The following is a 69,222-nucleotide window of genomic DNA, read 5'->3' as shown; positions in this document are numbered from 1 at the left end:
CTTCATACGGGGTAAATTTTTTTTACCTCATCCCCGGGTTTTAATTTTTGCTTTTGTTAAAAATCCCCAAAATCCCCCGGGTCCGGGTTCAAAACCCCAAGAGTCGAAAATAATAATAATTTCGCAAGCCATAAGTTTCTATGAACCTATGCCTATTCACGTGAAGTTACGTAGAACCTATGCCATAGACAACACACTTTGCCTTGTAAGGCAAACTTTTAGTTATGCCTTAATGCGAAGTACGTAAATCTCGATGGTGCCTTTTTACAAAAGCCTTGCCTTAAAATTTTTTTTTTTTACTGAGCGGGAATCCGAACCCAGAACCTCGAAATATTTTGGCCACAATGACCGGCAAAAATTAAGGACCAACAATTTGAGGGACAACAATTAAAGGCCACCCCAAAAGAAGGACAATCCGCGCAAAACAATGGATTGCATCCTTGTTATTGGGCTACAAATTGGGTCAAAGTAAATTAGGTCCATGATTGCCACCACTTAGACCCGTGATACCAATTTGATGGGTGATTTACAAAAAGAAAAATTTACAGCCCATAATTATCTCTAAGACTTATTTATTAGTAATAGCTATTTTTTTTTTTTATAGCTTAATTATTTATCAAATTACAATCTATAACTTATTTTTGTAACTGCAGTATATTTCCCTAACAATAAGGTACATCTCTCCCACTTACCCACAATCTCTTTCTTTTTTTAAATATTTTTCTCTCACATCTTCAATTCACAACCGTATTTTACTCGCATTATTCTTCACCATAATTAGCATGATTTCTTTTTCTTCCTTATCAGTTACCCAATCTCTGAAGGTAACTAATTTTTGTTATGTTATTTGTTGTATTTCCAATTGTTCATAAATTTCATCGTCTTTACCTTCACTTTTCATTCAATTTTTATAAAAAATATTTTCAGCCATTATTAGAGTATCTTCAATAAGCTCTAACTCTCCATTTTAATGGCGGATATTGATACTCCTAGCAAAATACACCGGTGGCAACAAGAAAAGGTGGAGGATCTCCCCAATGCCCTTTGCTCTCACCTAAGTATAACAATTCGTTTGCTAAATCTCCATGGATAGGCCGAAATAAGAGGAAAATCCTTCTTATGTTTGCTAATCATGTGGTATTGTTTATCTTAGGAGTGATGAAGAATAATATTGGTTATAACAATATGATATTGTAGCATCATCTAGGAGCAAGAGAATAGGTTGTTGTTGTAGAAACACCATATGAGAGTTGTGGAGCTTTATGCCCACCAAGTGTTTGATAAAATGTTTCAGTATATTTCAGTGTATTTAATGTATCAACAAACAGTATATCTAATTTTTCAGTATATTTCGGTGTATTATTTATTTGTATTTAAATGTATTTATCTTCTTTTTTTTTTTTTTTTGGTGTAGAGCCTATTTTTACTCCACTTTGTTTTCACGATTTTTGTATTTTAATGTATTTCTGCATTTTGTATTTCTAATTTATGAAATAGTTTCTAATATATTTTCATTGTATTCCATTGTATATACGCATACTACAATTTTATATTTCTTAAACAATCAATCATATTTCATTGTATTCCAGCGTATATTTTTCTATATTTGGAAGTTTTCAGATCTTTAGTGGTTTTTGAATTCAAAAAGTTTTGATTGTGATAAAAGTTGAGAGAGATTCGTGAGCTGTTATGGAATGCGTGAAACATGGTTGATTTAATTTAACTTACCATTTAAAAAGAAAAAGAAGAATCTGTTCCAAAAATATAGCCTATTTTTACTCAATTCGATTTTATCTTTCCGTGTATTTACGTGTATTTCATTGTATTTCAAAAATTCTGTTCCATAAATAGCTCCTGATTTCACTGGAGCGTGTTCACTGTATTTCTCTATATTTCAAAAAAACAGAAATACATGTTTTTTTAAAGAAAAGTAGCTACGCTTGATAATTTTGCATTTTATAGTTATATCTAGTTAGAAGCCAATAAAAGGTAGCTATTTATGTAAGTTTCACAAATAAAAATTATGATCACATTTAAAAGTTATTGTCTTTTGTTTGTTTGTTTTTCTTTTTGTTTGGGTAACTAACGCACTTAAGGGAAAGTCACACAAATACAACTTTTTCAAATGGTAATTAGAAAGATTACAAATACTTTTAAAAAATTACATAAATACAACTTATTCAAAATTTTAACTTTTTAATAACAAAATATAAATTTTTACATTCCTAAAATATCAATAATACTTAATTTTAGGAGTTACTATCATTAATGCATATCCACTTTTTACTTTCTCTTTCTTTCAAAATCATCCCTCCCCCCCACCCCCAAACCAAAAAAAAAAAAAAAAAAAAACTATGGAAAGGGAATGAGAGATAATGTAATTTTCCAAATAAACAAAACAAAATCAACTTCAAATCCCATATTCAATCTATCGTTTTAAAAAGATTTTCTTTCTTTTGTTTCCTCCTCTTTATTCTTCTTTTTTTTATTTTCACTTGATGACTGATGCAATTATTTTTTTGTGACTAAAAGAAATTTTTTGAATATATTAATATTAAAAAAAGTACACGAAAAGATATGGTATATTGCATAACAAAATACATGAAGATATACCTAAAGAAGTATATAGTACATCAAAATTGATAAATTTAACTGAAAAGATGATAACAAAATATCTGTGGATAGAATAGTAGAAATTAGTATATCTACATTTGTATATTATATACAGTATATAAAATTACAATATACTAATATATGAATTTTTTTTTTTTGGTAATTAAATGATTTTTATTAATCACCGAAGGTCAGACTTACATATCGATGCTTGACTATACACAGCACGCTAACTTCTCATATCATTACACAAGCTAACTAGAATCTAAAGCTATGAATGACATCGTAAATTCTAGGTGTAGCTCTAACACACGCAGTATACATAATCTCCTTAGCTATAACACGAGTTATTGTGTTTTTCAAATATTCTAGCATTTCTCTCGATCGGATGGCATATGTGACTTCGGTCGGAACCCGGTTGAATATTTGTGCTTCCAGGGATTTTCCTTTTGAGTTGTGATGAGCCCTTTGTTAGTCTTTAGTCCCCGGTTGACGAGGGTTATAATCTTTGCGTTGCATCCGTTGCGCCATCTCCCACGCCTTTCTAGTAAACTCATTGTACAAATAAGTGCTCCACTTGTCTCGCCATTGCATTTGACATAGACAACATTTGGGCTCCATATACATTCCTTTGCCAATCTTTCAACAGTGAGTAATCTTCCCAGCCGAGTTGCGACGAATAGTAAAAACAACTTTTGGTCTATCTGCGTTAGAACATCATACACTTCCCTTGCTGTGGTTCGCGGATTATGGCACAGTAATAGATTTGTCTAATCAAGCTCTGCCTAGTAGGTTGAATCTGCATCAGTTTATTAATTTTCTACTTCAAGCATCTTTCTTACTATAACCGACATGCTTGCTTAGCAACACACACCTTCTCTTACTTTGTTGTTTGATATATTAGGTGTGAATCCATCGCGTCCACATTTTTATCATTTTATGTCGATATCCCACCCGATCTTAGCAATTCTTTGCCTTATTCTAGATATGCAATGTTAGTAATGTTCAAGCCTCACTTTCTTAGGAGAGCACAAATTATCCCATCTTGCTAAAGCTTTTTTGGTTATAGCATTACTCCCCGGACCACAGTAGCTCTGCAATGAGCTTATGATCTTCATGACCTTAGTAGGAATGATAAAATTTGTATTGAGAATGCTTGCATTCAGAATAATACTATCTGAATAAGTTGAGCCTGCTGTGAAAACGAGGAGTTTTCGAGTTGTCCAGGATGAGATCTTTGCAGTGATCTTGGATATCAGTGGTTGCCATTGGATAAGAGATGTCTTTTGAGTTGCTAGTGGAATCCTTAGTATTTAAGGAAGCTCCCATGCAGAAATATCCCAATTTGTTCAAGATGCTTACACAGGCGGCTTGTGTCGCTCCACCGAAATAAACTAAGCTTTTCCCAGGTTTGCTTGTGGCCGAAGCTGGGAGAACATATTGAAACCTTTGTGCAATCGATCCGGAAGTTATGTCACCACACTAGAAAATAGGAGCAAATCATCAGCAAAGCATAAATGGCTTATTCCAAGTTTAGAGCATCTTGGGTGGTAGTCAAATTCCTTTATCATCTTGAGGCCATTCAACATTCTACTCAAATATTCCATCTATTGACACCCAATTTTGTCCCGCCTTCCCTAAATATTTATTTACATTTATAGTATTTTTGGCAATTTAAGAAATGATTATTTATATTTTTACTATAATTATTGGATTTTTTTTACGGCGTTTCATTATTCCATTCGGTCACTAGCTGTCATTATGTTTATTATTCTTATCCTTATTGTTACTATTATTATTATTATTATATTTATTATTATTATGATTGTTATCGTTATTATTATTATTATTATTATTATTATTATTATTTTCGTTATTATTATTATTATTACTAGTATTATTATAATTCACATTATAATCATTTCAGCGTTTTTACCATCCTATGCACACGCATTGCATTTATTTACGCGCAATTAAATAATAGCGTTTATTTACTATTGACTTTCAAATATTATTGCATGGCTATTAGGTATATAATTTTTATAATTAATAATTACATACTTTTATATTAAATAATATTTCAACATTATTATGTAATTAATTACAATAGGTCTTTTACTTAAACCAACCCATATTTCCTTTCGTCCGCCCACGTTTTAATTAATTGACCCCTACCGCTTAACACGGCCGGCCCGTCCGGCCTACTTTTCAAAAGTGAACCACTAGGGTTCATTCACTCATCAGCCGCCGCACCCCACCTTCTCTCTCTTCCCCTTCCTCTCTCTTCCTTCCTCTTCTCTCACGCGTTAACGCCAAGAATGGCAAGATTAACAGTCGACTTTCGCAAATCCGGACCGTTGCATGGTCGATTTGGGAAAATGAATTTCTGTGCCTCGCCTCATCCGGATTCAACCAAAAGAGGTTCGATTTTGTTGTTTCTTCTTTCTTTTCCGTTTGTATGGAAGCGATTTAATGGATTTGTCCATTTGTGAAGCTTGAAATCTTTTGGTCAGCCTTTTTGATTTTCGAGTACAAGGTTTTAATGGGTTTCGTCCATTTCCCTTCTTTTTCTGATCTCGTGGGTTGGAATACCTGCAAAAATCTGAACGTTGTTGACTAAAAAACCCGCCCAAAATTTCAAATCTCAGAAAAACCCTAGTTGATTCTTATAAATAATCGTTTTTGAGGTCAAAAAAGGGAGCTTTTCTCAGCCGCGGAAATTCCCAAAAAATTAGAAGTTCTCTTTAGCCACCTTGGATCCTTGAAAACATTAGTTTTTGGAGTCACCTAAATTCCCTAAAATATTAGTTTGTTTGAGTAGCCATAGCATTGTCGATATCGAGTCAAAAAATCTAAATCGTTTTTCTTGTTTTCTCCCTTTGATCTCTGTTTGGATTCGAGTTTATACTAATTCGGGATTTGTGGTGTTCGAAGTAGATCGAAGATTCGAGACCCATTTCGCTGCACCCGAAGAAGGTAATTTCCGCTTCCCCTTTTACTTTTCTGCTTTATCTGTGTTTTATTAATCGCTAGGTAGGTTTCAAAACATGCTGATTGATTAGATTAGTTTGGTGTAATGGATAGTAGGTCTGTATGTTGATATTAATTCGGACCTATTCAGTTTTTGTATGTTGGTTTAATTGTCGAGCTTGGCTCTGCTTATATGATTATATAATTAGGTATGATAACTTGGCTTTAGTTAACTCAAATGTGGGAGTCAATCATGCTAGTTGGGTTAAGTTGCTTATTGTTGTATAAATCTGGGTAGTCAGTGAGTAAGATATTCGAACTTGTTTAAGTATCGTTGTTAGGTTAGGCATGATTAATAGTCGAATCCGTGATTGATTTCTGTTTTACTCTTGATCATGTTAATGAGGCACGTCTCTATAGGTTTGTTTAATGTGGTTTAATAATGGCATAGTAATAGGGAGAGTCGAATCTCTAACACAAAGAAAGCATACCCAGTTTGTATTACGATAGGATTGATCATTTGTAATTGAGATGTTTGAATCTGGTTTGTTGTTTGTCTTGAAGAAAGTTAAATCTGGCCTAGTTTGTTCAATCCCTTGAAACAGATATTGTGATCATGGGCGTGAGCCTTAAGGATTCATTGTTGTTTTCATGGAAACATCTTCAAAGTCCCAAGAGATTATTTTTCTTTCATTCACTGCCGTGTCAATGTAGTTTGTTTAATTACTAGTTTCATGGCTGTTAGATATAGGTTAGATAATCCTCATACTCTTTGGATTCCGCTTTTCTTCTTTGATTTCATTAGATTTTATTTAGCATGGTAATATGTGGATCGCTTCTGCCCCCTTGCCTTAATTCAGATCTATCAAGTGAAACACGACCATTTCTCAGTTCTGTATATTTTGAATTAGGGAACTAGTCTGTCCGTGACTGCTGTCTCCATATCTATGACATAAAAATGCTTCGTGATCTGTCTGTTTGCCTCTGTAAGCGATGAACTGAAATGTTGATTTAGGTGTTATCATAAGCTATAAAACCGCCGTTGTTTAGATACATTGAAGGTTTTGTATTGACTAAGGAAATTTGCTTGAAATGTCAACCTTTCTTGGTTCTATCATATATGGGCTTAATTTATCCATCTTTGCTTAATTTATGCACCGTTGTCAAAAAGATTGAGAATCCTGCCTTAATTGTTTGCTGTCGCATGCTCCTGTGTGTTATCATATGTTTCATGAGTCTTTCGTAATCTGTGGACCCTTTGTTACTGCCATTACTGTGCAAATTTTGTGTCTTGAGTTCATTTCATGGTCATTTTGTGAAATTCAGTGTCGACGCTAACAGCTGCTGTCGCCTAAGCATATTTGTGGTTAATGTTGTGCACTGCTCTTGTTGGGCAGATCTTTGTTGCCGTGGTATATTGTGTAGTCTTTCTCGTGTTGTTCCTTGCTTTTTTTTTTCTATGTCGATTTCTGTGCCTTAGTATATGATGCAGCTAGTTAGCTTTTGTAGAGTATATTACCATTGCTAGGTAGATCTGTTCGCTTTATGATGTTATTTCTCTTGTGATGTCTACTGCTGTTACTGTGCAAATTGCATGTCTTGGCATATCATGAACACTTTAATGTGGTTGAAATAGTAGAATCGTATACCTATGTATGCTCGAAGTATATTCATGAAAACACGTTAATAAGGAAATTAGATGGGTCATTATGGATCAAGCTTAAACCCTCTCTGATGTTAACCATGCCTGGGATTCGCGAAATCTCTTGGAACTTGTGCAACATCGGGAAGGCGGGGGCGAAAGCTTTCCAATATTAACCTTCTATATATCCTGCGAGTGTGTATACATGAGGTATACTTGAATATACAATATATATACGTAATCTATTAAATTGTCTTAAGTTCACATTTTATATATTTAGCTTTTTCGTTGGTCAGATACTAATCCTTTTCCTTTCATTTTTATGCATGACCACCGCGTGTGAGTCCGAGCGACTCGTTTCCTCCCGCATTCGATGTTGGGCTAAAGCCCAACGAAATAATATTATCGAGTCATTCTCTGGTCCGGTCAATGAAAAGAAATGGACCATATATAAGATTTTCCCAAAGCCCCGTGTAAAATGGAACGACGGCTAATCCCTAAGAAATTTGTCGAGTCCATTTAATTTATTTGCTTCTCTACGTTATTTTTTGTGCATTTAATTTATATTGTATGACTAACACTTTGTTTTGCTAATTTAGATGAGCCTTAGTGAAATTAGTGGGGTTTAGTTTTAGTAATGGATAGTTAATTTAAGATTTCATTCCCTCTTTACGTTAAAATTATTTATAGCATCTACAACGTTTATTTTATTAGAATAATTGATTTTTGAAACAACATGACTATATATTTTGAGCTAAAAGAATCATTTTATTCCTACTATCTTCGAAATTTCAAAAAATGTCACTAATATGTAAATGGTAACTTAAGTATTTTATAAATTTTGTTTCCAAGATTCATCTAATCATATATATTTTTTAAGCCGAACATAGTTAATTAAAGGAGAAAGGAAAACTCACTTTCTTTTTGCATCCCATTTATAAAAATAAGCCTAAATTTTCTACATAGCCATGTTCATATAACACAACTTTGTTCAAAGTGCAGTTTGCTAAGTCTTCTCTTAAAATTATTACTTATATGCCAATTATTATATTTTTGAAAGCTTTATTTTTACATAGCATTATTTTTTTTATTTAACGCTTTGGCAGCATTTATAAGTTTTATTTTAAATATCATTTTCTTTTATGCAAATCATTATACCTTCTACAAATCTACTTTAAATAGCATTACTGCATTTCCACTTAAAACCTTAACAACATTTATAAATATTATTTTAAATAGCGTTATTATATTTCCTTTAAAACCTTAGCAACATTTACAAGTCATTTTCTTAAAATTTAAATATTACATTGGCGTCTGGAGCCTTAATTAATTAACCTGAGTTTGGCCGGTAAACCGTAGTTAACGGATCCTAGAGGATGCCTAACCTCTTCCCTTTAGGACAATTGGAACCCTTACCTAGAATTAAAATTAAGCAGACCATTAACGGAGGTATAGTTAGGTTTTACCTTAGTTAAGAAATTAGGTGCCCTAATTCACCTTAAAATCAATTAGGTGGCGACTCCTTAAAATAAAAAGAGAATCTCAATATGTTGTCTAGTTGCTTGGTTTAAATGGGGTATAATAGCTTGACGACTCTGCTCATCTTATTGAGTTTATTGATTTGTACCATGGTAAGCTAGGTCATCTTAATATTGCTTCTATTAAAAGATTTAGAAAAATAGAATTAATCCATCCAATAAATGTTGATGGTTTTTTGAAGTGTCATGTGTATGCGGAAGCAAAACATACTAAGAATTCTTTTAAAATTGTTACTAGTAGAAAGACACAATTATTTGAACGAGTACTGCGATATGACAAAATTGAAGGAGGGGCCAAAGTAGAGAGAGACGTTGAACATTTCCTACTCCAAAAGAAATTTATACCAGGTTACCCAAAATCCAACTCTAATTGCGTTAATTAAGGTCCCCATGGGTTTGCTTAATTAGAAAAGGTTGAGACTTAGTATCTTAGGTCACAAGTTCAAGTCAGGTGAACTAAATTCGATTTTTAAGTGGAGAAGGGTAAAAGAGTCTAGATCATCCTCGAATTTTAAGGCAACGATTAGCTAATGATGGGCTCTTAAAGATTTTGACAAAAGATCTTCTTTCTAAAGAGATTCAATTCAAAACTCTTGTATGCCCAATATTGAAATAATTTCAGAGGTTTTCCAATCATAAAAAGGGTATTTTGCACAAATATACATCCCACCTCCAAAGCCTACAATTTTTTTGCAATAATATTTACACACTCTTATACATTACTGTACTGTATTTGTTTTGTATAATAGGAGAGGATTATGTATCAACCTTGTATAAAAATGTATAACAATGTATAAATTTCGATAGCTACAGTGCTAGACTTCTTCTATATATGATTTTCAGTTGCAATTATAGTTCAAAACTAGTCTAAATCTCCACCAAACGACTTTACATTTTGCAGACAACATCCTTAGACTATTTTCAACAAGTCTAAACAATACTGGCTCCAAATTTCTCATAAAAAATCAAATTCGAAATTAAAAATTCACTTCTTTAACTTTTTCCATTATGGTGTGTTACCTTTGTAATATAATTTTCACCACACAAATTTTACATAAACGGTTCTTTAACCAGGACTTTTTTTTTTTTTTTTGTTCTCGAGTAATAAAGAAGGGATGAGAAGATATCTGCCATGTCTTGAAGAGAGGAGGATCAAGATGGAGAGGGAAGAGATATGGGACGTTCAGTTGTTTCTTTTGTGAAAAATATTCAGTATATGTACAAGTTTGGATAAACCAGGTAAGAAGATGGAAGATGGGCTAAAATTCGACTTAATGACACCCGGGAAATTGTCAAAAATATAAGGCCCAACATAAAATATTACGTCACGTAGCTCAATATACAATATTATACCTGGGGGGAAACATTATGCATATTACCCTTGTATAATAGAGTATCAAAGGTGTTTACACACAGATATGGGCTAAACCGGATAATAAACTCAAAGTATGGGCTACGTAGCGTATATATTTTCTCCCAGTAGACAGAGCGTAATTTTCCCAAAAAGAAATGGGAAAATTGCAGCAAAATACCATTCGGTCATCTAATTTATAAAATATGTGCATAGTGTATAGATCGTGTATAAAGTATACCAAATATACTATATACTATAGATACCTATACACAACATATACATGTCTATACATATATACATACTTATACATTACATATACAACTGAAGTATATAGATAGTGTATATTTCGGCCAGATTCAGTAAATTAGATGGCCGACGGGTACATTTACGTAAGTATCCAAAAAAAACTGGTGTTACGGGTGCAAAATAGGGCTATGTCAAGTTGCCACATAGAAACAAAATGGAGAAGCTCACTACTCACTAGAAACCATATCTCTTTAGCTTCACAGATACTTGAGTCATCACAAAAATATGAGTGATGGTCATTAATCTCACCCATACCACCTTATATCAGCATATCTTTACAAATACCAGCCACGTGGCAACATCCCATTAACTGCTTATCTGCAACCCCCCACCCCCTTTGCTCCCAAAGAAATTAGAGGCTGAAACTACTCTCAGCTATAGCAAGAATTTTGTAAACAAAAAACAAGTTCAACATATTATATCTTCTTCTTTTTTCTTCTTTGTATGATATTTTTCCCTCTCCACTTTCAAAATTCTTATTTTAACACTAATGGAGACTAGTGTCACATGTTGTGCAAGAGCAACAGCTCTTCTACCAAATGTTTCTTCTCAACATTCAGTTACTTCACTTGCATCTCCAAGATCAATTTCCCCTTCATTCACCTCCAGGGTATGTCTTAATTCCCATTTAGTTTTCTTGAATATCATAAACTATTTATAGCAACTTGATATAAGTTAAAAACACAACCTTGTTTCTTGAATATCATAAACTAGTAACTCCATAGAAGGCAAGCCTTTTGACATAACTTTTGTTGAAGAAAAATTAAACATAAATAGATAAGCTATAAATGTGACATAAATTCTTGCAGAGTCTGAAAACAAGCTCATTATTTGGGGAATCATTGCGAGTTGCGCCAAAATCATCACCTAAGGTTGCTAAGACCAAGAACTCTTCCTTGGTGACTAAATGTGAGATTGGTGATAGTCTGGTAAGTTTTGATCATGTTGTTGATTAATTTATTTAATTGGTATGCATGAAATTGATGACATGATTAGTGAATTGGTCTATATGTAGGAAGAATTTCTTGCAAAATCAACCTCAGATAAGGGGTTGATCAGGCTGATGATGTGCATGGGAGAAGCACTAAGAACAATTGCCTTCAAAGTCAGAACAGCTTCTTGTGGAGGAACTGCTTGTGTTAATTCTTTTGGTGATGAGCAGCTTGCAGTCGATATGCTTGCCGATAAGCTTCTCTTTGAGGTAAAGAACTATTCTGCATACAGTGGCAGAGCCAGAAATTTTAATAAGCGGGATTAAAATAAATGCAAGAATTCCACGTTTAAACTTGTGAACAAAAATAATTTTTGAACCACCTTTGCCACTATAATTGAAACTTCCTTTTGTAGAGGGGATTAAAAATTTATATATGTATAAAAAGATTTGTTGGGTATAAAAAGATTTGTTTTTACTCTATTTACAAAGTATAATTTACCAACAAAGGGATTTCAATTGAAGATGCCTTATGTAACTCCACCCTGATTGATAAGCAAATCAAAGTTTTAAAAGTTTCTTTTTGATTGTAAGCTAATTCTCTACCATGATAATTATTGTCTAAGTTTGACAAAAAAAATTGTCCTTTTGATTGTTGATGTTTAGGCCTTGACATATTCACACTTTTGCAAATATGCTTGTTCTGAGGAAGTTCCTGAGCTCCAAGATATGGGAGGCCCTACTGAAGGTTTGCAGATTATATAATTTTGAACAACTTAGGGCTTGTTTCGCTATAAATTAGAATGTTTTTGGTTAGTTTCTGAAGATGAGTATTTCAAGTGAAAAATTTCACTCCTCATAAAACTTCAACTGTTTTCCAGGTAAAATGCATTTCAAACATAGTTTCAACTTCCAAATACCATTTTTCAACTTTAACTTCAAATATCACTCAATTCATGTCCAAGCGCCTACTTAATTTTACAGAAAATAAACATAAGGGTATACAAGACACTGATGAATTCTATTTATATCAAACAGGAGGATTTAGTGTTGCTTTTGATCCACTTGATGGATCCAGCATTGTCGACACAAATTTCACTGTTGGAACCATCTTTGGTGTATGGCCTGGGGATAAGCTAACTGGGGTCACAGGAAGAGATCAAGTTGCAGCAGCCATGGGGATATTTGGACCGCGAACTACATATGTTCTCGCTCTTAAAGATTGTCCTGGGACCCATGAATTCCTCCTCCTTGATGAAGGTTTGAACACGAATACAGCCAACTAAATAAGCAATATGAATCTGAACATTGCAACATATAAAACCTTAAGGCAACGGGTGAAGTGATCAAAACTTTTATAACCCCTTCGGATGCTCTTGTACGCCCGATATTAGACTTTTTATGCAACTCAACAGGATTTAGAATTCATTTTGTAGTTTTTTTTCTTGCTCTGAGTTGTTTCAATAGCAATGCTCCTTTTGTTCTCAGGAAAATGGCAACATGTTAAAGATACGACAGAAATCGGAGAAGGAAAAATGTTTTCCCCTGGAAATTTGAGAGCCACATTTGACAATCCTGATTATGCCAAGGTTTACTAGCATTTCTCATTTTAGTCTTCAATTGCTGATATCTGTGCTCGGGCATATGTTTGTATAATCTGCCTTTCCAATACCTTTTCTCTTGTCGTTCCCTTTTCAGTTTTTGCTTTATTGATGCCTTCTAAGTTGCTATCTAAATGAAATTCCGCGTTCTGACTCATGATTCTTGATGACAGCTGATAGATTATTATGTCAAAGAAAAATACACCTTGAGATACACCGGAGGAATGGTGCCTGATGTAAATCAGGTATTTGTCATCTGCTATCTTGTTTTACTCGTGTACCTATTTTGCGGAAATGTGATCATTTTAAAGAGAGTACATTTTTATTTACTTAATTATATTCTCAACACACCCCTCACGGCCTCACGTGCGGACCTGATTCTTTTCCATGAGCCAAGCACGTGAAAATCTTTTTTAATAATAGTGGTAGTGTGACCATGTCATCTAGAAGCTTAAGCTATTAGAGAGAGCACGCTTTTATTTACTTAATTATATTGTCAACACAAACGCCATCCCAAGTTCATACATCATTCTTGAATTTTCACAGATCATTGTCAAGGAGAAAGGTATTTTCACAAATGTGACATCTCCAACTGCCAAGGCCAAACTGAGGTTGCTCTTTGAAGTGGCACCGTTAGGATTCTTGATTGAGAAAGCCGGAGGTTTCAGCAGCGATGGGAAACAGTCGGTGCTTGACAAGGTGATCGGAACTCTTGATGAGAGGACTCAAGTTGCTTACGGTTCCAAGAATGAGATCATCCGTTTTGAAGAAACGCTCTATGGGTCGTCCAGGCTTAAGTCTGCTGCCCCAGTTGGTGCTGCTGCTTAAGGAAATATGTGCGCAGCCCGGTCATAATGTTTTCAATTTCGTTCTAGAGCATCGCGAAATTGCTTTGGGGAAATGTTATTCCATCAAGGTGCAAAAGGGAGCTAGGTTAAGACCATAAGGTCAAATTAACTTTGTTAAAAAATTGGGAATGGAACACTTTTCCTTTTGATGTTTCTATTACCTGGTAGCAACTTTTTCCATATCTAAACTCCTGATATGCTGGATTTTTGTAATATCATGTAAGATAAATTTAAGTATGATAAGTTGTCTGATTGTGCTTCATCTCTATTCTACTCAAACTCAATTTCATTTTATTTTTTTTTGGCATATATTGCTAAGCTGCTTAATGAATTTCAAATTTAGAAAATCCCTAAGGCGAAAGAGCTGGGTACATATTCACCGCGGCATGTAGATCTGTGATTACTAGCATACGAGCGCTACCATTTTTCAAGAACTACTATTTGGTGTAACACAAATAAACCACAATTTTAGCAGTAGTTTCCTACACCGGTAAAGCCATCTGATATTTAAAATTACCTGCATTACTTGGTACAGTTATTTAAGTACTATATATATCCAGAGTGACATAACATTCAAGTTAGAAAATGCAAAAAAATAGTGTTTACGCGCCAGGTAGGGGTCGAACCTACGACTTTCTGCTTAGGAAACAGACGCTCTATCCACTGAGCTACAGGCGCTTTGTTGCATTGATTACTCCCTTTAATTTATTAATAAAAACAAATAAATATTTCAGTTCTTTTCACTAATTGATGCATTTTGTCAGTACCTTTTCTCCATCAAGTTAATTGAAGGAAAAAGGCTAAACAAATAAACTAAGAGAACTTTCAAGGATTGCAAAATAGTAAATACCCTTTCGAAAACTCAATTTCTAAGACTCGGGAGAATACTCATCATAGGCATGCATAGCCTTTTGAGAGAGGGCAAAACTCTACTTCAGTATTATAAAACCTTAAGTTTTGATTTTTTAGTATTATTTTAAATACATGTATCGCAATAATTTTTTTATCTCCTTCCTAAAATCATTATATCGTCTAACGTGTGAAGATCTCTCGTTAATTAAGTATTTGGTTAAATATTACCATTAACAATTAAATTATGAAAGTAATGGGCTAAATACCTTTTGTAAACGGACAAACTTATCAATAGGCAGAAACTTGAAAGTGTATCTCTTGTAAAATATATAAAGTCAAGTGTGTGAAATACACTTAAGCCGTTGGATTAGCTTATAAGTTCTTATAAGAATTTTTAACTTTTTTTTGAGTGTTTGGTATCTCTTGAACATCGTTTTGTATATATAAAGTCAAGCTTATCTAAAGCTGCTTATAAGTTTTTTTCTTTCATCCAAATATACTTACTTTATAATGTGTTAAGTGCGCCTATTATTGTATGACTCGTGTAAATTCAAAATAATTAACAAATATAACTAAAAAAATATTTTTATAAAACTAAATAAAAGTTTGTAAAAGAAATATAATAAAGAAAAAAGAAAAAACAGTTAAAAAGGAAAAAGAAAAACTCCCAACCACTAGCGCAGTTGCCTTCCCCTCACCCCACCACCCTCCCCCGCCCCCACCCCACTTTTCCATCTTCTTCCCCAAAAGAGAATCCGGCCCTCTGTTAAGTCAATGAATCAGACCAAACCTCAGACCTTCCCCATTTTTTTTAGTACAAGATATCATATTTAGAAATATCCATTTGTTGGGTATAATGCTTAATTTACAGTATGCATATTAAAAAGATAAAAATATTTATTTGTATAATCATATTTAATTGGGTTTTATTCTGTAAAATTATGTTTTAGGTGATATAGTAATAATATAATTTAAAAAAAGAAAAAGGTCTCTGTCAAGCTAATAGTGAATATATTAGTGAAGGAGTAAGCAGAAATAATGAAGACCCACATGAAATAATAATTTGGAATGTGAAAAATTAACTTCATACATAAAGAAATTTGAGTAAAAAAAAGAAAAAAGAAAAAAATCATAATTCAAGCCATTCACTCGCTCACCTGTGCGTGTAAAATATGTCTTTTGCCATGTCACTGTGATATGTTTAGAAGATACACTTTTGCCAAGTTTAAGTGTCTATCTTATAAAAGGTGCCAAATTTAAGAGGCTATTTAGATATTTAGCAAAAGTAATATAAGAGGAATGCATAAAATGTTGAGCTTTAATTACCCTTGAAATAGTTGCATCATAAAGTTATAACAATCAAAGAAACCCCGTTTCCATGTAGGAAAAAGTAGTGTACTTCCTTTTTCTTAAACTTTTTGTTTGATGTGGTTAACGTTTTCGGTCTAGATTAAAAGTCTTGTCTACATATATATGGCGTCGTCCCTTGATATGGAATCTTGTACAACTTTAATCTTGTCTAGATTAAGACTTTTGCTCGTAAATAAATATGGACTCAAGTTATATGTACTTTGTGCAAAAAGTTTTGATATTATTGGTGTAATTTAATATGATATCTAGTTTCTTTGTTTTTCAGGTTTTCAAATTGTCTGTTATGGATAACTACATATCATTAACAAGAATTGTGGTGAGTACTTGTCAGTGAAAATACAATTACAATTGAAAATATAATGAAGAAATAAAAGTATCTCCAGGTTGAGGCGCGGATATATCGCTCTCTTTAAGGAGGTTCAAGCCCACTGCAACATATCGTTGCGGGTTGTGATGAATCTTCCCCGACTGTCCCCTGTGATATAACGCCGACAACGTCGTATATCAATAAACTACCGGACAAGACAACAACAACAAATCTTCACGACTTACGATGGCCTCTAGGATACATCTTACCCCCGCCTTGAAAGGTAGAGGGAATCGTTTCCACAAGACCGCTACCAAGAGAGAACAAGACAAAAAGGTCGGTTAGGACAACCATATCAACAATATGAAAACGAGGAATAACAAAAAGCAAGAAAATCATGATAAACGGGAGGAAAAGGATAGCAACCATAGATAAATAAGATAATCGAAGTACGAAGACCCGACAAATATAAGCGAGAAATCAAATGGCAATAGCGAATGAGTCGAAAGCTACAAAAGACGTTGAAGCTCCACCGAAAAACCTTCTTCAACTAAATAAAACTCTCTTCTTTTCTCACTTTCAAGAACTCTCCAATATTTTTCTATATACCACAAGGTTAGGATGACTTCTATTTATAGGTGAAGAAATTCATCCTTGAAATAAATTGGATGAGAGGGGTAGTAATATGAGTAGATAGAGGCGGACCTAGGATTTTAAGAGGGCGGGGGCACTATTATCTTAACATAATCGCCAACAAAAAATTTAATGACGACTGATGGAAAATACTATGTCGGATCGGTGACCAATAGCGTAGTAGTGGGAAAATACAAGTATATAAGTCAAATATGTGGAATAAATAAAATTTAACACGGTGAAAGCAAATGAAAGAGGCTTATTGTTTTTCTAAAAATAGGCTCAAAAAATAATTAAAAGTGACATTCGGGTTCGTCGGGGCACATAAGGGGAAAGCGGACGATTTGCAACCAACGTGCCCCAAAGGCATTTTCGTTTGTTAGAGTGCACAATTAAATATATACTAATTTCTCAAGATATATATATACGCATATATATATATAATTTTTTTCAAAGGGTGGGAGTGCACGTGCACTCCAACCCTTCCATGTAGGTCTACCTCTGTGAGTAGATAACGCGAAAATTATGGTTTAGAAGTTATATAAATTATAGGAAGAATGTGGATGAATAATGAGTTAGAGGTTATAAGTGAAATAATAGCAACCACTCCCACTAACTAAAATGATGTTACTCACGAAAATGCAGTTGAATGCAACACAATGAGACACTTTAATATCTTTTTTCTTATAATATTAAAATGCTTTAAATGACCGACATCACTTAATTAGAGATCTTAGGTTCAAACGTTGAGTACACATATCTTAACTCAATAACTTTTACTAGTAAGATATATTGAAAACGAATCTCTCAATCGTTCCTTTTCTAAGATCGGCGATACCGGGATATAACTGGTGATTAGAACTTCTTCTACAAGTCGTAAAAGAAATGAGAAAAAGAGATGATTATATTGCTGTAGTGCTTTTCACTGACAGAAAAGTGATTATTAATTTTAAACCAACACTTTGGTAGCAGTACTCACACTTAACCGTAAAACCAACAAATAGAATAATTAGACACAAACATCTAACATGTATTAAAAAATGTTTAGCCAATCAATAATCGACAACAAAGCATCCCCTATCGATATCTTCTTTTATATAGTTGCTCTACTTTTCTTAAACTATATGCAACTACCAAACTACATCCAAAGACCAAAAGAATTCCACTGCCAGTGCCATTGCCACTCTGGTATTATTGATTTACTTGTATTAAAAAACTCTTCTTCTATTAATTTATTCTTGTTTTTGGACTATTTTTATTGCTTTGAAGTTTGGTTTGGTCTTAATTCATTCTACCATTTGCTATTGTTCAGTTAAGGTTTGTTTCCCCTGTCTGTTTAAAGAAAATCTGATTGTTTTTACTTCATTTCTTTGATATTATCCTGCTAGTGTGGCCAATATTTGGAACCCTCTCCTGATTTGTGCTATTTATGCTTAATTTACAAATTTTTTTCTGTACATAAAAGGAATTCTAATGGGAGCTTTACGTTTTTGAAAATAGAAATGATCAAGAAGTACTCCTCATGAATCTGTGTTTCTATCCCTAGAGTAAGTAAATACTTCATCCGTCTTAATATATGTGGCACCTTTCTCTTTCGAGATTAATATTGTGTAAACTTTGATCAACATTTTAAAATATATTTTTTAAAAATATTGATATGAGACAAATTGCAACTTATTGTATTTTTCGTATAGATTTTTAAGTTGATCTAATGCAATTTAGCTTCAAAAATTAGTCAAATTGACTCTCAAGAAACGAAAAATTGCACATAAATTGGGACAAAGGGAGTAACTATCAAGAAAGAGTAATATTTTAAAAGGGAGTAACTATCAAAAAAGAGTAATATTTTACTTGGTAGGGAGTTTATGCTTGAGTTGTAATGTTAATTTCCTTTTTGCTATTTTTCCAAGTTTGATTCTGAAATGTTAAGTTCCTTTTTTCTAAGGTTTATGATCCTTTTGTGTATCATAAATTTCTCATATTTTTCCTGGACACTGATCATTATAAAATTGACAGGAATATTATACTCTTTTAAGTTCAAGAAAATTGAAGATTCTTGATTGTGGATATGGAAACTTTATGTCCTACTTTTATGTCAAATTCAAATGGGATGACGCAACAAAGCAAGAGCACTACAGAGTGGACAAAAGAAGAGAACAAGAGATTTGAAAGTGCCCTTGCAATATACGACGAGACCACTCCGAATAGATGGTTTAAAGTAGCAGAAATGATCCCAGGGAAATCAGCTCTTGATGTGATGATGCAGTACAAAGAATTAGTTGCAGATGTTAGTGACATAGAAGCTGGATTGGACCCAATCCCGAGGCATTTCGCGTCTTCTTTTACGTTAGAATTTGTCGATCATCACGATTTTCATACGTTTAGTAAGGGAGGCAAGTCTAATGATCAAGAAAGAAAGAAAGGTGTACCATGGACAGAGGAAGAGCACAGGTCCTTATATTTGGTCAATGAACCTAATTACTAGTGATAAGTTATGTTGGTTGGATTCTTCAAAAATGTTATAGCGCCAATGTCGGACTTTCTAAAAATGACTTTCTTTTGGAAGATCTGACAGGCACCTGTAGACATTTTTGAAGAGTCTGAATAACATAAGGGATCAATATACAACATTCAACTTTCTTCCCTGGCTTGATCTTGAATTGTTTGTTCTTGATGCTTACATTGATGTTGTTGTTGCATTATAGGCGATTTCTGATGGGCCTAGAGAAGTATGGTAAAGGAGATTGGAGAAACATATCAAGGAATTTCGTGATCTCTAAAACTCCAACACAAGTGGCTAGTCATGCTCAAAAGTATTATTTAAGGCAGCTTTCAGGAGAGAAAGTCAGGAAGAGACCTAGCATCCACGACATCACCACCGTCCATCTCACAGACGACATACTTCTCAACAATAACAACAACAATAACAACAGTAATAACTCGATGTCTGAAGAGAAGTCGTGTGTGTTCCCGTTGCAGAGATCAACAAGCACAGCAGACGTACTAATCGGCTGCTGGAACAACTCATTTGGTGCATTATATGACAACTCGACTCTATAAGAATCAAAACAATAGACTTATTGACTGTGGTTTGATCAGAGCCCTGTATTGTCCGTTGGAGGATGTTGAACACACACTGCTACTTGTTTTTCACAGCTCCATCGTTGGTCAAGTTAGGTTAAGAAATTGTCAATCTTGGATTTTAATTTGTTTGTAATCTTAGTGTATTAATGTAAATCAAGGTTTAATTAGTTTGGTACATAACTTGTTTCTTTGTTGTGCTTCCAGAGTACTTTGCACATGTAAATCTTCTAGAATACAAGATGTCTCCTTTGCATGCAATCATGTTTTTTTTTTTTATTCAGAAGTTCCATAGTGAACTAACCAGGGGCGGCTCAACGAAATCGGTGGCCTAAAGCCAAATCTCTATAAGAGGCCTTAAAATATCTAATAAAATATTACATATTTTTATTCTAATCCTTTTTTTTTTTTTTTTGTGAAGATGGTATATAGTTCATCTTGTATATCTTGATTATTCATTTAGTTACATTCTAGCTTCATTATTAGAGATATTTAGTAACTATATTCACTAAAATTTAAATAAACATTTGTGTAAGAAACATATATAGACGGTTACGATAATATTTTTCTAACTTCTCATAATCTAATAATCGCAATTTCGTAACACTATGTAGATGTCAAAATAATTTCATACAATTAGAACAATTCAAGTCTATTTGAAGTAAAAAAAAAAATGGTTTAATCCAGTATTTATAAGAAACAATCAACTCTACAAGAGACTTCATCTTTTTAAAATTATCAAAATATTCATAAATTTGTTCACTTTTATATATTGCATAACGTTTATTACTCTCTAATTCATGTGAAGGTGTTTGATTGGACACAAAGTATAAGAGAAAAGAAAGATTTTTGAAACTTTTGGTTTAAAATCTTGTAGAAATTTTGTGGTATAAATCATCTCATAAAGGGTAAAATGAGATGTCATTCTCTTTTGAACTAACTAAAAAAGAAAGAATGTCACATAAATGGAACGAAAAGAATGTAAAATTGGAATTATTTATTTCTATAACCTCTATCACATTTCAAGAAAAGACGTATAAAATCTAGTCTCTTTTATTCATCGTTTTATAATATACAGGTAATGTATATAAAAAAAATTGGGTACTTCATTTTGGGGGGGCCTAAAGCAGTTGCTTTAGTTGCTTCCCCCTCCAGCCGGCCCTGTCAACTCACTTACCATTACTTGGGGCAAAGGTTTCCATGTGTATGGCCAATAGTAGAGCCACTTTTTTACAATAGTGCATATTTTTCTTTTACAAAAAGGAAAAGTGAACCTTTGTTAAGAAGACTAATTAATTTTACGCATAATTGAGTTACAAAAACTAGTTCATGGGGTTAACTGAGTCACAAAAAACTAGCTCATGGGTGAAGATTGTCCAAAATTATATAAACAATCCAATTGCTCCTCCAACAAACAACGTTGGACTACTAACACCCCTGCCTTGTTTGTGCATGAATGCATTAAGTGTTCTTTTTTTCTTTTTCTTTTTTGAAGCATTTTGCGTTGATAAAGCATAATTTTCGCACACCATCGGATTAAGCTGACCTACAATCACAGGTATTTATCCATAGTAGTTCTAATTTGTAAGAAGGCAGTAAATTATACATGCATTTTACATTCGCCGATTGTTTTTAATTTAAGCGGTTGTGTGTGGGCAACTATATAAGTTAATTCTTTTAAATTTGAATAACTTTATATTACCGGTTAATAGATTTTGATGGTGTAAAAATACTTTATTATGTTAGCGTTTATACTTTAAATCTTTTTCAAAGCAGGTAGTACTACGAGATATTAGACAAAATCCATGTCTCTAGAACGTGTGACAGATTTAGCTGATTCAGGTTGTGTCACTCAGCACTATTTGAAATGCATCTGATTGGGAGGTTGTTCCTTTTATTCTTCTTCGTCGTCTTCTTTTTTTTCTTACTCTTTTTGGGTTGAAATTAGGTGAATTGGACAAAAAGAAAAATATATGCAATTTGGCCAAGTTGGCTGATTTTTTATCTTCATGCGTGCTTTTTCCAGGCTGGTGCTACTACTGATGAGTTTGCATTCCACTTATTTCAGAATCCTCCCTAACTCAAATAAAATATATCCACGTGAAAAGGAAATTGGACAAAATAATAAATGTGGCCAATCATAATAAGCCACGTGGCTTTTTAAAATTGGAAAAAGCTTAGGGTGTTAGTTTGAGGGGTATCTTGAGCTAAAAATTGGTTTGAGGTATTTTCTAGATCAATAGGTAGATGGAGGATACTTATGAGCCATTTTCATACATTAGGGATATTTTTTGGCATTTTCCATACTTTTAATAGGCATTTCGAAATGAATTGATTGATATTTGAAAAAAAATATTATTTAAATTAAATTGAAAAAATGTATGTGGGAGTTAAGTCTAGCCTGAAAATACAATTAAAGTTTTGTGAGTAAGAACTTGAAAATTTTGAAAAAGTCCTAAAACCTGTTTTTCAAATTTCATATTTCAAATTTGAAGTCTAAATAATTAGTTAATCTAATAAGCAAATACTTATTTAAAATAATCGCCAAATATTATTTCATATTACTGCATGATGAAGTTTTTCTCATTTATGTTATATCATTTTAAGAAAGTACTGCCAATGAAGTTCCCCACCACCACCAGTTTATAATATAACTTTATGGAGGAGATTTGATTTGGTGACATCACAAAAACTTAGTATTAATGGCTGAGTAATTTTTAAAGAAAGGGCACAAAAAGGAGCGCACAAAGCATTCCTGTTAGTTATCCGGGGGAAGGGTCGCGCCTAAGGGTAATGTAGATGGTCTACCCTGATGCAAGCATTAGTGGTTGCTTCCACGGCTCGAACCCGTAACCTACAGATCACACGGAGACAAATTCTTTTTAAATTGGAAAAATAATAGTTCAGGTTACTTTTGTAGAAAAATTCATTTGGATAGTTTTAGAATGACAAAAATGAGTTTAGGAACATCTATAGAAGAAAAAAAATCATAAATTAGCTGACCATTTGAGAAATTGAGAATTTCTAATCAATAAGAAAAAGAAATCACGTTTATGTGAACCTCCCGGCTTTATTCTTACACTGATCGATTGAGCTTCTCTGTGTTTGCATCAACAAACAAACATCTCTTCTTTGCAGTAACAGAATAAGGAGCATTATCTTCTAATGTTGGTGTTATTTTTGTATAGTTTTTGTTTACAAGATGTTTACATTGTACACGAACACGACGGTTTAATATCAAGTGGGGTCAAGTCAAGAGAGTTAAAATATGAATAGATTGCAGTTATATATCGATTGTGTAAAAACAAATTACATCATTAAATATTAATATGATAGCAAGTACTAGTTATTATCTTTACCAGATTATTAATTAATATTCATGAACAGATTTGCCTATAATTATCTAATAGTGATCTAATTATACTGCCTCTGTCTCAATTTAAATGTCTTCGTTTGACTAGGCATAGAGTTTAAAAAATAAAGAGAGACTTTTGAATCTTCCGGTCTTAAATAAAAAATGTGTGTAATGTACTAAAACGTACTTTGAATCTCATGGTTATAAACTTGGTAGGATGTTTGAATTTCAACTCACTAAATATAGAAAGTTTGGGACAGACCAAAAAAGAAAATAAAACACTTAAATTGAAACGGAGAGAGTAAATATTTTTTACACCGCTAATATATAAACTTAAACTCAAGTATGAGTAACCAAAAGGACCAAAATTTACCAATGAATCATCATTATGGCTTGTGAAAGACAAATTTGAAGGGTAAATTGTTGTCTCTACTCTCTAGTTTAGCCATGATATTAGAGAGTCAAAGTAACGTCGAGAAAGAATAAAAGAAAAAAGCAAACCCTAGTCACTATCTCTCATTCTCCTATTCTTTCTTCAATGAGATCCAAAACATGGGTACAAATACATCTTAGCCTCATCCCAGCAGCATGTTAGAAGTTTCTGTTATATAATAAATAAGAAAATATTATAAATTCAATCGGTAAATTGTCTCAACACTTAATTAACTAGATCAAATTAAATGTTGCCATAAAGGACGTTTTTTTCTTCATTTCCCCTCTTTCTCTTTTCTTTTTTTGATTTGTTATATAGGAGTAAACATTGGGCTGTTAAGATGATAGTTAAAAAGATGAAAATGCTCACAGACTGAGCATAATGACAAGATTAAAAATGACTAGATTCAGAAGGTGCAGATAATACACATAAATGAGGACAAAACGAAAGAAGGTCGATTGTGAAGGATTGATCATGCCTAGGGGTGGCAAATGGACCATTTGGGCTAAAGTTGGGCGGGCGGGTCACTTTAGCCCAAACCCATTAAAACTTGAGCGGGTTGGGCGGGTCAAATGGGTTTGGACTAGTTTTGTCACCCCTAATTAGGGGTGTACATGGACCGGGTTGGTTCGGATTTTTTAAACACCAAACCAAACCAATTGCGTCGGGTTTTAAAATTTATACACCAAACCAAACCAATAAAATTCGAGTTTTTCAATCTCGGGTTTTCTTGGGTTGTTCGGTTTTCTCGGGTTGTTTGGTTTTCTCGGGTTTTTCAGGGTTTTTTTCGGAATAGTCTTGATACAAAACATATAACTTTTACTTCAAATATTTCTTTAGTCCTAGTAAGATACAATTATATAATTAAGGTGTTTTTAAAGAAAATAACACAAAATGTAAACGAAGAGGATGACATTGTATTAAAATATTAACAAAAGCTAATATAATTGGTTAAAATAAATATTGCCCCATAAAAGAAAATGATCATAATCTAAAAATACTAAGTCATGCTAAAATGTATTACTTACATGACAAAGAAAAAAACTTTATGTATTCAATTATCTAGATATACTCCTTTTGAATTCTTTTTGTTGGATTTGTTGATAAAACAAAATATATAAAAAACATTCAAAATTCTAAGTTCAAGCTTGAATAATATGATAATAGATAAAAAATTAAGAAAAATTTAAGAAATATTTATAAATTACTTTACAAATAAATATTTTTATGTATAAAATGTTTTAAAATTGAATACATGTCCGTTTGGTCCGGTTTGACCTTTTTAGTTATATGGGTTTTTTTTTTTCCAACAACAAACCAAGTCAACCTAGCGTAACTTTCGGGTTTTTTCACGGTTTATCGTACACCCCTACCCCTAATCATGCCTATCTTCAACCTTCAGCTGCTCTAATTAATAAAATTTGGATAGATGGGAGAAGTTACTCATATTAACGTGCATCCCCTTCAACAAATGAAAACTTTAATTCATCTTTACTCCTTTTATTCTGTTGATAAAACAAAATTGAACTTGTAACCTCATAATTTTTAGATGAGAAACCGGAGATTTAGTGTTTTTTTACTCACTTCAATGATCATTTTTAACTCACTTAATGATCACACTCTTTTGGTGCTACTTCTTTGTTTCTTTTCGGTTTACTTTTGCTTTCCCATCTCGTATAAAGAAACATGCTACTTCTTTGTTTCTTTTCGGTTTACTTTTGCTTTCCCATCTCCTATAAAGAAACATAATTGGAGAAAGACCTTTTTAGCTATTCTTTCTGTATATCTGAGGGACTTGGGCCCACACTATTGTCCATCGAGGTCGTTACAATAATTTTAAATGAATTGTTGTTGAGTATGTTGAAACTTTTAGCATTTTAACATTTTAATCTTTACTGTACACGTTAATTGAGATGAATACCTGTTGAAATACTATAAGGGGCAATAATTGTGTGGATTATGTCAATGATGGAGAACGAAAATGACACTGTATTGTGAATTCGTGATTATCCTCAAGAGATGTATAAATGATCTACATAATAATAATTTACTATTGAAAATGAAAACATATACCGTTACATTTAATTTTCCATAAGAGTAGAAATTAATCCGTTCTTTTTCTTTCTTTTGAAAACTCTATTGTCGAAGTGCTAAGAAGAGAACAATGATTTCATATTTATGTTTCTCAAAGAAGTCCAAAAAGAGACTAGTGCTTCTTATAGCTTTACACAATATCGTTTAAATTTTATTTGCTTACCACCAACTTGATTTCTGTTTTCAAATATTGAACAAAGTCAATTCAAGATGCACCTTGTTTTTTCAGGTACCTTTTTCTAAATTCTAACGTCTTCTTAGGTAACGGGGCATTGCTCATAACCAAGATCTGCCTCCTTCCTTTTAGACGATTCTTCTACTACCGAGTCTACTCTAGTCAAAAATCATATTAGAAGAAAACAATTTCTTCTCACGGCAGTGTTAAATCAAGAAACAAACAGTAAACACTTCTAATAACAACAATTTATTCTGTCTCAACTTATGAAAAGCCTAGCAGAGGCAGAGAACTAAAAGAACTATCGAATGCTTTCATCGACTAAGGCTTTGACCTCTAGCCTTAAGATCGAATAAGTTCAGATCACATCTCCTACTTGATGAAATAATTGGAGTTAATTGCATCCTCACAAATGTTACTTTAACCGAAAGCACAGAACAAGATGAGATCAAGGGGTATTAGGAAGGAAGATCACCAAGTGTTAGATTACAGATAACCCAAAGAAGGCAAACTTATTACAGGATGCATGTCTACAAGAAAAGATCAAAAATCAACGTGGAAAAACTCTCATCAAGGAAAAAAGGGGGAGAAAAAGAAAATGAAAATAGGCATACATATGGACAAGACACCTAAAAGGGAAGCACCAACAACTCCACTCAAGGAAAAGTTATATTTACAAACCTATTCAGCGAGAAGGTAAGTTGGCTCCAAAGGTCTGACAGTGTTTGGAAAATCAGTTCTTTGCCCTGCAAGAGAATAGTAGGCAAGTATATGGGCTGGATGCGGATGATCTTCGCCATCAACTAGTCTTGAAGGAATCAACTCAATATTCCAGAATGGGCGAGCCATCGCCAAGAGATCACGACCAGTTGCAGATGCCCTGTATCCTTGTACCCACAGGTACCTTAATGATTTTAGCTGCAAGGCAGCCAAAGCTAATGCACGTTCACTAAAAAAGCAGCCTCTCACTTCTAGCTTTTGCAGGCTTGGACATCCTTTAGAGAACTCCAGAAGGCCGCGATCGGATTCCCCAACATATCCCAGAAGCATCCATCTCACGTTTGGGCTGTATTGCCCGATATAACTGAGACCTACATCAGTAAGGCCCCCAGCTCGGACATAGAGGGCAAACCTTCTAAGATTATGGCAACCTCTTAGTAAAGCACGGACACCATTATCAAGTGGCAGATCTGTTATTCTTTCTTCTTTGTCGAGCAAAACCAGCCGAAAATCACACAGATTTTTCAGATATGTGCCAATATTTTCCAAAGCTTCATTAGTAATATCTGACACATAAACAGCCATGTATTCTAGTTCAATGCATCCCTTCGCCAAATCAATCAATCCTCTGTGTGTAACTGCACCTTCTTCGTCCTCCATCCCCGGATCATCAGCTCCTCGCTCAATCCTGAGCCGCTTTAACCTCTTACAGTACTGGCCAAGCACTTCCAACCCGCTATCCCCAACAACATTCCTCGTCTATTTCAAAAACGATAACATAAAGAAAACTGCATTAGGTTATAAACTTCAGATAAAACTTCTCCTCTCATCTGCTAATCTTCTTTTCACTCCAAATTCTGGAGGGGTATCTTACAGATGCAGAAGCAAAAAATTGCAACTATAGTACTATACATGAATGCTCTCTACAGAATCAGTCATTTCCACACGTTGAAGTATCAACTTAGGCTCATTGGTAGACAACAAATTGTACAAGGTTTAAAACTACAGCTTGCCAAGCATAAAAACTGACACGTGTTCCACAGAAAAACATGTTAACAAATATTTTTTGTTACTTTCATTAAATGCTCAATTTCTTATATCAAAGTGATCCACAAGCACAAGAAAAGCAGCGTGGGTGTTGGCGTTATGTGCTGAAATAAGTGAGCCCGTTAAATATAAATAGATATTTGCATAAAGAAAAGTGGGTGAGAAAAGTTCTGAGAGTTAACCTCAAGAATTTCCAAGTTGGGACACCTTTGCAGTAACAAACAGTGGGCTGCTGTGTCAAGAAGTGCATAAAGAAGATCCAATTTCCTCAGACGAGCCGTGATAGGAAAGAGGATGGGCATCTCATGTTTCCCTAAGTATGTCAAGCCCAATTGGGACAATCTTGGAGGGAAAACTACTCCGACATATTTTCCCAATTGCTCATTATAGCCGCCATTTTCAGCAACAGGTTCTGGTTGGTCATTAAATGTGCCACCACCAAACTCCTCCAATGCAGCTGCAGCTTTAAAGAAACCAAGAAGATTCGTAATTTCGCACTCGCTAATTTTCATTGAGGCAAGAGATTTACAATTTCTTGCTATCAATTCAAGATCTTCGGCTCTAACTTGCAGAAGATCCGTCATGTAAAAGTTCAAATTCTCAAGAACTGTGTTGTTCTCTGCTAGTTCATGCACCCATTCTCCATCTTTCTCGATTATAGAACTCTCTTCCATAATCAAAGTTCTTAAGTTCCTGCAGGACACAGACTACATGAGAACCCATATAGACAAAATAGGCAACAAAATTCAAATGATTACTCAATTGTAGTAAAACTTCCCAAAAAGATTCTTTTAAGCAACACGAAAACATAGCGAGTTGTGCAAGCGATTGAAAAATGTTTTGAATAGTATATACAATGCGCCCCACATAGAGATTGGTCAGTGTATTAACTTCAATGTCAATCAAAACAATAATATAGGCCCATCACCCACTACACTGCAGTGGTGATGGCTAAGTCACTATAGGACAATTAATCAAGTTAGACCTACAGCTTCACCAAAATAACAAGGCTCACCGCATATGTCGAGATCACTTGATCATTCCACAAGACAAAAACAGGCAACTTGTTTCGCATTCATCAGATTTACCTATCATTATGAACTGTAATGCTTACCTAGTTGTCTCCATCCTTTTTTTATAATGACCAGTTGTCTCCACCTTAAAGGCTACATCTAATGAACACTTGGACACGTCTATACCTTAGAGGATAACATGCTTAGTACCCCTTGTGTCCTACTTAAAGCAAGACTAAATCAACTTTAATGGTCAGTTTCACAAATTTATAGAGTGATATGTTGACCGCATTTGGTTGAAAGTTAGAAACCAATAGTAGTATGTCACGGGTTTGAGCCCTGGCGTAGACAAAAGCCTAGTATTTAAGTGGTGAAGAATAAAAGGGCAGACCATCATCCACCGAGTTCCAGACCATGCACCAGTGGTCCTAGAGAATTTATTAATTATAAATAAACAAACTAAAACAAAACTGTATCAAATGATTAAGTTTTAGTTCCACAGGACTAAATACATAAGAATATTGATAGTTAATTGATTTGGGACAAGGGAGTAACGACTAGACACTTGTTCCACACCTTAAGGAGTGATATTATTTCAATCAAGTACAAAATATGCATGTTTTATGGCAAAAACTGCATGATCAAGTGGGTCTATTCTAGAGAGGGTACACATTTTTGTCAGATATGTGCTCATACCCTTATTGAAGCACCTGCTCTGACAGTAAAGTGAAATAAGCACCTCTCATCATACTCAAAATATACAAGATCTAGGACACTCTGATCATCACTAATGCTTATTAGACTGACAAAGAAACCATTGCTTCTACTGTCACAATGCTAGGAATCAGATATTCATGAACCATGGAGTCCATCACCTAAAAGTTTGACCCTAAACCTCAAGGAAACATACTCGAGTTGCATAACTCTAGACAAAGTATAAAACATTGACTACAAAGGGGACAAGAAAAGGAGAAAAAGAATAGGACTTAGTTACTCCACTAAGTATATATCAATAGCCTTTTCAAGCATTTTATTAACTACCAAAACCTGAATTTCTGTCGTGCTACCAAACAAAATCCGAAATAACATCCATATATTGACATCAAACACAGTGGAAAATGCTTTTTCCAAAACGTTTTCTCAATGTTGGTACCTTGAGCCAAAAAACTGTTCTCTGGTAAAAAAATATCTTGCCCAAACGGGGACAGTAGCTGTACCTTTAGTCTCAACATATAGCTCTTCATCTCTACTCCAAAACGGCATTCAGTGTGGAAACATTCTCATTGGGTCATTAAATTATAGAATATGTTTTCTCAAGGAAAATAATTTCCATTAAAAGGAGGAAGACAACACCCATCACACATGAGCAAAAGTTTTTCTTTTAAGAAATTTCCGATTTTCAAAATTCATATAATGCCTCAATCAATACTTGCAGATTGTAAAACCTTTAATACTCAAGAAAATCAGGAAGAAAATCTATTGCCACAAGTTCAGCCATACCTTGTACAATTATCAAATCATCCAAAGTTGTGTCCAACTGTCTTAATTAAGTATAATGTCCAACCAACAGTAAGTTTGAGTAAAAAGGAACTTAGGTCTAACTCAAACCCACATACTAGCTCATGTGGTGAAAATTGTGGCTCTGATTTTTTTTTTTTTTTTTTTTTTTTTAAATTAAATTTTGGCTCTAATATCATGTAAAGAGAATCTTGAGTCCACCTCAATTGCATAAAAGTTAGCTAATGTGCTGAGGATTGCGCAAGGTCATATATAGGAGACAATAGTCCATATCCGCAACTAAAGTTTGGTCGCTGCATTTTACACTAGTGGAGAGCAATTCATATATCCTTACGATTGCAGATATTGGACCAATACAAACTCCATATGCTTTCCACTGCCAATACTTTATTTTTTTTTTTTAAGCGAATCCGCTAGGCAAGTGCCTAGGGCTATTTTTTATTAATAAATAAAAGCTAACCTCACAGAGAAGAGTACAAGCAAGGGGGGCTAGGCCTTACCTTACTAATCTTAACGAGGTAACAAAATTCTAAAGAAAGCAAAATGAAGCTCCTTTTTCCATCTTTTATCTTTTCCTAATCTATCCATTTACTTGAACCTTCGTGGAAAATTAAAACTTTCAAAAAAGAATACAAACAACAACAACTAGTGAGAGCCGTAGCAGTCCAAAATTTGAAGAAGACCAAATGAAAAGAAAGTTCACTAAAATTCCCAATAGCCTTGACAACTCAAACAGCCACAAACATCAAAAACTACAATAGTTAAGAGTAATTTAGAGCATAGTAGTAGAGCATTCTATACCAATGAAGTCTCAACAATAACACTTTTTCTTAAAATTAGAAGCAATAAATAACAAGGAAAAGAAAATAGAGGGCAAAAGAAACTCATGACACAACTCAAACAAATGAAAAATAGGGGAAACTTTCTTCTTTTTTTTTCCTTTTTTTTTTTTTTTTTGAATAATGAGTGTTTGAACTAGCTTGTGCACAACCTACTGCAGTCCACTAGCACAGCTGCCAGGTAAACATAGCAGGCAAGCTTATATTGAGCAGGAACAAATGTACTTAACAAGCTATGGGTCAACCAAACCCAACAATTTTGACATGGAGATTAGATATATATGTAAAAAATCCCCAAAATTTCAATAAATTTCATATTTCGAACCCATAATTTTAAAAGTGCAATGGGTTCGGTAGTTAAAACTTAAAAATTGAACCCGTCAGTTTAAATACTGGATCAACCTTTGATACTGAGTGTTATAAGAAGGGCTCAGACCCTGAATCTCCAAGTTTTTCTCATGTGCCTCAATTAATGAATCATCCTTTAGGGATCTTTAATGAGAATTTCAGAGTTGATTTCTCAGATAATAACTCAACTATTAGTTGAGTAACCATCTGAGAAATCAACCCGAGAAATTCAGGACAACTCTCATGGAACAGTATAGTTAATTAAAAGAAATAACTCGGCTCAAAATCGAACTCAAAACAACTCAACAGCAATAGATGAATTTCCAAAATAATAACTATTAGTTGAGTGAGCATCTGAGAAATCAACCCGAGAAATTCACGAAAACTCTCATGGAACGATAGTTAATTAAACCTTATAACTCAGCTCAACATCAAACTCAAAACAACTCAACTACAATAAATGAATTTAACAAATTTATAACTATTAGTTGAGTGACCGTCTGATAAATCAACCCAGGACAACTTTCAAGGAACAGTAGTTAATTAAACCGAATAACTCAGCTCAACATCAAACTCAAAACAACTCAAACTGCAATAAATGAATCTCTGAGATAATAACTATTAGTTGAGTGACCATCTGATAAATAAACTCGAGAAATTCAGGACAACTCTCATGGAACAATAATCAATTAAAGCCAATAATTCAACTAAAAATCGAACTCAAAACAAGTCAACTGCGTTAAATTCTTCTGAGATAATAACTATTAGCTGAGTCACCATCTGATAAATCAAATAGTTAATTTAAACAAACTTTTTTACCTGCAGGAACAACAAAGACCTTAAAGAAAGGTGACTTTCTGAGATAATAACTATTAGTTGAGGGAATCAATCAACAAACACAAATTTAAACAATTAATATTTTTTTTTACCTGCAGGAACGACAAATATGGAGTAAACCATCAGTAGAAAATCCAGAACACTTATCCAACTTCAAAACCTGAAGAACTTTACCCCGATACTTGGCAAGCAATTCAAGATCCATATCTCTAACAATCATTCTCCTAAAATGAAGTGCTTTCAATTTACTAAACGAGTTAGCAATTTCCACAACCCATGGTGTAACATAACCACCCCAATCTTCAGGTATTAAATTAAACATAGCAGCACGTGGTTTCCCTTTTAATTTAAGGGATTCAAGATGTGGGAACCTTCTAGAAAGTTGTTCTGGTTTAGCTGTGTAACATAAAGCCATAGTTATATGCTTGCGAGTTATTGAATCGATCTGATACCATCTCTTACACACTAACGATACCGCGTCTCTCTCACGCGATTCTGTTATGTACGGTATCACGCACTCCCATACCGTGTCGTTTGCGCAGTGAACCGTCGAGCGCGTGGAGTTACGCTCCGCCATCGCGAAACTGGAAACGGCTAACGATATGTCATTGAGATAAGAAGAAGAAGAAGAAGAAGAAGAAGAAGGAGGGGATTTTAACGGTGAGATGTAGAGAGAGAAAGTAGATCGGACGGCGACAGTGGAACAGTATTTAGGAGAGAGACCCTAAGAGAGTGGTCCAACTTATGAATTTGTCTATTATGCGGCTCTCAAACGTAAGAAATGAAGAAGCTATTGGGGAAGGAAAAAAAAGAGCTATAGGGGAGAAAAAGTAATTAAAAATTGAAGGCCAAGAATATAGGTTATAGTTTATATATTGCTTTTTTTTGTTTTTCAATTGATGTTCATACCTATTTTTGGATCCTGGATTAATCTAAATTCAGAGGCGGATTTATGTGGATGGATGGGGATGCCACGGCACACCCGGACCCGCTAAACTTGGTATATATATGCGGATATATATAAGAAATGAAATATATATAAGTCGTACACCCTCAAGAATAAAAAGAGTGAAAAGTGCCACTGGCAAAGGGCATAACCTGCCACTCTTGCGATCGAAGATCGAACGCAACGTCGTGCGATTTGTCATTTTTTTTTTTTTTTTTTCCTTGTGCACGCTTCAGCTCTATACTTTTTCAGTTTTTGTATCTTTAATTCTTTTAACTTGCTATTCTTTGTTAATCCAAATTAACTCTTTTATGCTTTAATTAATTCTTGGCTCTTTTTACTTCCTCTTTCTTTAAGTATTAATCTCTTTATGCGTGCATTGAGTGCGTATCCTATATCAATGAGCACTAAATTTTAAAATGTCACATAAATATTAAAAAATATATATGTAAATCGTAAATTTCAAAATTTTAAAACAAATTCAAGTTTTAAAATGATGAATATTATTATGTTAAGAGTTTTCAAATTTAAAGGTTGCTTTGATCTTTCCGCAACGTTCGCGCTTATGGAAGATGAGTGGGTGAAGCTACAATTTTGACTCTTTCTACACTATATATACTGCAAGAATACACCGGGAAAATAGAGTATGAATCTATTGAGATAACGGTATTAGATGGTTTATAGAGGTTGATTATTAACGTACAAAATCTTTATCTTTCAAAGTTTTAGAGACAAGGCCTCTTACTCACAAAAAAAAAAAAAAAAAAAAAAAAAAAAAGGGCCGCTTAGGCATCGTTAACCGATTTCCGCATATTCGTTCGATTTGTCTATATTAATCGAAATAGATAAATGACCCGAACCGTAACTCAATTTTGAAGAAACCGACCCCTTTACCCTATTTGAACGATGTGGCACCCCGAACCTTCAAATCCTGGATCCGCCTCTGTCTAAATTCACGTAAAAAAGTAGTACTATTCTTTCTGTTCCAATTATGTGTTACAGTTCGGATTTCGAGACTCAAACTTCTTATTTTAACTGTGAATTCGGACATAAAATCTTTAAGTTTTTTTAAAAATAATTTAAATAATTAGAAAATACATAAAAAAATATTATAAGTTACAATATTTAATAATTTAAAATATTTCAAGGGCATACAAATAAATAGATTTTCTTGTTTAACTCTCGAAATTCAAACTGTATCATATAAATTAAGACAGAGGAGCATTATTTTGAGAGTATAGTCTTTTCTTTTATCAACGGAAAAGGGGCAAAATGCCCTTAAACTATGTAAAATTGAACAAAAAAGCTCTTTATTAATAGCTTTGTCCAAAAATGTCTTTGTCCTTCATAGTTTGGTCCACCAATGATCATGTTGTTACTTCTTCTTTTTTTTTTTTTTTTTTTTAAATTGGGTAAGGAAGGGGAAACGGGAAGGGGATTATAATGTGGGGATTCGAGCCACACATGGCGACAGAAATTTCTTTTTTTTTACTTAATTGGGTCACACATGGTTTTTTTCCTAATAAAAATATTGGTTTTTTTTTTAAGAAAACACATTTTTTTCTAATAAAATATTGTTCTTAAAGAACCATTTTCTTGTTTCTTTTCTCTTAAAATCCCTTTAACTAATAAAACCAAAGTGAATTTTTTCTTCTTAATATCATTTATTAAATAGAATAATTCATGTACTTTTTAACTAATAATGTAAGTCATATATATAAGGTCATTACAAAATAGTTATCGATGACTAGAAGTAGGAAATGGGGGAGAGGTGAGATAAGGAGAAGTGAAGAAGAAGGAGAAGAAGGGATTTCAAGGGAGAGATGTAGAGAGAGAAAGTGGATCCAATGGCGAGAGTGGAACAGTGAATTGTATGAAGAAGATTAGAAAGACCGTGAGGGCTCATTTGGTACGAGGGATAAGGATAAATAGTTTCAGGATTATATTTGAGATAAGTTTATTCTACATTTAGTTGAGATAAAATCACAGTATAACTAATTTCGGGATTAATTATTCCTCAATTGTAATATGATTTTATCCTTATAAGAGAGTGCAAAGTGCAATAACTAAACCCAGAATAAGTTATTCTGGGATAACTTGTTTCTAACCAAACGACCCTAAGAGAGAGTGGTCCAACTCATAAATTTTCTTTATGCGGCTCAAACGTAAGAAATGCAGAAAAAAATGGAAAAGAAAAAATCTGTTTTTTTCGTCATCCAGCTATTGGACAATAAAAAACTAAAATAATTGAACACCTAGGGTATAGGCTATCGCTTACATATTGCTTTTTTTGTTTCTCGATGGATCTTCATATCTAAATTCACGTCAAAAAGTACTATTTTCGTCTCAATTTATGTAATATTTTCGTTTTAGTCTGTGCAATCACTTTTTTATAATTAAAAATAAATTAATTTTAAATTTCTCTTTTTATCCTTAATGAAGTAGGTGTTTTGGCCATAGAAACTAAATATTTTTTATTTTATTTGGATTTTCAAGATGGAGTTGAAGAAGAAGTTGTGTTTGTTAGAGCTTTTGCCAAAAAAAAAAAATTGATTGTTTGAATGTACTGAAAGTGAAAATAAGGTGTTAGGTGTTTTGCTAATTCCAAATAATGTGGAAAAAAATGAATAACTCTCATGGCCAAACCAGGTAAAATGATTTATAGTTACACAAATATCTAAGATTTATTTTAGACTACAAATTTTTAAAAGTGTTTCTTTCCTTGTTAAATTTTATGTCAAGTCAAACAGTGCCACATACAATTTTGACGGAGGAAGTATTATTTTGAGAGTAGAGAATTTCTTGTCAAAAGTGATTACCTTCTCAATGCTCAAACAAAACCTCCATTAAACTAAAAAGATAATTACGACTCCACTACAACTTTTAATAATTAGCTTACAGATTGTGTATTGCATTATAAGTTTACTTTAATCTAATAATTATTTTAATTGTTATTTAATTATCATATTATTTAATTCATTATTACGTAATAATAAACAGAGACCAATATCACATACTAATTCCATTTGGTACGATGGAATCGTTACTTTATTTTTCTTTTCTATTTTCATTTACGTATTGTTTAATTATTTCATGAACGTTTTATTCCTGATAGGATTGTCTTTGCAGATAATATTATTTAGATTGGAACAGGTAATGGAAAGCTTAGTATCAAATCACCATATAACATAGCTTGTATTGATGTAATTACACTCAATGATATGATTAATATATGGAAACATCACATTCCTAAAACAAATTAAACTACGTTATATGCTTGTAAAACATAATAAGCTTATGTCGAATGGGCTTAGATTCAACAGAAAAATTAATGATCGACTCATCAAAATGCTAATGATGTGATAGTGTTGTGGAGGATTCTTCACACATTGTTAGGACATGATCTAAATCTCAACAGATATGGAGCAATTTCTCTTACAAAATGAGATTGATCTTATTTATGAATGCTAAATCAATACTTGATTGACTAGATGATATTGTAAATAATCACTGGTATTGATGTTAAGAATGCTAAGCCAAATTAATTGATTGATCTCTTCCTTGTGTAGAAAAGATTAAACTGAATATTGATAGCAGTCTGAAGATCCAAATTGGAGATGCTGCTTTCGGATTTTTTTTAAGAGATGAACGAGAAAAATGGATATTGAGATATTCAGGGAAAAAAGACCCACCTCAAACCTTACTATAAAACTATAGAGCATCAAACAAGAGCTCAAAATAGCAAAAGAAAGGGGAGGGGTATATATACAGAATTAGAAGTGGAAACAGACTTCGTAATTACTGTCAAACTCATTGAAAAGGACATATAATTTCACCCTCTTAGCGCTATTATTGAAGATCGCATATACTTAGTGGAAGTCAACAAAGCGAATATTATTCACGTATGGAGGGAGGCAAACAAATATCCAGATTTTTTAACAAATGAAGGTCACAGACATAAAGAACATTTGATAGTCCAAGAAGATGCCGTTAATGGAATGAAGTCTTTTATCCTGACCAATTCAAGCAACGTAGCTTATGCTGATTTAAGTAGTTTATTGTTTTTCCAAGGACCAAAAAAAAAAAATGAACGCCTTACCTTCCTTTTCAATTTTGACACCACCAGTTATCCAAATATATTTTCGTCATATTTTACAATCCGTACATTATAATTTCAACATAGCTTATTTTCCAAATCAAACGATCCTTTAGTAAAATCACTTATCATTATTACCACAAAGAAATCCACTTATCGTCAATTCAAATAACCAATAATGAGTACATCAAAAACAAAAAATAATTAAACATGCTTGCGTGGAATGTGGATCCAAACTAACTGTTATTAGTAAAATAATATAATATAAAAAAATTGATGGTGGAGGAGAGAGAGAAAGACGAAAAGATGCGAATATAACTAGATGCATCTGTCAACGTTGTCACGCTGAGATTGATTAATTTACTGCTGTTTCTTTTCCAACTTTGCCGGATTCACTGAATCACTGTTTAGTTACTAGCTTAAACCGGGTTTTTTTGGTACATTCAAAATTGATTATTAAAGGGAAAAGGATCAAATATCTTTCACCTACTTAGTTTATTAAAATTAACTTTATTTTCGTTAGTCGAAAGTAATCAAATATATCCTAAGATTACAAGTTGGGACCAAATATATCCCTACCGTTAGCAAAATTTTAAAAGTGTCCCTCATTTCTAACATATTCTCACATAAGCAAGTCTAGTCATTGGAATTGAGTGACATGAATTATTCTATGTGGTGCGTACGTGGCAATTTTTTTAAAAATAATCTGAAATTTTTTTAAAATACTTTACCGTTTTCCAGATTTAAAAAAAAAATCATTTTCCAAATTTTTTAACTAAAATATCCAATTTTCCAGAATATATTTTTTTAAAAACGAGTTTCATAAAAACAAAAAATTTCAGATTTTTAATAAAAGCCATTTTTTCAGATTTGTTTAAAAAAAAAAATCAATTTTTCAGATTGTTTTAAAAAAAATTATCACGTATGTATCATATAGAATAAGTTAAATTGTATGTGGCGCCCATGTCATCCAATTCGAATGACTAGACTTGCTTATGTAGAAATATGTTAGAAATGAGAGGTATTTTTGATACTTTACTAATGGTAGAAGTATATTTGGCTCCAACTTGTAATAAGAGCTGTATATTTGAGTATTTTAGTTAATAGAAGGTAAAATTAGCTAATAAACTAAAATAAAAGAGTATATTTGACCATTTTCCCTTGATTAAACAAAGTTATTAAAGCGGGTTTTGTTGTACGTTGAAAATTAACTAAACGAAGTTATTAAACCGGTTTTTGATGTGGCATACTTTTGATAGCAACGAATCATTATAATGAGGAAAATGACAATTTTTCTAGCCTTGCCTCTGACTCCTTAGTACCTCTATCTCATAATAAGTATCATCTTAGCAAAAAAATATGCATATTAAAAAATTAATAATATAATATAATATTTATTAAATTATTTCTATATAATAAAAATAAATTACTTTTTCCTCTTGAGTAGAGCATGCACAAGTAGTAAACCTTTTGATATTGAAAATCTAACAATATCAAGTTATTATGTGGTTTTTCCCATCATCATTTAGATGTTATTTTAACTTGTCAATTTTTATCTAAGGGTCGAGTTGAAAAAAATAGCCAATTTATATCTTGATTTTCTAAAGTGACACTTATTAGGGGATAATTTTTTTTTAGCTAAGATGACACTTATTATGGGACAGAGAGAACATCTACATCAAATTAATCAAATATAATATTCATACGATCTCCTTATCTTTTAAAAATACTTATCCATTAATAGACTAATTTCTAAAATCATATCGATTAAAAGGTAATTGCAAGTTCTTTTTTGCTTTACAGATAACTTTAATTATTTTATAATTTTTTATTGATAACATATGATAACACTAAATAACTTGATTTTTTTTCTCACCCGATTTTCAGTACCCACAATAATAATGGTCAACAAAATCTGAATTCGTGCCTTGTAGGGTCTCATTCGTGGGGGAAGCGTTGCCTACCAAAAATTTTCATACTTACATCTCGAACCCGATATCTCTGATTAAAAGAGGAGTAGTCTCATTTCAATGAACCACATCCTTTAGTGATAATTAATTACTTGACATATATAACATGTTAAGCACTGGTAATGTAAATTGTATAATTTAAACTCTTTTCTCAAATAGTTATATTTTCATTTAAACCAATATCTATGTATTTCTCATATTTTCTTATTTCTTGCGGGATATGTTTTTTCCTCACTGTACTCTTCCTTCCACATTTCACTTACTTGTTAGACTGTACATTATTTTTTGTGGTTACTACTAAAAAATAAATAAATGACTCATCCTAATTCTATACGAAATAATATAATTTCACTTCTTAGCACCAAAAATGATAATTAAAGAGCTCCTATATTTAGAGTTACGCTGGTTCAAGAAAAATTAATTGACACTCTTTAATCAAAAAATTATACTAGTGTGTAAATACATTAAAATTTTGGTCAACATATACACACACACATTGTATGATTTTTATTGAGTTCTTTGTGTATCGTTATTTAAAATTCTTCTTCAGTATTACAAAATAATTCTTTGATTACGTTGTCGATGAATATTTTACGTAATAATAAGGATAGCCGGGGAGATACTAACGCCACATAAAACGAGATATGAAAAAAGAACACAATATAACGGCTAACTTAACAGAAGAGGTTAAGTTGTAGGACAAAATTTGTAGAGTTCAATGAGTAAATGCAAAAATAAATAAAAAATAAAAATGTAGTATAGGAGCAATTAGGGGGCAAATTGCTGCTATACTAGTACTCTTGTTAAAGAGATTGTAGAGCCTATTATCCTTTACAAAAAAGAGATTACAGAGCCTATTATCCTATAAGAATAAATACCTACTCCTAATAAGAAGGAATCCTCGTACTTGAATTCTTTGATTTTGATCAAGCTACTATAAAAAGAATACAAAAAACCCCTAGTTAACTCTGGCTTCTTAAACAAAAATAATACTAGCTTGACTATTGTGGAAATGAAATTAAAAGGTCTTTTGAAATTATATAAACTTTGATGAATCAATAGTACACATAAGAAGAATTTGACTTTGACTTTCTGAACCAATTTAGAAATAGCAGATTTTAAATCTATTCTTACTGATTTTATCTGGTTGTAAATTATATGCTTATATGTTCGGCAAAATTACTGTTAACAAACCTAAAAATAATTTTAAAAAATAAAGTTGTGGAGTATGTGCGATAGTCTGGTTATATCAAGTACATGATGTAGTATATGACCACTTCGTACTAGAATCTTATCATACTCGCAAATTTTAATCATAGCTATGCCCAGCATTATTAATGAATATTTAATTTGAATATGACACACTCTACAAGTAATCTACTTCCAAAAAATAATTGGACCCCACTCCTATGGGATAGTTTGGTTGGAAACAAGTTATTTCAGGATAACTTATCTTGAGATTAGCTATTCCATCCTCTCACAGGGATAAAATAACACTACAATTTCGATATAATTAATTCTGAAATTAGTTATATATCACCATTTTATCCCAACTAAACGTGGAATAAATTCATCTTAAATATAATTCCGAAATTATTTATCCTTATCCGATGTACCAAACGAGCCCTAAAAGTTTTGAGGCCTCAACTTCCATATTCCACCAAGCTAGTCAGCGTTCGAGCAGTTTGCATTGAATATGAAAATTTCAATTTTGATCTTTGATTTGTCGGATTCATATTGGATCAACTTTTCAGTTTGATTTCAAATTTAATCGATTTGGTTATGTATTAGAATTTTCGGTTTTGAACCTATAAGTTGAGCTGCCGCTGCTTTTTCTTCTTAAAACAATAAACATTCGAATAAAATATTCATAAAATGCATATGCCGTAAGAATTCCTCAGTCCCATCAAAATCATTCAAACAAAATATTCACGCAAGTAATGAAACCATTATGAAAGAAATTTAGCAATTAGTAAAATTTCAACAAAGCCAAATCATGCTTCTAGAATCATAATGCTTTTTATCCAGAAAGAAATACGCACCAAGCCACCTAGTGGTCTCGAAAATAGAAGAAGTAATTAAAGACAAGAAATACCTTTGACTAGTTAAATAAATGAAAAAAATTAAATAATTAGAGAATATGATTCTAATCTTGTAGCATTAAGTGGGTCTCGAAAAGTTTATTACTTAGCTAGCTAGGGGGGTTTCTAAGATATACTGTGTACTGAATGCTAAGTGATGATTCCTCACCTAAATAAATTGAGTTTTAAAATTTTAATTAAGACTTTACGTGCACCCTCTCTCTTTTAATTTATTTATTTGGTAGAAGGTGAGGTGAACCTATTAACGAAAAAGAAGAGTGGTCCGTGAACAGGGAAGAATTAAAAGGAAAAAGATTATGGTGGGATTTGAATATTGCACTTATATTATGAACCAAGTCTTTTTATGCATGCCCTTGATCCATGAATATCAAATTAAAACTTTAATGAACAAAACACGATATATTCGTAACCTGTCCCCATTATTCATGGACGTAGTTCCATTCAATTCTCAATCACTTCATTCTGAATTTTAGAATAACAACTTCAGACGCAAGTAATTAAGTCCTAGGTTTTAGAATGACGACCTCTGATTGAGGTTGAAGCATGATCATACAACAAAAATTTTCATAAGTGATGTCGACATTTAAAATTATGAACAAATTATTGGAACGAGAAATAAAATACCGATTATAGACTTATAGTAATAATATTTAATTCAAGTATATTATTACACTCTCCTCCACGAATTTTCATTTTTTTCAAGTGTATATGTTTATCATAGGTAAAAACTAAAAATATGTCTATATATAGCTAGAGTTGTTTAGTTCATACTCACCAACAAGAGGTTAGGAGTTCTAATCCCTTCTCCTAGTTTTGCTTCATTTTGCTAAACAACAAGTCAACAACTTAGGTCTGAAAAAGTACTTTCTATTGTCTCAGTTTATGTGACATCGTTCAGATTTTGAGAGTCGAACCTTTTAATTTTGATAGTGAATTAGGACACGGAATCTTTAAAGTTTTTAATTAAAATAAAATATACATATTTGAAGACTATGTAAAAATAATATAAGTTACAATAATTGCCAATTTAAAATATTTAAAAAGCATATTGAAAAAAATCACAGTCAGAGGAAAAACTTGTTCGACTCGCGAAATAAGAATAATACCATAAAAATTAGGACGGAGGGAGTAAAAAAATAGGTCGGGATGGAGACTCAAACTCCTGACCTGCACGAGGAAGACGAAACGCTCAACCGGCTGAGACGGGCTAACTCTCACACGTGCCATTTTAACTTACTGTATACTTCATATTATCTACATGTAAAGTAGTTGTAAACTATTTCAATGAAATTTTATGGGATGGCACCGCTTTATTTAAGATAAATTCGTCCGTGAGGTGGAGGTATCATATTGATCCATCTATATCTATATATAATATAAAGTTATGCATAGACAAGGTGATGTGACACCTCTCTATAACCTCCATTAACATTTAGCTTTTTTCTCCTTTTTTTGCCATTTCTTCTATTATTCTTCACCTATGCGTTATTAAAAAAAAGAGTTAAAATCACTTAAAAGAATTCTTCAATCAATATTTACGCTACTAACTTTTCCATTTGCTCCATATTAACTATCATTTATTGTGTTTTACTCCTATCATTCAATCTACCTATTTAACAAATAACAACCAAGAAAATCTATACTAATTAAATAAATTGAATGGAGTAATAAAGAAAAATATAAGCACAACATTTTTAAGGCTCAAAGAGCCATTTGATTTCGTGAAACTACATAAATAGCTACCTTTTATTGGCTTCTAACTAGATATAACTATAAAATGCAAAATTACTGAGCGTAGCTACTTTTCTTTAAAAACGCGTGTATTTTTTTATTTTATTTTTAAATATAAATATGAGAGAAAACACGCTCCGGTGAAATGCGGAGCTATTTAGAAACATTTTTTGAAATACGGTGAAATACACGGAAATACAAAATCGGGTTGAGTAAAAACGAGCTATATTTTTGGAACAGATTCTTCTTTTTCTTTTTAAATGGTAAGTTAAATTAAATCAATCATATTTCACACATTCCATAAAAGCTCACGAATCTCTCTCAACTTTTATCACAATCAAAACTTTTTGAATTCAAAAACCACTAAAGATCTGAAAACTTCCAAATATAGTAAAATATACAATGAAATATGGTTGATTGTTTAAGAAATATAAAGTTGTAGTATGCGTATATACAATGAAATATATCAGAAACTATTTCATAAATTAGAAATACATTGAAATAAATTAAATACAAAAATCGTGAAAACATAAAAATAGGCTCTACACCAAAAAAAAAAAAAGATAAATACATTTAAATAATAAATAATACACGAAATCTCTCTTGAAAAATTAGATATCTTGTTTTTATACACAATCAAAATATTTTTGAATTCAAAAATGGTGTTTCTACGAAAATCTCAAAAATAAACGTTTCAAAAAATACACATACCTTTGCGTTGGTAAAATATACGCCGATGTGGACAAAAGCGTGAATACATGGTTTGATTGTTTAAAAAATTTGACGTGTTTTGGAGTTATATGTCACATAGATGCCACGTAGATAAATTTAAATTCCCTCCATTTTTAGGCTACTTCATCTTCTTCTTCACCCTATTTAATAAATCTTCATTTTTTTTGTCAAAATAATACCCATTATAAATTTAGAGCTAGGATAGTGATTATTCTTATAATCTTTGTTTTCCCAAATCAAATTAAAAAAAAAAAAAAAATCTAAAAAAAAAACAAAAATCGTGAAAAAAAAAGGTTGAAAATGTAATCTTGTTAAAGAAAATATTGGAAGTTGCTTGTTTGGAGTTGCTACTTGTTGCAAATTCTTTGAGTTGATTTGGGAGAAAATTAAAAAAAAAAAAAAGAGTGGATTTCTTTAAATTCTTGGTTGTTTGATCAAATTAATGGATAAACTTTGTTCTACTTGGTGTTAGGAAGCTTCTTTTCACATTTGGGTTTTTTTGGATCAGATTTGAGGAAGTTGGTGTGATTTTTTTTTTCAACTCCTAATGAAGAAGATGATGATGACGATGATGATGATGATGATGTTGATGAAGATGATGATGAAGATGAAGGAGAATTGGATATGGATTTTTGGATCCTCATACTAAAAATGGAATATGGAAAATTGACAGATTTTTTTTTTTTTTTTTGTTTGTTTGTTTGAAGAAGAGTAGATGGATGGAGGAAGGGGGGAAATTAATAAAAAATGGGGGGAAATTAAAGATGTGGCACGAGGGCCAGGCGCGTGTACTGTTAATAATTGGGGGTTGTCATATTGCTACATACATCAGCAAAAAATGGGCATTTTAATACTGAAAAAATTTGTCCATGGGGGTAATAGGACCAACGCAAAGGTTAGATGTGTAGTTGGGATTTTGGTCAAACGTTGGGAGGTATTTTGAGTATTAGCCCGTGTTTCTACAACAACAACCTATTCTCTTGCTCCTAGATGATGCTACACTATCATATTGCTATAATCAATACTATTCTTCATCACTCATAAGATAAACAACACCACATGATTAGCAAACATAAGAAGGATTTTCCTCTTATTTCGGCCTATCCATGGAGATTTAGCAAACGAATTGTTATGGCTGAGCTTTGGCCATTGGCTGGAGATCCTCCACTGCTTTTCTTGTTGCCACTGGTGTATTTTTGCTTGGAGTATCGATATCCGCCATTAAAATGGAGAGTTAGAGCTTGTTGAAGATACTCTAACAATGACTGAAAATATATATATAAAAAATTGAATGAAAAGTCAAGGTAAAGACGATGAAATTTACAAACAATTGAAGAGAAATACAACAAATAACATAACGAAAATTAGTTACCTGTATAGATTGGGTAACTGATAAGGAAGAAGAAGAAACCATGCTGATTATGGTGAAGAATAATGGGAGTAAAATACGGTTGTGAATTGAAGATGTGAGAGAAAAATATTTGAAAAAAAAAAAAAAGAGATTGTGGGTAAGTGGGAGAGAGGTACCTTATTTTTAGGAAAATACACTGCAGTTACAAAAACAAGTTATAGATGGTAATTTGATAAATAATTAAGCTACCAAATATAATTTAAAAAAAGGTAGCTATTACTAATAAATAAGTCTTAGAAGTAGTTATGGGCTGTAAATTTTCCTTTGATTTCCCTGGAAATTAAAGCCCACGTATAATGAATTCATAATACAAAAATCAGTTTTTGCCCATTAATTTGGAAAATTGAAAGGCTCCACCTTCTTTTCATTTGATTATTATGAAATTTAAAAGAGTTCTTGATCAATAAACCTGGGGCTCCTATATTATACACACATACAATCTTATTTTTAAGCTTGCTTTGATATGTGTAAGCGGATTTTATTTATGACTTTTTGTTCTCAATTAATTATTTAACGTATAAATATTTTTGTTTCTTCCATTAGAAATAAGGGTAATTTTCTAGTCTCTTATAGGTGCATTCTTATATTCGTGATAGCATTTTTAAATTCAGCAATTCACATTTCATGTGCTATAATTGTGCTACCATGACCAGCCACTTGATCAAATGCCGAGGCATTATGTTGTAAGTGCAGTGCAAGAAACTGCCGCTTTAAAATATATAGCTAGTTTATTGGCTTTTTATAATTCTTAATATTTATTTATGTGTTTTAAGGCTCCCTATAATTGCTTATTTATTAAACGTATTAACATCTCATTCTTTGTGTTTATTTAGTTAACATGTTTAGGTAACCTCTTGTCAGATTGCAGAAGTAGATGAAGAAAACGAAAGTTAGACCAAATAGCAATTATTTTATGATTTCTTTTTGTTGCTTCTATGTACTTTGTGAGTTTTGTAGAAATGTATGTGACGCTTTTGAATAAAATAAAAGGTATATGTAATGTGATTTACACCACTCACGATGAATTTTATATTTTATTTTATTTCAGGGAATTCTTAAGTTATGCCTAAAGCGACCAATATGCAGCGAACAGAAAAAAGATGAACATTGTTGTTTGCAAAATTTCGAGAATTTTCCGAAAAATATCTTGATTTCTCAATTTGTTAGCTCTTGGGAGAAGTGGTAAAAGAGATTGCATTAGTTATTTTGAATGTTTTAATTCTAAGGTTCCTGTCCTCCCCCAACCCCCCTCCCCCCACCCACCATAACTGCTTATTTATTAAATTTACAAAAATCTAATTTTTTGTGTTTATTTAATTAGTATGTTTAGTTAACCTCTTGCCAGTTTGCGGATGTAGATGAAGAAAACGAAAGTTAGTTAGAATATCAATTAAATTTATGGTTTCTTTTTGTTGCTACAACATACTTTTGTGAGTTTTGTACAAAGGTATGTGTTTTTAGTGCTTTTGAATAAAATAGAAGCTATATGTAATGTGATTTACACCACTCAGGATGAATTTTATATTTTTATTTTATTTTATTTTATTTTAGGGAGTTCTTAAGTTATTCTAAAATGAGCAATATGCGGCAAACGGAAAAAAGGTGAAAATTGTTGTCTACAAATTTTTTCAATTCGATTTTTTTTTTTTTTGACGTTTATGACTCTCTATTAATTATTTGTTAACTGTTGGAAGAAGTGGTAAAAGAGATTTTATAAAATTTAATTTGTTTTATCGTTGTTGGTTTTCTTTGTTGATTTTAAGAAGGTGAAAATTATGAAACACTGAATGACTCTTTAATAAAAAAATGAGAAAATCGTCAAATGCCCCCTCAACGTTTAGTCGGATTAATTATGACCCACCCAACCTTTACGGGTGACCTATTACCCCCCTGACACGCTACCACCAGATCTGTATTTGAGTGGTGAAATACACGCGCCTTACACGTGTATTTTACCAGTTAAATATTTTTTTAAAAAAATTTCATCTTCTTTTTGTTTCTTTTCCTAATCTATCTTCTTCCACCATCCACCACACCAAAAATCACCATTAAAAGACTTGGCCAAAGAAATTAACTTTTCTATTTATCTTGAGCATTAAAGTCCAAAAAATCAATTCGAAGGGAAAAATGAAAGATCGAAGTTGAGCATAGCAAAATTGGGTTTTGAATTAATTTGTAGTGGAATGAAAATTGGGTTTCATTCAGTTTTGAAATTTGCGTTTTCAAAATTGGGTTTTCAAAGATCAAAAACTGAAGTTGATTTTTTGGACTATAGAGCATGGCTAATGCTCAAAAATCACCTCTTCTTTCAGTTTTTCTTGATTTGAGTTTTGAATTAGTTTGTAATGGAATGAAATTACTAATTGGGTCTCTTGATATTTCATTTTCTCATCTTTTTCTTTTTCCATCTCTTTTTTTTCCTAAAAATGATTTGTGATTAATGAAAATTTGTTTGGAAGTTGTGAAACTCGAAGGGGAACGAAAGACCCCAAAAAAAAAAATATCGCCGGAAATTGCATGCTTCCGGTGAGGGGAAGTGTGTGTAACGAAGAAGAAGAAAGGGATAAAAGATAAAGAAAAAAAGGAAAAATAATAAGAAATATTTTTATTTGTTTCTCACTCTCTGTGCCACGTCACCATCTAGGGTGAAATTAATTCACTTTAAAATTGTCCGGGGGGTAATAGGTCGCCCGTAAAGGTTGGGTGCGTCATAATTAAACCGGCCAAACGTTGATGGGGCATTTGACGATTTTCTCAAAAAAAAAAAAAAAATTAAAAAAAATTAGATACTTATAAATGTTCAAAGATAAATTCATATTTTAAGTTAAAAAGTTAACATTTCTTGATATCTTTTTCTTTATTTACATGCCTTATAGAAATATAATCTTCACATTATCAACTTATTCAAAAATCAAGTATTTCGAGAAGATTAAAAATCCAAAGAAAATTTAGATAAATAACAGACTAATTAATATCATACTAATAATATCGGTTAAAACTTGAAATCTTATTTATTTGTATTCAAAGACTAGAGGAAAAGAATTAAGACTTTTTAAAATATGTTTGAAAATTATTTTTTACAAATTCGCGCGATCAAATTCTCTAGTTAACCACCATAATCCTGGATGGTTGTTTACTCGGTTTATCTTTAGATTTTTCGTTAACCCCATTTTCATGTTGTCAGTGCTGATTGGTATAATTGGAAGATCATTAGCAATTTAGCATCCATATATACAATTTTTTTTAAAAAAAACTTCTTGTTGTATGGCTGGCCACGTCTCATCATAATTAATTTTTGTTAATAGCAGTACTATTTCTTGCATAGCTAACAATAATAGATTAATTAGCCTAATTAGTTGTGCATGACTATGTCCTTTTGACTAATCATATTAGCTGGTGCTTGGTGGGATGGAATAGAAGCTAAGCCCTCCACCATCCAAATTAATCAAATTATTTGATTAATTTTGACTAATCAAATTAATCTGAATGCCATTCCATTTTTCTCAACTGAAGAATATATTTTTATTCTGGTCATGACAATGCACGATGGCATTAAATCTAGTGGGGTCTTGATACCTTTATTCTTTAATATAACATATAACTATAAACTAGAAGAGTTTGCTTTAATTTATAGGATATTAATGAATCGCTTAAATTTATGACTGATTAATAATGGACTCAAGAGATACATCATGCAAGAGCCTCTTATTTGGACTTGTAGCTACTGTAATTTGTTGATAATGGTCCATCTAAGATATAAAGTCATTAATTTCGCGCATCTCTAGGTCTCTCTATCAATTTGTTGTAATAACGTCTTCATTTAAATAAAAGTCACGTACTTATTATTTTACTATAATTTTTAACAATAAAGAGTTGCGCTTTATTGCAGAAGTATAACTTCTTATACAAATGTAGTTTCTAAATATATATAATTTTTTAATAAAAAATTAATCGATGATCCAATTCATAATGGGCATATTTAGGTTTCACATACTAGGTGCAAACCCACATCCATCACTTTCATTGAATCATGTCTATGTATTTTTTTTACCAATACATTCAATGAATTCCATCATGAATGGGGAGAGGGCGAAGACATGCAACTTCCATTTTTGGGGTGCACAATCATGTGCTGAGCAAAGAGATATGTAATTCCCACATTCACAAGCTCAAGGTATTGTGACATGCACCCACTGAATGGAAAAAAGATTTTCTATCAATAAACATGCGTGGAAACAGTGTGAAGTCAACTTATTAATTTCGTTGTCCATGAAGCTGTTAACGAATGACCTAAAAATGTGTGATATTTGGGATGTATGAGGAACCATTTGCGCATGAGATGACATATTGACATGAACAAGATATTGATCGTGTCGGGGTCAGGTGATCTCAGTTTTGGGGGTGCTTCTCCTACTATGACTACCACTGATAATTTATTTGAAATGTAAAGACTTACCAGATAGACAAGTGCTTTCCTGAATGAATGATGTTGAACCAACTAATTCTTTTCGATATACAACTCTGCTCGCAAAACAAATCAACTAAAGTCAAATTGAATACGAGGAAAGTGACATAGATATGAGGCAAAAATAGTAAGGGCTTGTTTGGAAAGCCACCTGGTAATTGGAATTGGTGTAATTACTAGGGTAGTAATTACACAGCCTAGTAATTACACAGTAGTGTAATTACAACGACCTGTTTGTTTGTCATAACGTAATTACGGTGTAATTACAAGGGTCTTGTTGGTTGCACAAGTGTAATTACACGATCGGTTTAATTTAAAAATAAAATTTAATTATAAAAAATTTAAAATTAATATTTAAAAAATATTGCCTTTATAAATGATATTAAATTAGTTATTTAATAACACATTGTTTCTTGAAAATACATTAATTAATAATCATATATTTGTAACTAATATTGTAACAAAAATAATTGATATATATTTTCAAATTAATATTTAATTTTAATTAATTATAAAACTTAAAAGAAGACTTTTTTTGTGAGAACGTCATGGATTGGATGTTTGACAAAAAATAATATTAATAAATATAATGCCATAACATTATTCAAATGTTTGACACAAAAAATCCATCAAATGTAAGTGAAAAATAAACAACATGCAATGTGAAAGCAAATAACTTAAAATTGAAAATATAACCTAAATTCAAAATCCAAATGAAAAAGTTCAACATAATACTCTTATGTCAAATTCCAACATTACATAAGTAAGTTCCAAAGTAATTCAAGTAAATAATTCAAAAGAAAGGAAAAATATAAGTCTATAACCTCATTCACAATGAAATTCTACTTTAATAACGTCACCCGTTATATGTCAAGTTTGTTAATAACTCATTCTTTCCAATATTAAGAGGTGTAGTTTCAAATATTAGAATAATAACACGGTTATACTAAATGAATAAAATAAAAAAATACGAGCAATTATATGGAATCACAAGAAGTAAAGGTTGGGAATGAAAAGAAAGAAAATGAAAAATAAATAATATAAAAAGAAAAATACATTTTAAAAAATAAAAATAATAAAAAAGAAATTAAAATAATAGAAATAAAAAAATATTAAAAATCAAAAAAATTAAAATAATAGAAATAAAATAAATTAAAAATAAAAATAAATTAAAGTAAAAAAATAAACAAACTAAAAAATAACCCTGTAATTACAGGGTGTAATTACACTCAATTCTCAGCCCCCTTGAGAATTGGAGAGTGTAATTACACCCTGTTAATTACACCAAATTCCCACCTAACTGTGTAATTACTTGGTCAAACAAATAGGCCAAATTGTGTAATTACACCCAATTACACCCAATTCCAATTACCTGGGTGGCTTTCCAAACAGGCCCTAAATGTCCGTGTAACCGATAATTACACGTGTTGGCGTTTGTAATCCAAACACCATCATTTTTTAATTGTAGAGAAAGAGTTATTATTCTTAAAATAAGGACAAATGATCGAGATGCACTCATTGGTATTAATCTTCCGCACTTGAAATGGAAGCTTTTGTCAAAAAGAGTAGGTTTTATCATGATTAAGGAGGATTTATTGTCGCAAGAATATACTCCTCCAATTGAAATAGCCCACAAGTGTTGTAATATGAGCAATTGTCCACTTTCTCGTTTGGTGTTTGATATCTGCTTTGTAATCCGATTAATTTGAATACGTGCAAGAAAGCTTAATTTCAATTGGAAAAAATAATACTCTACCCAAGGTGACTATTTTTCTAAAGTTCGAATCCAAGACTTTTGATAATAAATGAAGTGGTGCTAACACCTAGCTACAACTTTTGATGATCTATTTGCTTCATTTTTTTTTATTTGCGTCATATCCTAATTGTTCCATATCCTAATAGTTTCTTTAATTTTTAGAATCAGTCTTAGAGTTTATTTTGTGAAACTGCTTAGTTAGAAAGTCCATTAATTTCTAATTCAAGAAGGTTTTTTTGCCACACTATTTTGGCCACAATGGTCCAAATGGGGTAAATTCATATGACTATTTAGGTCAAATTTAATAATTTATGCTTACTTAATGTCATTTCTATCTTCTCTTCTCAAAGTTTATCTTAATTTAATATTATACAATAGAGGTTATGGTAGTTTTTACATAAGTGTGACCAAATTTGGGTCAAATTGGTGTGACAATTTAGCAACTCTCTATAATTGGTTTTCATGGTCAAGGCTCAAAAAAAGGAGAAGCTTATTTGGTGCATGTGATGTTTGCATCAAATTAATTCATAATATCAAGGGGAGTCAGAGGAACACGAGGGGTTTATAAACTCTTTTGTCGAAAAATTATCTTTGTCTATATGAGGTCAGTTTTTTATTTATTTATATGTATATAGAAATTAAATCTCCTTAACTTCTTAGTGTGTTTATTTTTTTATATTCCGCATTCCCTTTATGAAAATTTTTGCTCTATCATTGCATGACATATGTCCTCAACATAGATTCTTTTCACTTAACCACCATTAAATCATATGTATTTTAACGTCAAATTAATAATTAAATTTTGGTATATTACTATGATTGGTGCAACCCCAAAGATCCAAATGATAATTTTTCCGGGCAAAGATGCAAATATACCCCTTGTTAAAAAAGTGGTGTATATATACCCCTGCCATTATAAAATGGTGCAAATATACCCCTGCCGTTACACAAATGGTGCAAATATACCCTTTTCGCTGATGGAATTTAAAAAAAAAAGAAAAAAAAGGAAGCATTTAGCTTATTTTTTAATTAAAAAAATGTCACGTGGCATTAAAAACAAGTCTACCCGTATTTTTTTAGTAGGCATATTTTTCTAAAACCACGAGGAATTTCTTCCTGGCATGTCTGGTCTGGTTCATTTTAAAAAATATCTTCGTGACTTTAAAAAAATAAGTCTACCCATTTTTTTTAAACGAACCAGACCCGACCCACCAGAAAAAAAAATTATCATGCGGCTTTAGAAAAATATGTCTACTTAGAAAAAAAGAGTGAACTTTTTTTAAAGCCACGTGACATTTTTTTTAATGAAAAAAAAAATTTAAATGATTTGTAAAAATAATTCCTTCAGCAAAAAGGGTATATCTGCACCATTTTGTAATATCAGGGGTATATAAACACCACTTTTTTAACGAGGGATATATTTGCATCTTTTCCCATCTTTTCATTTTTTTGTTTTTTGTACTCTATATAAGCGACTATGTGTTGCTGTGCCTTTTATTATCGTGTTTTTGATTGATTACTCTGAAAGTGGAAACAACAAGGATACTTATCTTTTGAGACTTCTTAACTAAAAATACTTTCATAAAATCTTAGAAAATGATATTTATGTAGTTTTTCTAATAATGATTCCAATATATTAAATATTTTTTTTTTCGTCTTTCAAGGTTTTGGCTACATTTAACTTTAATGTGGTTAATTAGGCTACTGTGGCCAAGGGGCAAGGACCACGACATTTTTATGTGCATAATATAAATCTAAACTTATTAACAAATATGTTAAATCTCATTGGCGCCTTTAAATTCTATTTGATTAACTTAAATTGGGATGATATGAAATGCAACATGTTGTGCCAAAACATTAAGTTCTTGTAATAACAATAACAATATAGAATTGTTATTTACAACTTTTTTTTTTCTTTTCTTATATTTACAACCTGAAATTGTTGAACACGATTTGTTGCAGATCAAGCATAACTCGACGAGCATTTTCTTGAAAATCAAATTTTAGTCTTGTCTTCATTTTTTAAAAATTAATAAATGTCTTGAAGGTGATTTCAGCATCCATTTATTTCAGAATTAATCTATTCTAATTATTTTCTGCCACAAGAAATACACAATACCCTCGATCTATTAAGATTATTTGCCTCTAATGTGAGAACGAAAATCCAAATTCTCCAAAAAAAAAAATGAGGGGGGGGGGGGTGGTGGTGGTGCTTGGGGACAGAAGAAATACAAAAGCCCACGTATCTGGTCTTTTCTTTTTCCATTTGGATAAAGTACGTATATACATATTAAGGAGAAATATTTACGAAACGTGACGATAGTTTTCTTTTTACGAAACGTGACGATACAAATCCTATACAAAACATACTTTAAAAAATTATTTTCTATTTTTTTAAAATATTTTTTATTTTTTTAAAAAAATATTTTTTTATTTTCTAAAAAAAATTATTTTTTTCACTCAAAAATTTATGTATGAAAGTTGTATGAAATGTGTATATCTCGCTCAAAGTGTAAAAAGTTCGCTCAAAATTTAGTGTATAAAAACGGTATGAAAAATGTATGAAATGTGTATATCTTGTTCTAGGCTTAAACAATCCGCTTAAAATTGTGTGTATGAAAACGGTATAAAATTTTTATCTCGCTCAAGGTTTAGAATTTCGCTCACATTTTTGTATATAAAGTGCATGTTAGATTTCTGTAAAATTAATACAACTACAACAACATTGCATACAACTTTGATACAACATTCAAGACTTAAAATAATCACTCAAATTTTTGTGGATGAAATGTGTATATCTTGCTCAAGGCTTAAAAAGTTCGCTCAAATTTTGTGTATGAAAAACGTATGAAATGTGTATATCTCGATCAAGGCTTAAACATTATGCTCAAAATTTTATGTATGAGAATGGTATGAAATGTGTATATCTCACTCAAGACTTAGAATTCATTCACATTTTTCATATATAAAGTTCATATTAGGTTTCTGAAAAATTAATACAACTACAACAATATTGTAACAACTTTCATACAATATTCAAGGCTTAAAATTTTTGCTCACAATTTTGTGTATGAAAACTATATTAAATATTTTGCTCACACATACACATGTCATGCATTTTTTATACAGCTTTCATACGCAAAAATTTGAGGTTATTTTTAAGCCTTTGAGCAAAAAAAAAAAAAATTAAAATAAACTTTTTAAATTTTTTTTTTTAAAAAAAATATATTAAAAAAAAATTTGAAAAAAAAAAACAAAAAATATATGAAAATCCGGCATGTTTCATAAAATATTGTTATGTTTTGTAAATAAGAAAAACCATCTATATATTTTTTTTACAAAGAGTCTTAAGTAGGTACCCTATGTCTTAAGGAGGTACCCTATGTCATTTTCCGTTTCCATATTTTTGCACTGATTTCCCTTCAAACGCACCGTCCTTAATTTTTGCCCCTCGTATTAGTGGTCTTTAATTTTTGACCCAGCTGCTCAATAATGAAAATATTTAGATCTGATTCGCCCGCTATGAGTTTTGTAGGAATTAAGTTATGCGACATAAGTTGTGTAGTATTTTCAGAATTTATTTTAGTATCCAGAAACTAGAGTTTTGCTTTTCTGGGGCATATGTTCTTTAACCTTTTTTGTACATGTTTTTGCAGAGTTTGATGTGTTTTTGGCCATTGATATTGAATTGTGAAAGTTTTGTCGTGTCCAACATCACTTGTGGGATATTATAATACGAAAATAACTGCGCGAAAATTGCTCAAGGTAAAAATCAAATACCATGCATTTGAGGGACAAAAATCAAACCACCCCAAAATGGGGACATTTATGCGAATGACCCTTCTTTTTCAGGTTCTTGTAAGAGCCAGTTTGGATGGGCTTATTTTAATTTGCAGCTTATAAGCTAAAAAAAAATAAGTTGGGGTAATCCAACTTATTTTTTTTGGCTTATAAGCTGTTTTCAACTTATAAGCTGCTTTAGATAAGCTAAGTCAAACGGGCCCAATTATTTTTTTGAGCTTATTTTAAGCACAAAATGACTTTAAGTTGACCAGTCAAACACTCAAAAAAGCTGAAAACAGCTTATAAGCAACTTATAAGCTAATCCAAATGGGCTCTAATAAGTCAAGTTTTCAATGATATAGTTATTTGCTTGGCCTAGGAAATGATAACGAAAGCACAGGACTAGGGACAAAAATCAAACCACCGCTTTTGTCTATGTTATATATTCTAGGAAAGACCACAAAAGGTTACCTATGTTTCGGGTATATCAATAAGAGTTGTGGTGAAGTGACCAGTATTTTTTCATCATTTATCAAAGGTCTCTGATTCGAGACCGCTTCAGTATGGATTCGTCTTTATAAGAAACTGTTTTGCCCCGAAATATGAAACTTTCCAGCACGAGTTCAAATATCGGACCCCAATGCGAGTATCGGGTACCGAGTGAAAAACCAATTTTATAGTATAATATAAAATTTGCACCAGGTAGCTGATTATTTGGGCACCATTTAAATGTATTCAATTTTTAACTTACTTAAAATTTAGTCAATTTTAGACTCTGCATAGCGAGCTCTTCTTTTCCTTCCTCTTCTTTCTCTTTATCTTCACATTCATGATATATGTGAGTTGTTTCTGGAAGGTAAACACATTCATCAAATAGTCAAACTTTAAAATTGTGGTTTGATGTAAATATTTGGTACGAATAGATTTTACCTTGTGGTTTGATGTAACTATGTTACACCTCGGAAAATTTTCCGTTGATGCATAGTGAATGGGCAAATGAAGAGCACGAAGTATATGGTGTTTCGATAAATAAGAAATAGCATTTGATGATTCTAAATAAGATTTCAAAGACATTTGGAGTAGGAGACGAAAGTTGTTAAGGAAAGTAAGGTATATGTCATGTGTCGGGCAAGATTTGCGAGTATCGAATTAATGACGACTTAATGATGTTTTGGGGAAGAGTTATAACGCCCCTTAGATTGTTAATGAAGTGTTAAACAAGTGTTAAGGAGGTTCTATAAGGGTTTGAGATCAAACGAAGTGAGGAGAACAAGTTCAGTGGACTGGTGGGTTATACGGCTCATTATACGGACCGTATAATGGACCGTAGGACCATCACAGTGAAGGTTCCTCACTGGTGGGATTATACGGTCAGTTATACGGACCGTATAAATTTATACGGCCCGTATAATGGACCGTATAATGGTCACAGAGAAGGGTGAATAAAAGGTCCATTTCACGGTCACTTATACGGACCGTATAAGTGTCCGTATAATGTCTGACAGTCAGATCGGTGTCGAGTTATTAAAAAGGGGACCAAGTTCATTATTTCATTTCCACATTTCACACCTTCTCTCTAGAACTCTCTAGAACATTTCTCCCACACAAATTCAAGGGATATTAGTGATCAACTACATCAAATTAAGTGAATCAAGAGTAAGAAACCCATTAAAGTTCATCCAAGTGAAGGTGAAACTAGGGTTTTTCTCAAGTGAGGTGTTTGCACCCAAGGTTCATTCCTACACCATCTAAGGTAAGTTTTATGATATTTCCTTGTGGTTTAAGGTATTTGAAAGATGAAACACTTGGATTATATAAAGAAATAGGAAATAGGTCATGTATGGGGGAATAGTGTCACTTTTGAATAGATGTTTGGAATGAGTCATAATTCTTGATACATTAGGAATATAATCATGTTATAAATGATATTGAGAACATGGAATAGACCTTGTATATGAATGAACGGAATTGTGTGATATGACTATGAATATGGATGAATTGAAGTGAATTGAGAAGTAAGGATAATGTAGTTGAATAAAGGCTATCGTGATGATATGGTGAATATTATTATTGATGTTTGGGAGTTGATATATGATATGGAGGAAGTCGTATAAATAAAGGAGACGTTGCCCAATTTTCTCTAAGTCCTAGTCATATATGCTAAGTTATCGACTCTCTAATGTTAGTGTGCACTTTAATGAAGGTAGAAACGTGAGCATTGAAGAAGCACGTGCAAGTGATAGAATAGTTGAACGGAAAGGTATGTAAGGCTAACCCTTCTTTCATAAGGCATGGTTCTTTGGCCAAATATCTATTCTTCTATGATCCTATCTCTAAAAGCTACTAAGCTTATGATTCTCGATATGATACGATTGTACTAAGTTCCTTATACGACAAGAAATCCTCTAAGGATAGAATGTAATGAATGACGATAGTAAAAAGGCTAAAGATGCTTATGAGCTTATATGTATATGTGCCCATGTGTGGCTATTATGAAACCCCGAGTTTATATGACCGGGTAGAATATAATAGATGTGTATATATGTAATGCGCGCGCGCCACGCTGCGGTTGGGTACGGATAACACGAGTCTTGGTAGGGCCTGGGTATGTATGACATCGAGCCTTGGTAGGGCCGAGTATGTGAAACACCGAACCTTCGTGGTCGGGTATGCTATATAAATGCTATGTATATGACATCAATATGAGTACGAATATGCTAAGTATATGTAAATGTTAAGTAAAGGCCATGTATATGCAATGTATATGATACGAACATGAGTATGAAGGGAAATATGAATATGAATACGAAAATGGATACTAAAGGTAAATGAGTACGGATATGGATGTATGTACATGGATACGCCATAGAAACGGAATGTCCCTATGGAAAGCAAGTAAGTGCTATGACGATGATACTATTATCTCCCGCCCTATGTTATCTCATATGTTGTCTATTATGCTTTCATATTGATATTGATCATGCTTTACATACTCGGTACATTCTTCGTGCGCGTCCTTTTGTTTGTGAATGACGCGTCGTGCCGCAGTGGCCGGGGAGACGAACTTGATCCATAGTCCATTTGTATTTTCTCGGGGACTACATAGCGGGGCTTCATTTCATTCGGAGCTGCAGCTTTTGGTATAGATTCTTTTGTGTACATATTTATGGGCACGGCGGGGTCCTGTCTCGCTTATATGTTATGACATACTCTTCTTAGAGGCTCGTAGACATGTGTATATGGGTAGATGTGTTTGGCCTTGTCGGCCTATATTTTGGATATTATTTCGTTGGCCTCGTCGGCTTATGTACATTTATATGGGCACAGTTGTTAATGATGATATAAATGAATTGTCGCCCAATGATATTAGAATGATGATGAATGAAAAGCATGATTTAACTATGTGGCTCACCTAGATGAAATGTGAAAGTATGTTAAGAGGTGCCCGGGTGGGATAGCAAGGTGCCGTCGCCCCTCCCGGTTGGGTCGTGACAAAAGTGGTATCGAAGCGAGTTCAGTCTTAGGGTGTGTCTACGAGCCGTGTCTAGTAGAGTCTTGGTTATGGGTGTGTTGCGCGCCACCTTATAAACAAGAAATCGCGGGAATTTTAGGAATGAATGACCTTCTTTCTTCATAAGAATCGTGCGATAGAGCTATGATATAAGAACTTCTTGTTTCTTAACCATGTGTTGTGTATTTCAGAAATGCCTGTAAAGAAAAAGGCTACAGCAGCCCAAAAGGGCAAGACAACGGTAGTAGAGGAAAGTGAGTCCCAAAGTGCGGCTCAATCTCAGTCCTCCCGTTCAGTACCTATTTTAGAGGAGCGTAAGGGAGCCTCGGTTGACTCAGCACCCGGTTCCTCCACCGGATGCTTCGACCAAGATGTAAAGAGGCCATTCATTTGCTTACTCAATTGGTTGCTGCCCAGACTCAGCGGCAAAGCTCAGGGCAAGGTGATAGGGTTGTTAGTGCAACGGCCCTTGATTTCATTAGTTTGAACCCTCCGGAATTCTTTGGATCAAAGCCGGATGAGGACCCCCAGAATTTCACTGATGGTATGTTGAGGACGCTTTGGTTGATACATGCTTCGGACACCGAATTGGTGGAGTTAGCGTCCTATAGATTGAGAGATGTTGCAGTTTATTGGTATACGGTTTGGATGGCTTCATGGGGAGCCAATGCACCTCCCCCGGTATGGCAAGAATTTGTGGATGCTTTTCTCCGACATTATTTGCCTCCGGAAATTCGGCGAACAAGAGCCGACAAGTTCTTAAATTTGAGACAATGGAGCATGAGTGCTCTAGAGTATAGTCTCCGCTTCAATTCTTTGGCTAGGTATGCTTCAGCCATGGTAGCGGATATGGGTGATCGAGTGCACCGGTTTGTGAAAAGCCTAGTTCCACATTTGATGAATAGGTGCTTGACTGTGTCCTTTCAGGACAATATGGACATTTCACGCATTCAAGTCCATGCTCAAAATTTGAAAAAACTGTGACAACAAAGAAGTGAGCGTGAGCATGATAGAGGGCATAACGAGGGCTAGATCTTCGAGTACGATGAGTGAGTATAGAGGCGGGCAAACGGCGGTTTTCGAGCATTCGGGACGTTACATGATTAGTGCGCCTCCACGGTTTCGAGCTAGAATTTGATAGATCTACTCGTCCGGGAGCCGAGTCGAGCTTTTCGGAATCTCGGTTCAGAGGTGATTCGGGTCAGGCGAGGCCACCCATACCACGATGCTCCCAGTGTGGGAAGTTACATTAGGGTCAGTGCAGATTGGGTTCAGGGGTTTGCTATTCATGTGGTCGGCCAGGTCATATTATGCGTGATTGCCCCTCAGTTGGTGGTAGAGGTAGGACCCAGCCTTCGGGGTCGGTGGCCAGGATCTTCGTCTTACATACGCCTGCGGGGCCGGATTCACATGCGCCGGTCAACCATGGTAGAGGCGAGAGGAGAGTCCCCATTCTAGCGGTCCTCGGCCACCGTATTTATGCTTTGTTTGGATGCCAAGATCTTGAGTCATCTCTGATGTTGTCACGGGTATATTATCGGTATTTTCTCATGATGTATATCTTTGATAGATCTGGCTCCACATTGTCATATGTTACTCCGTATATTGCGGGTCGGTTTAGAATCAAACCGGAGTCGATCAAACCTTTTGAGGTATCCACACCCGTTGGTGAATAGGTAATAGCTAGCCGAGTATATAGAAATTGTGTAATTGTGATTTGTGATCGTCGTACTATGATTGACTTGCATGAGTTAAAAATGGTGGATTTTGATGTTATTATGGGCATGGATTGGCTTCTTGCTATGCTAATATCGATTGTAGAACGAAAATGGTTCGTTTCCAAACAAAAGTAGCACTAAGATGTGCTGCAAGTGATGAAAGAAACTCAACAATTGTTATCTATCAATTTCGTCATTGAAAAATGCAAACACACACTTTCCCGTGGTCTAATATGAGAGCAAGCAGAGGCGGATGCAGACGGTATCGAGTTCATTTGAATTCAATACTTTTGACGCGGAATTTATGAAATTTGCAACAAGTACTAGATGTATATAAATTCACGATTCTAATAATCCGATGCTAACAACCTTAAAGGTTGAACTCATAAAATTAAATCCCGCTCCACCTCTATGAGCAAGATGAGGAACTAGAGTTTAGACCACCATCATAAATTTTAATGTCAAAACCTAACTCCAGACACGTGACTTGAAGTTTGAACTGCCAAAATCGAAATTCAGACCTTGGGGTCTAGAGCGTAATTTACAACCTAAGGTCTGAATTTGAACTGCCATTCAAACTTCTGACTTGAGGACTGAAGTTAGATTTGGCCAGTCCAAACTTCAAACCCAAAGTATAGTAAATTTGGAACTTCAGACGTTAGCTGAAATTTGATTTCTAATTGACTAAACTTTAAATATTTTGTAAGCTCCGACTATATTTTAATCAAATGTCTTTCAAGCATGTATTGTGCACTTCCCACATTAATTTAAAGTACAAGTCACTAATTCTTTTGAAATAACGGTATAGTTCTCTCTAAATGCCCGCAATTCTCCAATCCGTATATATAGGTAAGATATAACTTTGTCCACTATAAGATTTAAGAAGATAAAGAATAAATTATCTATGTAATACTTTTTGTCTATGTTAGTTGGGACACTAATCTTTCAAAATTTTCATCTACTCCTTTAACTAGCACACCGTTAAACGCGTAATAATCACTGATTATTTATATGTCTTCTTATCTAACTAATCAATATTATTTTTATAGATACATGATCATTCTTTTAAACCTATTACACTATTGGTTTTCGGGCAGTGCTCCTAAACCCATTTCATGAACAAAAGCAAGTTCATTTCTACCCGTTTTGGCCATGAGAAATATTCACTTTTTTTTTTTTCACTTTTTTTCAAAAATCAGTGTTTGGCCATAAAAATTCTAAATACAACTTGAAGTTGTATTTGGAATTTGAAAAACAACCAAAAAGTTGTTTTTCACTTTTTTCATTTTCTGTTTTGAACGTTACTTTTGTTTTCTGTTTTCAATTTTTACCCTAAAAGTTTTTATTTTTATAAAAAGACCTCAAAGTGTTTATTTTTACAACTATTTTTATAAAAGTTTTTGAAAGTGTTTATTTTTTACAGCTACTTAGTTTAGTTCTTGTTAGGTTTTATATGGAGTACAAGTGTAAAGTGAGGTTGACGGGGCAATGTTTACGCCTTTGGTTAGGTTTATTAATTGTTTTGTGTGATTTTACTAGTTTTTAGAAATTGGAGTATAAATCATATTTCATGTTTTTTAGAAAAAGTACATTTCAACAACCAAATATTATTTACAAAAATTATGGGCCAAACACAACTCTTTTTTTATTACATAAGGGATAGAGGAAGGAGAAATGGCAAAAGGAATTACAATGTGGGGATTCAAACCTTCACTAAGAAGGTAAAAGTTCAGATAGTCAACCAACTGAGCTATTGAATCCCTTCGACCAAATACAACTTTAATTCCAACTCCAACTTCAAAAATTCTAAAAAAAGTGTTTTTTTTTTTTTTTTTTTTTTTTTTTTGTTTCTATGGCGAGACGCCTACTAAGAGAATATATGTTGATTTAAATGAGATTTTGGTACATCCTAGAAAAGCTGAAAAATGAGATGTGGACTATGGTTGAAAACTATGGCCTAAGTAAAAAGTGGTCACCACAGTAATAATAATGGGAGTAGTACTTAAAAGGCTAAAAGTCAATAGCCGCAACATGGTGACAGCGAAATAAAGAAAGTAGTAGTAGTAAATAGGTAAAAGTCTTTAATCGGCCAGACCGTTGGGGGGGACAGTTTACAACCAAATATTTCAAATTGTAATGATTGTAAATTGGGAATATTCACATGTAAGGCGTGATGGATGAATTTAAATTGTATGTACGGTAAATTTTAAAAATATTTATACAGTTATATTATTTATTAAATAATTATAAGTAAATTTATTAATTAATTTTTAATTGCTACAACAACCAAATACCCAGTGACATGTCATAAGTGACAAACTAGTGAACAAAAGCAAGTACTTCACTAGCCATCTGAATTTCTGATTACTCAAGAAAGACAAATTTCTCAAACTTACCTTTGTAACTAGTCCGTGTTATGACTTATGAGATAATATAATTAAGATTTAAATTATACTCCATGTACTATTAGTATTAGTGTAAAAACTTTTATATTTCCAATTGTTATCTAACCTGTGATATTTTGCCGCTTCTAATTCTCAATACAGCTCCCAAACAACAACTAAACAAGTGTCGCCTTCTATGTGTAGTTTTTTTTGTTGGTATAATTTGGTATATAAAATTAACTAGTTTGACTAATTTAAATTTGTGTTGTATATGGTCCATTAAAGGGGAACAACTTCTAAACAAAGGCTTATTCGTTCATAGAATTCAAACCCGAAACTTCTGATTAAAGATGATGGAATCTACTTTCTTTGTTAATCGCAGGGTTCTCTGACTATTATATGTTCTTTTCTGTATTAATAATAAAGACACAGAAAAGATTTGGAAAGCTCAATATTGATTCTCTAATTGCGATTTCTATATATATTGCCCCCACCCACCCTTTTTTTTCCTTCTAATAATTATTGGAGGATGATTCGCAGACATTTTATGTTGGTTGCTTTTATATTGTGGAGGGATTTTTTATTTTATTTTTTTGATTACTTTGATTTCTGTGGCTTGAGAGTTGAAAATTTCTTTTACTGAAAATATTCCAATAAGCAGGATTATTATTTAATTTATGTTTATGTGGGTCTTACTTGTGGACTTCAAAGATGCTTCTAATCTCACAATTGGTCCCGTTAATCTGGATTATTAGAATCTTGGATTTTTAATATATATCATATCATATTTGATGCCTATTTGATGCAAATTGTGAAGGGTAAATTCACAAATGGTTACTTGACTTCTTTATTGCAGCAAAGTCACTAAACTATTTTATAACTTGAAAAATACTTAACGTTGCTCATATATGTCACAAAAATTACTAAAGAAATTATTCAACTTTACCTAAGTATCACTAGTCACTAAAGAATTTTATTGTAATCAAACTCTCGTTCCACTTTGCCTAATACCACAAAAGTTCTCCCTTTTGTTTCCTCTTAATGACCTTTTTTGTGATAGTTAATCAAAGTTGATTATATTCTTTCGTTAGAAAAAAATAATTTAGTGGTATTAGTGCAATAAAACGAAAGTTGAGTGACAACCCATGAAATAACTCAAACTATGAGCTTACATCTTTAGTAATTTATGAATGAGTTCCGTTCTTTGCAATAGCTTGGACTTGAAGCCAAAAATGGTTGTAAAGAAAAGAATATAGAGAAAGTATATTTTATCCATATGACAAAGTAGTGGTATTGCATAGAAAGTAAAATATATCAAAGTTAATTAAAGAGCTTTTGTGCGATGTTTCATCTTCACCTTTAATAATGGTTACCAGCAAATTATGCCCTGCAATGCACGGGACCAAATATGATTAATTTAATTACTCAATTTAATTAGTCTTTATGGTTTGTATATTTTGCAAAGGATTCTGCGATTCTCCTTAGTGAGTTTCCATATTTTTTTTTCTTTTTCTCTTATTTTTCCCCTTAATTTCTCAATTGTTGTTAAAATTTGTCTTATTTTGGTTATGTCCGCCTTTTTTTATTTAGTAAGTTGACAATTCAAATATCCTACATATCAAGTTTATAATCACAAGATTCAAAGAATATTTTATTATATTATACACATTTTTAATTTAGAACGGCAAGATTCAAAAGTCTATCTTTATTTCTTAAATTCCGTGTCTAGTCAAACATAGACACTTAAATTGAGACAGAGGGAGTATATGCAAATGAAGGACAATTGAGACACTGCGGACACGTGAGGACTTAAAAAGTAAACACACAAGAGATAGCATTAATGTTAAACTTCTGAAATGTACATATGTTAGTTCCGGCTTAGAGTACAATTTCAGTTGCTTTTGTACAACTTATTATTGTTGTGTTCGTCCACCTTGGGCGTTTGTTGTTAAATAAAAAAAATATGACTTATTTTGGTTATGTTCGCATTTTTTTATATTTAGTAAGTTGACAATTCAAATACCCTACATGTTAAGTTTATAATCACAGGATTCAAAGGATATTTTATTATATTATACATATTTTTAATTTAGAACTACAAGATTTGAAAGTGTATCTTTATTTCTCAAACTTCGTGTCTAGTCAAAGGTAAACACTTAAATTGAGACGGAGGGAATATATGCCAAATGAAGGAAATGAAAGGATAATTAAGATCTTTGGATTGTGGGGCCCGAAATGTACACATGTTAGTTCCTGGCAAGTACAATTTCGATTCTTTTTTTATATAACTTATTGTTCTTTGTGTTCGTCCACCTTGGGCGTTTGTATATAATATAATAATAATAAAGAAAAATATAGAATAGAAAATAGACATATATTTTTAGTGATGTGGCCAAGTAATATAGGACGAAGGGAGTACTTCATTTATTAATTCTTAAAGAACATGAAAACTCAAGTATAATAATGTGACCAAGTAATATGGGACGAAGGGAGTACTTCATTTATTAATTCTTAAAGAACGTGAAAAGTCAAGTAATGTGGCCAAGTAATATGGGACAGAGGGAGTACTTCATTTATTAATTCTTAAAGAACGTGAAAAGTCAAAAGTGGATATGTAAAAGTGCACAGACGAAATAAATAATTGTCGGAGAATTTAAATTGAAGTGCATACATGTATACATGAGAAGGAATAAATATTCAGGTAGAACGTGAAAAGTCAAATGTGAACAGGTAAAAGTGCACGGAGGAAATAAATATGTGTCGAAGAATTAAAATTAAAGTGCATACGTGTATAGATGAGAAGAGAATAAATATTCAGTACTATGACATATGACCACGTGGGATTTATTAATTCTTAAAGAACGTGAAAAGTCAAAAGTGAACAAGTAAAAATGCACGAAAAAAAATTGTGTACGAGAATTAAAATTGAACTGCATACGTTTATACATGAGAAGAGAATAAATATTCAGCAAGAACGTGAAAAGTCAAAAGTGAACAAGTAAAAGTGCACAGAGGAAATAAATGTGTCGAAGAATTAAAATTAAAGTGCATACGTCTATACATGAAAAAAAATAATATAATATTAAGTACTACGTATAATATATGTCCACGTGGAATAAAAAAATAGTTGGTTAAAGTGTACAAGTTATATAGCTTTTGATACAAGCATTCACGTAATGTGTATAATTTATAAAGCTTTTGGTACAAGCAATTAATGTTGTATTAGCCCCTCTTCCACACTTTTATATAATAGAATGTGCGGTTATAACTATCAATTAGCATGTCTTGTTCTGTTGCAATAAGGATAATTTTTTTTTAGGTTAATTGCAGATGACATCAAAAGATAATTAGCAATATGAAAAGGTGGCCCTCTTTTCTCCCTTCCCTTCCGTTTTCTTGGTGTTTGTGGAGGCTATTTAAGAATAAGATCTTTAAATAAAACAATAACAGATAAACAAATACAAAAAAATGAGTAATTTACGGAGGTTGAAAGTTACAATTTATGAGAGTTTTAGCCTCCTCAAGTAATTAGTGGAGGCTAAAAACCCTCGAGCCTTACAACTTTCAGCCTTAAAATTTTTTTTTTTTTTTTTTTTTTTTTTGTAGCGAAAGCATATTCTCTTTGACTATGTGGTGCTACCAGGGAGTGGCTGGACCGACCTTAACAAGATTTATATTGGCAAATAACATATATACAACTTCGCTAAGGGTGTTCAAAATTATATATATTTTTATGTATAAGTATTTTGATGAAGGATGTTCAACTGACCTATTATAATACACGTGTATGTATATCATTAATATGAGGAACGTAACATCCTTAAAGTAGCGCAAATCAGTTTTAAAATAATATTTAGTGAAGATTCTTACACCAAGTTGGTTCCAGTGGTGTAGCTACACAGATGAAAGCTTGGTCAGTGAAATATTCTTCGTTGAAAATAATATTATAGAAAATTATACTACATATATAAGTAAAAAATTTAAAATTATACTACGTATATAAGTAAAAAATTTATGTTTTTTTGTATATATTTTGTAGCGATCGAAATAACATGGCATGCGAAAGCTAATAATTGCAAACCTTGAACAACGATAAATTCAGACAACAAAGAAAATATACTAAAATATGCATAATAACTATAATATAGTTTGGCCAATTGACTTACATATGAGAAAACTAATAAAAAACATACGAATTATTGAGAGAAAATTTCCCTTTAAACAAGACGCTTTAAACGACTACATTGTGAATGTTACTATTGTGTTATGTCGTATGAGAGAGATTTTTCAATATATAGAGATCCAAAAACTTTTCCTCTAAGAAAAGGCTATTCAAATATGGAAGAGACGTTTTCTACCAAGGAAACCTTTTCCATCAAGAATATTTTTTTTTTTAAAATAAAACACAATTATGGTGGAATCTAAATAATGTAGGAAATTTTGGGCAAACTCTAACAAATCTCCCCTTGGCTTGAATTTTCTGACAAAATAATCTTAATTCTCCATCTTCATAAATCTTCATCATTGTTGCTTGTCATTGTTAAAAGTAGGTATAGTTGAAAATTTGAGCATTGTGCTTTAAAAGTGAGCACAGGTTAAAATTGGAGCACATGAGTTAAAGTGAACATGAGTTGAAATTGACCCAAGCGTTTAAGGTAAGCTAGGGTTCACTTGGCTTTGATACCACTTGTTGTGCTCGAACTAACATGGCATCATGCGGAAGCTAATTATTGCAAACCTTGAATAACGATAAATCCGACAACAAAGAAAATATACTAAAATATGCATAATAACGCTAATATAGTTTGGCCAATTGGCTTACATATAAGAAAACTAATAAAAAAAACATCAGAGTTATTGAGAGAAAATTTTCCTCTAAACAAGACAAAATTTTCCTCTAAACAAGACGCTTTAAACGATTACATTGTGAATGTTATTGTTGTGTTATTTTGTATGAGAGAGATTCTTCAAAATATAGAGGTCCGAAACCTTTCCTCCAAGAAAGGGTTATTTAAATATGGAAGAGATCTTTTCCCCCAAGAAAACCTTTTCCATAAAACTTTTTTTAAATAAAACACAATTATGGTAGAATCTAAAGAAGGTACGTAGGAAATTCCAGGCAAATAACATATTTAAGGGAGAAGATAACTATGTCGAAATTGTCCATGTGCGCCTATACAAAAGCTAAAAGGAGATATCTTAATTTCTTATTCCATAGTTGATGATGTTATTCCACAGTTAAGTGCAGAGTCTCTTTTTTGCTTTTATATAGGCGCATACACATGCTATGCTTAACTTGTTATAATTAATGAAAGAGGTAAATAAGACGAAAAAAATAAATTTAAGGAGGCAATAGGACCCTCGCTTATGCTTAGGTGTGTTTCTATACCTTATATATCCCTATATTAAAACTTAAATATCCTCAGTAATATACCTAATTTCGTCACTGGTATGTTCATAGTCTAATGGTCCAACAATTTCATACATTCTAGAATAGTGAATGTTTTTTTTCTTTTCCTAATTGATAGGAACAAAAAGACATAAAACACCAAATGCTTGTTACCTTTTGCTTCATGTTAGACAAGGAGGCGTACAATTTGCAGTGTTGATGTGGACTTGCTACTAAGGAGTGTTGGAAATTGAATTAATTCGACCAAAATATCTTTGTTTGTATTTGTAGCTGTATCTCAGTCCTTCGTCTTTATATGTTTTCCTTCGTTACTTCTCTTTATTGGAGTGGAGCGGATAGGCTAATCTATAAGGAAACGAGAAGAGGTAAATGTTCTTATAGTAAGGTAAAATATATATAGTAATTAATCATAATTAAGTGATAAATTTTGGGGAAATTTCATAAATATACGATTGGGTCACTTACATTGCAAAAAAATAGCTCAAAACTTACATTCTGTTCTAACCCAAAAACTCTTCTCCCCTCTCTCTCCATTGACTCCTTCTTTTTCGTTTTTTTTTTTTTTTTTGTTGGAGTTCGCCACTGCCTCGTTTTTTGTTTTGTTTTGTTATTATTATTATTATTATTTTTAATTTTTTTAATAGAGTATTATAATTCATATACCCATATACACTCATATACAACATTATAATCCATATACTCATATACAATATTATGCACTCATATACAATATTATACAAAAATTATAATCCATATACTCATCTACATTGATATACACCTA

The 69,222-nt window shown here is 32.5% G+C and overlaps 3 protein-coding genes and 1 non-coding gene across 5 annotated transcripts; 2 read left to right on the top strand and 2 right to left on the bottom strand.

Annotated features, from left to right (window-relative positions):
- Window positions 1-10,788: 10,788 nt before the first annotated feature.
- LOC132068375 (sedoheptulose-1,7-bisphosphatase, chloroplastic) lies at window positions 10,789-14,065 on the top strand. Its single transcript, XM_059461945.1, has 8 exons — window positions 10,789-11,033; window positions 11,233-11,352; window positions 11,439-11,624; window positions 12,021-12,102; window positions 12,393-12,614; window positions 12,843-12,943; window positions 13,129-13,200; window positions 13,502-14,065. Exons 1-8 carry the CDS (start codon window positions 10,914-10,916, stop codon window positions 13,781-13,783), a joined length of 1,185 nt encoding a protein of 394 aa, XP_059317928.1. The 5' UTR covers window positions 10,789-10,913; the 3' UTR covers window positions 13,784-14,065.
- Window positions 14,066-14,408: 343 nt separating this feature from the next.
- On the bottom strand, window positions 14,409-14,481 carry TRNAR-CCU (transfer RNA arginine (anticodon CCU)). Its single transcript has one exon. It is a non-coding gene; the product is annotated as a tRNA-Arg (tRNA).
- A 3,520-nt stretch (window positions 14,482-18,001) lies between these two features.
- LOC132068373 (transcription factor DIVARICATA-like) lies at window positions 18,002-20,308 on the top strand. Of its 2 annotated transcripts, none has more exons than XM_059461943.1 (3): window positions 18,002-18,154; window positions 18,983-19,417; window positions 19,672-20,308. In XM_059461943.1, exons 2-3 carry the CDS (start codon window positions 19,035-19,037, stop codon window positions 20,024-20,026), a joined length of 738 nt encoding a protein of 245 aa, XP_059317926.1. In that variant the 5' UTR covers window positions 18,002-18,154; window positions 18,983-19,034; the 3' UTR covers window positions 20,027-20,308. The 2 variants fall into 2 exon arrangements, with proteins under 2 accessions (XP_059317926.1, XP_059317927.1); XM_059461944.1 differs by lacking the exon at window positions 18,002-18,154 and adding an exon at window positions 18,159-18,283.
- Window positions 20,309-26,547: 6,239 nt separating this feature from the next.
- LOC132068372 (coronatine-insensitive protein 1) lies at window positions 26,548-33,241 on the bottom strand. The gene is made up of 3 exons (XM_059461942.1): window positions 32,519-33,241; window positions 28,054-28,564; window positions 26,548-27,583 (listed from the first exon to the last, which is right to left on the bottom strand). Exons 1-3 carry the CDS (start codon window positions 33,001-33,003, stop codon window positions 26,786-26,788), a joined length of 1,794 nt encoding a protein of 597 aa, XP_059317925.1. The 5' UTR covers window positions 33,004-33,241; the 3' UTR covers window positions 26,548-26,785.
- Window positions 33,242-69,222: the final 35,981 nt, after the last annotated feature.

Source organism: Lycium ferocissimum, chromosome 8 (assembly GCF_029784015.1).
Source record: "Lycium ferocissimum isolate CSIRO_LF1 chromosome 8, AGI_CSIRO_Lferr_CH_V1, whole genome shotgun sequence".
In the NCBI taxonomy this organism is placed as follows: domain Eukaryota; kingdom Viridiplantae; phylum Streptophyta; class Magnoliopsida; order Solanales; family Solanaceae; genus Lycium; species Lycium ferocissimum.
This window is presented reverse-complemented; position numbering and strand designations above follow the sequence as displayed.

Bases quoted from the DNA above. Each gene is read 5' to 3' on its own strand.
- LOC132068375 (XM_059461945.1), top strand. From the start codon at position 10,914: ATGGAGACTAGTGTCACATGTTGTGCAAGAGCAACAGCTCTTCTACCA. The intron at 11,034-11,232 runs GTATGTCTTAAT...AAATTCTTGCAG, and splicing joins CCCCTTCATTCACCTCCAGG to AGTCTGAAAACAAGCTCATT. The intron at 12,944-13,128 runs GTTTACTAGCAT...TCTTGATGACAG, and splicing joins ACAATCCTGATTATGCCAAG to CTGATAGATTATTATGTCAA.
- LOC132068373 (XM_059461943.1), top strand. From the start codon at position 19,035: ATGGAAACTTTATGTCCTACTTTTATGTCAAATTCAAATGGGATGACG. The intron at 19,418-19,671 runs GTCCTTATATTT...GTTGCATTATAG, and splicing joins TGGACAGAGGAAGAGCACAG to GCGATTTCTGATGGGCCTAG.
- LOC132068372 (XM_059461942.1), bottom strand. From the start codon at position 33,003: ATGGCGGAGCGTAACTCCACGCGCTCGACGGTTCACTGCGCAAACGAC. The intron at 28,565-32,518 runs GTAAAAAAAAAT...TGTGTCCTGCAG, and splicing joins CATATTTGTCGTTCCTGCAG to GAACTTAAGAACTTTGATTA. The intron at 27,584-28,053 runs GTTAACTCTCAG...TTTTTGAAATAG, and splicing joins CCAACTTGGAAATTCTTGAG to ACGAGGAATGTTGTTGGGGA.